Raw genomic sequence first — 72,089 nt, 5'->3', positions numbered from 1 at the left:
GATGAAATGTTCAACCACTTAGTTAAGGATGATTTATCAACTTGAAGGGTTTTCCATAAACATTCATTAACACCATGAGTTAGTCTTTCAAACTAAAAATGAAATGGCAAAGACAGAAAATGACACTGATCGGTTTAATTGAGAATTTAAACTAGCAAAACAATAAATGAAGTTAAACTATCCAACAATGTATCCTTATCATTCTTCAATCCTACTCTCATCCTGAAACAAGGTTAGTTTTTAATTAAAGAAACAAGATTACACTATTGAGTTCTATCTTCTAAACTACTGATAAGAACTAGAAAGAAATCAAGCTAATGGAAACTACTCTAAATTATAAACATTGTTAGTACGAAGATGATTATAAACATTTTTTTGGAAAGAAAATGATGAATTTACAATTAACAAGAAGAAGAAAAATAAATAAAATGAAACCTTCTTCAGTGCACGGGCCCTTTGCAACTAATTAGGCTACGCTTGCTCAACCAACTCCAAGGAAAATCCTTCAGATATTCATAAAAACATGAGGTCTCTCATAGTAAAACAGGGACACAAAATGCCCAAAAATTACAGAGTCTAGAACTTCGATTTCACATTAAAACTATTACTAACTTCTTTGGTCCTTTACACAGGTATTTATAAGAAAAATCATTTAATTGTTTGTGGAGAAAAACATGCTACAACCAAACACATAGAAGACAGATATGCGGACTTTCTTCCTAGGCTGTTGAGAAATAAATCCAAGACATGGTGGTTGTTGGATTCGTTTGTACATGTGGTTGTTGGAGTCCATAGGTACAGGTAGTTGCTCTGGATAATGCTTCCCATCACTATGAAACATATTAATTAACCATGAAATAGAGTCCTATTACCCTCGGTCTCTCTGTTTTTGACTTATCCATTGACCGTAGTCTTATGCCATCTTCTTCGTCGACCTGGGATGAATGAATATGATAGGGTCCATGTCATGACGATTTCAAAGTTTCCCATGTGGCTAGTTTATCCTTCGAACACCAGGAACCTGTTAGAGCATTGAGGTAGCTGTAGAATAGCTGGTTAGCTGTAGAATAGGTTGTGTTCCATAGCTAATATACAAAAATTTATTCAAACAAAAAAACATAAAAACATAACATGTAAATCACTAAATGTCATCCTCAAGACAGTACATACCAATTATTAGTGATGAGAATGCATCTTCCTTAGGGAAAAACAAAAAAAAGGAATGAGAAGGGTTATTAGGAAAAGAGTAATTTTGAGGCTCAACACACCCCCACTGCAAAATCATTGCATGTCCTCATGCAATTTTCAAAAATGTGAACCTCTTTCTCCTATTGCATCTGTTCTAACACTTCTGCCAGAACATCCAACCTCCTTTTCTTACTTCTCCTTGCACTAACTGCCATCCTGGGCTTCTTCATAAGAAGTTTGTATTTGAGATTGATAAGTGTTCTGCTCAAATTCCTAATTTTCCAATTCAGCTTCCTATTCTTCTTGTACCATAGCCCTAGGTGCAGTATTGTATTGTCATGAATGGCTTTATCCAGTTTGCTTTGTTCTTTCAGGGTTTCATTTTCTTTCTTGATATGCCTATTCAATATCTTTAGCTCATAGATATCCTATTTGAGAGAGTCAGTCAGAGGTTCTTGTGGATTGACAGGTTGTTCTAGATTGCCTGAGGATCCTAGATCCATTGAGGTACTTTTCTTTTCCAGTGATTCTATGTAATCATAAATTTGCTGCTGTACTGGATCTATGCGAAGAGAAGCTTTACTTGGGCTGCATTCAAAATTTTGTGGAGGAGAGTTTTGTGGACTATGTTCAGGTGGAATAATTTCAGGAGATTGAACTAGGGTTTCTTCCTCTAAGTTTATGAACTGGGCTCCTTTTTATGTCCTTCCTCACCTTACCTTGGAGTCTAGAGCTCCTTCAAAGGTTTTGGAAGCTTATGGTTTCTTCTCTTGTGTCCTTCTTCGTCTTCCCTATCTCCTTCTTTTTCTTGATTTTCTCCCTAACCTTGGTCAATATTTTGGAGAGTAACTGTTCATCTTCTTGTGGCGATGAAGGTTTATGAATGTCTTCATTGATTTCTTCAGCTTCCTCTTTCATTTTTCCTTTATGTTTAGTCTGCTTCCTAGCCTTTGGTTTAGAATCTGTCTTTGCATCATTCTTTTGTGAGGAGGTTCCAGATTTTTTTTGAATGTTAATGCTGATCTTTCTCCTCCTACTTTTGTTAACATGAATCTCCTCAGGTGACTCTGGAGCATCCTGGAAAAAATTTCTTACCAAGAAATTGTCGCAAGTATCCCCTATACTTTTCAAATGGAATTCAACTAGTATTTTCACTAATCCATGATGATACATAGTTGTGTCTATGGATTCAATTTTCTTTTGTACATTTGTAGCCATCCTTCTTAGACTGTTTAGAAGGAAGAAGGGAAGGTTAATGGTTCCATTTTCTAAGAAATTCATTAATAAGTGTATATGGTAAACATACATAAACCTAAATCTTCCTTCACATATAACGGATTTTTGCAATATCAACAACATATTACCCCATTTGTTCTTAAGTGCTGAAATAGGAATTCCCTTCCTAAATATTGTAGCATCCATACCTGGGTTTCTAAGGATCACTTTCCAAGACTCACCATGAAATTCCTTATTATTAAACCATCTTTCTCCTTGTATAGGCAACTCTGTTGCTTCTGCTATGAAGGATTCTGTGACTACAAATTTAATATCTCCTATCTCCACTTTTGTGCCATCAAATGACCTTGCAAAAGACTTGGTAATTTCCTTGTGGTAGCCGTCAAATTTCTCAATAAAATTTAACCATCTGGCCTTTTGTAGAATCCCTTTAAGCTATGGATACCCCTCCATATACTTTACCCCTGTGGGCTCTATCTTGACAATAAGCCCCATATCCCCTGTTCTCAGTTAACCTTCAAAATTACTTTTACTGTCTATGTTATTTAAGAAATGGAATGACTGTGTGTATGGAAATGGAATGACTAGGTATATATGAAAATTGAAAGACTCTGTGTATATGAAAAATGGAATGACTGTGTATATAGAAATGGAAAGACTGTGTATATGAAATGACTGTGTGTTATAGGAGAGATAAACTTAAGGGTTTGCTTGTAATAAATAGACAGTAAGGGTTTAGAGAGTGGTAGATAGGTAGGTCACATCGTCATCTTGACTGTTAATAGGTGGAGTTGTGGAGGACTATTTGAGTACAGGTTATGGAGTTTGAAGTAGATATTTGTTATGAAAGAATCATTGAGATCGTTTGCCGTTAAAGATGGAAGATATGGCAGAGATATAGTGGTGGTCAAATAAAATTATGGTCGATTAAGGAGACATGTGATTATACATACTATACAAACTTATGTTTTCAAAATGCTTTTTGAAATAAATCTTTGCATTTACCTTTGGAACCTTTACCTTTCGCTTGCTAATTTTTTTTTATGTTGATCCACAGGTACCTTGACCATGGTTGGTCTTCAAAAATTGATTTCTTTTTCAATACCCTACATACATGATTTTATTATGAGCTGTACACTTGTGCCTGAACTGATAAACAAATTGTAGCTGCAGAATCAAATTAGCTGTAGAACAGAATCGGCTGTAGAATCTGAAAAAGAAAGTGAAATATGGCTTAGGGATCACGAATGGAATGGAAGTGGCTATGTAAGTGAGATTAAACGAGATGTAAGACAAGATGATAAATGAAATGAAAATGGAATGACAGTTGTGAAAGGAAAAATTGAAAAATTTATTGATGAAATATGACAATGAGATGAAGTGAAATTGAAAAAATAAAACGGAGTGAGGTGAGATGAGATGATGAATTTGCGGAATCTAAACTGCAGAGTGACTATAACATTTTGTCACTACTTATTACAAAAAGAAAATGGAAAGTATAGGGTGTCAAAAACCTCTGATTTTCACCTTGTATTTTTTGTATAAGTATGCCAATCAATGATTGGTTTTCAACATTATACAATTTTTTTTTATTTGTTTTTTTTTCTCTGTTTTTTTTAGGAAAAGTAAAGACTAAGTTAGTGGAGAAGGAAAATTCTTCCTCACTAGCTTCATTTCAGAATTGTCTTGGAGAATCTTAATGAACTCCTCTTTTGAAATTGGTTTATGATATATCTTTAATATATTACCATTCAAAAGAAGAGGAGTTTTACTTTCATCTATTGTTCTTATCCTCACTACTCCATTACTAAAGACTTTTTCAATCTCATATGGCCCAAGCCAATGAGTTTGAAACTTCCCTTGAAAATCTTTAAACTTTGAATCAAACAATAGCGCCCAATCTCCCACTTGAAACCTCTTGTCCTTGATATATTTGTCATGCCATTTAGCCCTTTGTTGTTGGAGTATACTAGTCCTTTGAAATTCCTCTTGCCTGATTTCATCAAGTTCATTTAATTTCTCCAGCCTATGCTTTTGTGCCTCTGATAAATCTAGTCCTAGTTGGACTGCCATCTTGAAAGTTCTGATTTCGAACTCTATAGGGAACATGACTTGTTTTCCATAAACAAGTTCATAGGGTGTATGTCGCGTTGTGTTCCTCCATGTAGTTCTATAGGCCCATAAGGCTTCAAGAAGCCTTTCCGCCCAATCTCTTCTATGTAGATGCACAGTCTTGGTGAGGATTCCTTCAATCACTTTATTTGTAGATTCCACTTGACCATTTGCTTGAGGATGATAAGGAGTAGATTTCCAATGTTTCATTTTGTATTCTTCAACAAGCCCTTCCACCATGTTAGATGTAAATTGAGATCCTTGATTTGTCACAATTTCTCTTGGAACACCAAAACGAGAAAAGATGTCCTCAAGAAGAAAATTAACTACAGATTTTTCATTAGCAAAAGGTAATGCTTTGGCCTCTACCCATTTAGTGACATAATTAGTGCATACCAATATATTTTTCTTCTCCTTAGATGGAGGATTAATTGGCCCAACAAAATCTAAGGCCCACTTTTCAAAAGGTTCGATGAGTACCTGAATTTGTAAGGGAATTTCATTTGAGGGAGCAGGTTTCCCTACCCTTTGGAAGCTATCGCACCTCCTAACATATTCTTCGGAATCTTTGAAGATGGATGACCAATAATATCCTAAAGAAAGAATTTTAAAGGCTGTACTTTTGTCAGCAAAGTGTCCACCACACAGCTCATCGTGACATGCCTTAAGAATCTTGGGCATTTGATTTTCCCTGACACACCTTCTGATCATAAGATCTGGGCCTGTTTTATACAATTCATTAGTGATCCATGAATATCTTGCACTTACCTGAATAATTTTTCTTCTCTCTAGGAAACAAATGTGAAGGTAACTTTCCTGTGACTAAATAGTTAGCAATATTTGCAAACCAAGGAGTTTGAGTAGTTACTGCAAAAAGATATTCATCAGAAAACTTATCTTCAACCAGAGAATCTTCTTTGATATTCTGAATCCTGGACAAGAAATCAACAATTGTGTTTTGTTTTCCAGGTCTATCTAGCACAGTAATGTTGAATTCTTGCAAAAGTAAAAGCCATCTTGTAACTCTGCCATTAGTAATAGGTTTATTCATTAAATATCTAATTGTAGAGTGATTTATATGAACAAAGGTTTCATAGCATGTTATATAGTGTATGAACTTATTAATTGCATGAACAACAACTAAAAATTTCTTTTATGTCACAGTATAATTTAACTTAGTGGGAGTCAAATTCTTACTTGTATAGTAAATGGCATAAGGAATCAAATCTTTTTGTCCCAATATAGCTTCTAGATCTGTATCTGAAGCATTTGTTGCAATATGGAAAGGGAGTTTCCAATTTGGACCTCTTAAAATGGGTGCTTCAGAAATTTTTGTTTTTAAGGTTTCAAATGCCAACTGGCAATTAGAATTCCAATTCAATTCCCAATCTTTGGTAAGCAATTTGAAGAATGGGGATGCTATTTTAGTGAAATTTTCTATAAACCTTCTATAATATCTTGTAAATCCTAGAAAACTTCTAACATCCTTTTGGCAATTTGGAATTGATAATTTAGAGATGACTTCAACTTTAGATTTGTCAACTTCAATCCCATCTCTTAAAATGTGATGTCCTAAAACAATACTTTCTGTAAACATCATAAAACATTTTTCATTGCTTAGTGAAAAGTTTGCTTCTTTACATTTTTTAAGAAATTTTTCAAATTTTCCAAAGCTTCTTCAAATGTATTCCCATAGACTGTAAAATCATCCATATATACCTCTACGCAATCATGTATTATATTAGAAAAAATTCCTAGTACTTCTTTTTGTAATGTTGCAGGTGCATTACATAACTCAAAGGGAAGTACTCGGTAGGCATATGTTCCCCATGGACAAGTGAATTTGGTTTTATCCTGGTCTTCAGGTGCTACCTGAATTTGATTATAACCACTAAAACCATCCAAGAATGAGAAATACTTCTTACCTGCTAATGTATCTAACACTTGATCTATAAAAGGGAAAGTAAAATGATCTTTAAGGGTAGCTTTATTCAGTTCTCGATAATCAATGCACACCCTCCATTAACCATTCTTTTTAGGCACAATTACCAAAGAAGAAACCCATTGGCTATCTGAAATTGGGTAAATGAAGTTTACATTCACTAATTTTTTGAGCTCTTCTTTCACAATCTCTCTAAGATTTGGATTCTTCCTTCTCTGAGGTTGTCTGATAGGTCTACATTTTTTCTCAATGTAGATGTGATGAATACAAGTCTTAGGATTAATTCCTTTCATGTTAGTGTGTTCCCATGCAAATGCAGCAAAATATTTTTGTAATGTTTTGGTTAGCTCTTCTTGTTGTAGTTTCTCCAAGTTTTTGTTTATGTTCAATGTCCTACCTAGAAAAATTTCAATTGTAGAGCTACCAAACTCTTCCATAGAATAGAGAGACATCTGCCTAGATGACAAATATTCAACATTAGATTTTTCTTGCAATTGCTCATATTCATATTCTGAAGATGGTTCAAAATTTTCCAGTGTATTTAAAATTTGACTATCTTAACTAATATTTGAAATAGTAAAGAGAGGTTTAATATCATATTCATCATCAATCCATTCTTTGTCATCTATTTCTGTAATTTCTTTTGCCGGAGGACATACAGTAAATTTTTTTGTTGAATTACCATTGGAAATATACATGTCACCAGATCTACAGCTAATAAAAGCATCAACTGTGGTCATCTAAGGTCTTCCTAATATGAGTGGATGTCCTCCTAGATTGTTCTTGGGGGTTAAGATCATGAACTCAATAGGATATTCCGAAGAATATAAGGATACTGAAATATCTTCTAACACTCCATCTAGTTTGATTACTGATTTATCTTCTAGTTGCAGTAAGGTAGGTGTGTAAAGAAGATTAGGAAGCGTGAGCTACTCCATAGTTTGTTTGCTCATGATGTTTATTGCTGCCCCTAAGTCAATAAATGTATTTGGAATTTCAACTCCATTGATATTTGTTTTCAGAATTGGATTTCCTGGATCCACATATTTTGTATGGCAATTTTCCCCATAATTATGTCTGCTATTTTTCCTACCAGGTGAATTCTTTTTGTTTCTTTTTCTTTTCTTCCTCGTTTCTTTATGCTCGCTCCTTTATTATTTTAGCTAGAATTGGAATCTCCTTAATGGCTTGTAACGAAGGAATTTTGATACAGACATTTTTCAATTCATCTAGAAAATCAAGATTGGGCAACATGATCTGCTTTTCTACTCCTCTATCAACTTGTAGTCTTTCAGGAAAAGGAGGTGCAGAAGTAGATACTGGCCGCTCAATGATAGGAGTTGAGTTCACTCGTTCTTTCTATTTTTCATTTTTAGTATTTTGGTTTTGGAGAGATGTTCCATCAAAACTTTTTTTGACCTTTAGAGAATCTTCCTCAAAATTATGTTGTTCCTGAATAAATACAAAAGGTCTTTCGTCTTCCAATATCCTACCAGATCTCAATTGAACATCATTAAGATCTATAGGAGTGATCATATAAGTTGCAAATTTTTGTCCCTCCACCATGTAAGTATTCTGAGGATCTTTATTGTTGGAGTTTGGTAATGGTTTGGTAGGTAGCTGATTTGGTTTCTGCTGAAATGGTAGGAAGAGTTGAGGACTTTGGTTTTGTTGTGGAAATGGTAATGAAAGTTGAGGGTTTTGATTTTGAAGTTGTGGCTACCGATTTTGTTGTGGAATTTATGGGGGAGGATAATTTTGATATGATGGAGGATATTGGTAATATTGAGAAAATCTCCCATAAGGCTTTTGTACTCCTTGTGCCCACGGTTGACACTGAGATTGAGATTGAGATTGAGGCCAAGTTTGAGATTGAGGTTGAGGTTGAGGCTAAGGTTGCTGCCAAGAATTCCAATTTGGTGGGGGCTGAAAATACATTTGATTGTTAAGTCCCTGAGTTTGTGGCCCTTGCCAAGGTTTTCTAGCAATAAAACAAGGAGGTTCTACAAAATTTGGGATTGAAGGACAACCCTTGGTCCCATGGCTCTCTGAGTAAATCATACAAGTTTCTACAACTTTTTCATCCAGAGGGCATTCTCTTAGAGCATGGTTTTTTCTGCATTTTGGACAAAAAATGGCTAAAGCATCAACCTCATTTTTCTGCTTGTTGTTTAATTTAAGGGTGTCTAATTACTCACTAAGACTCTCTAGAATGTCAGTTTTAAATTCATCAATCATATTGCCAATTTCTGCCCTAATTACAAATCCAATTGCAAACTTGTTTACTCTAACAAGAGAAGGATCTCTTGGAACTTTCTTAGTTTTGGATTTCCCTCTTGAGAGATGAACACATAATTCTCCTATGTCATTTAATGGAAGTTGAGAGATATCTACCTTCCCCATTATGTTAAGGATATCTATCCATTCATCCCTAATGACTTCTAGTAAAAGAGCTTTTAAGGTATCTTCATCTAAATTGTCCATCTTTTCTTTTCAAATTATAGTTGAATCTCTCAATCAAATCCTCTAAGTTTTCATCCTCTCTTTACATCATTTTGAACACTTCATCTTTGTGATTAGTCAGCATGCAATAATCTAAATATCTATCCAAAAATACTTTGTTCATGTCATTCCATGTTCTAATTGACTGAGTGAACCACTTCAAAGTAGCTCCTTTCAGTGTTGAAGGTAACAACTCAAGTTTTTGAGAGTCTTCTAGATAATCATAGGTTCTGCAGAAGACTTCAAACTCAAATAAAAATGTTTAAGGATCCTCACTTTTTAACCCATGGAAGTTTGAGAGGACAGAACGTGAGATATTTTTCATTGTGGCATTTGTTTCCTCATCCACTATACGGAATCCAAAAGAATTATCTATTTCCTTATTTCCTCTGCCTCCTCCATTATTTCCTCTACCTCTTCATCTACCCCCTCCTCCAAACAATGAGAATTCTCCATCCTGTTCTTCTTCTGCCATTATAGTTTCTTCAAAGTCAGTATAGGGTTCTGTTGAAGCCCCGAAAATCGGGTCGACAACAAGGGGGATACCCACCCGGTCCGGACCTTGGTTGGCAGCTCCTTATCCGTTTGGTATAGCGGTTCCGACTGGGGATAATGGGACCAGTTTCCAAATCTAGGGGTGTGTGTGTGTGTATAGTTGGATGATGCTGATCTAGGAGTATCTAAAGCTAATTTAATACAAACTTCTAAACTAACTCTATGCTATTGTAATCTAATGAGAAATAACACATTTAATCTACGCTAACTCGGGGTGTATTTCTTCTATTATGCAATCTAAAGAGATTTCGAACAATAACTGGTAATAAAGATCATTCAGCTATCATAAGAATAGAAATCATTTAAGATAAACCACTCTGCATAAAAAGTTAAGCGAAACAGTTGTGAACAGCATATCGCATAATAAGTTATTCATATATAAAACAAAAATAAATGACTCCACCGTACAGAAGTTCCAAATGGTAACCCACACATTCATGCATTAACATATAAACAACTGAAAACTGTATATCACTTTAAGAATATAAGCAGAAATTGGTCAAGAGATAAAAGTACCATTTATGACTGGTTCCACTCATAAGCTTCAAGAAACAACGATTTATCTCTACTTGTTCTAACATCTACTAAGAGTACAAAAGTGCAACATCAGTAGTAGACATCAAATGCAAACATTGATAAATCTCGATCCATCCATTCATCAAAAACCCCCTCCGAGGGTGCAAAAGTGCATGTTCTGAGGACAAGTTTTTTGAAAAATTTCTGGACCCTTCTCTAAATGCCTGAGAAGGGTTTAAATACTGCTAACTAATTAATCTTAATTACATAAATTTAGGACACGGTTTTAAATGACCGCCCTTCTACTAAAGCAAATTTATTTCTAAAACTTGAATCTAATTTCTAACCGTTTCTGTATTTGCTCCTTAGTGCTGTAAGCAATGCAACATTCACCTGGGAAGAGTCGGCTGGTCGTCTTCTCCTTTCTTTTGAGCTATGAAAATAGAAATAACAAGCGCTGGCACCGCTTTCTGGCAAACTAGAAGATTTTTTCGAAAATCTTCCTCGGGCTTGGTGTATTCACTGTGTGTATACTTGGTAATAACCCAAATTTCTCTCAAACTGATTGTGCTTTTGCTATTTCGGTTTTCGGCCTTGCGAATGACTGAATAAGTTAGGGACTTTGCTCTTTGAACAATTTTCTGTATTGAAAACTGCCTCCGTTCTTTGTTCCAGGCTTTTCTGGTGCGTTTTCCCTCTTTAGCGCCTTTTTCTTTTTGCTTTACCCAGTCTAAGCTTTAGGAACTTTTGTAAACATGTTGCTTTTGTGTGCCTTTGGTTCTGAATTTTGGATGGCCTATTGACATCAGTATCTGTTGAGTGATACTCTGGAATCTGTGGTCCTGTTGCATGCAACATCCGTTTGTGAAGGCATCTCTTCTCTGTTCTCCGAGCATTGACGCTTTCCCCTTTTCCTTAGATGTTTCCTACACATTGCTTTATGTTATTTGCTGTCTTACAGTTTACGCAAAGGAAAAGAGTAATGATGAAAAGATTGACATGAAAGCTTTAAGTTCTAATGAATGCATAATCATGACACCCGTAATGAACTGACTCTTCGAAAAACACAACACAGTCCTTCTTGGATACTTTGGCGTACAATCATTAATTTCTTTTAAGGTGCGCGCCCAATTTTGGTCTACAGACAGCTTTCCTTGAATACTATGTCGAGGAAATTTTGCGATGGGTGATTTCTGCGACTCGCATCGCAGTATCGAGGGTTGCGTCGTCAACATGTGTCATCGCAGGAATTGATGATCGCAACATCGCAGATCGCAACATCGTAGATCGCAACATCGCAGATCGCAATATCACAGATCGCGAATCGTAAATCGCACTTAGTCATCCAATCATATTGTGCTACTTATGCGATGTTGCGATATGCGACGTCGCATATCGGCCGTCGGAGATTCCTTAAGTTTTTCATTTAAGAGTGCTTCATAATATATGCGATGCGATGAATTTCGCGTCGCTTCTTCGCAGCTTATTGTGCGGATAGGAAAACGTTTCACTCTCTTCTCGCGATGCGATACAGCTTTAGGGAGTTAAAATACAAAAATTTTGATAAAATGTCTCTTTTTTTTTGGATTTTTTATTAAGGGTCCCCATTTGCTTGGTGTTATCGCTAATACCAAACAAAGAGGGGGGTTTTTGGTGGCCACAACAATGGCGATTCACTGTGAAGAACCAGTTATCTCTGCTTTTCTATTGAATTTCAACTTCCGAAGCAGAAAAATTTTCATATGTCTAAATTTTGTTATGGAAAGATAGAGTACATTACGCCTTATCATATCAATGACATTTTGTATCAACTTTTTCATATTCCAATTGTTTGTTTCCTCAGGCTTAGTCCTTGTATTCACACCAGACATTACTTGGTCTTTTAAAGATAAAATAAGGTCTTCTTTGCGTGCTGGCTTTTAAAATATGCTCATGTGTCGTAGGTAGAGCTTCTGCTGCCCGCAAGCGTCCATAGCCTCGACAGGGTTACCTGTTACCCAGCAATGATCCTTTATCCTGCTTAAGGCTATTTAAAACTTTTCAGAGAAAAACCCCTTTTGACACTCTTTCCTTTTTTTATTCTCTAAAGAACAATGTCTTGGTTTGGTGGACAAATTATGACATAGTCATTCACTTAATTTACACTTTTGCTGAACAAGCTGGCTCGTGATGAGACCCCTTGTCTTTTGATTGCAACAATCTTGAGTCGTTGCCCTGTTTTGGTGAACAGTATTGGCAAATTCAGCAAGTTATAATATCTGTGATCATGATAAGCCGGCTCGTGATGAGACCTCTTATTCTTTGAGATACAGTGTTTTCCCGGATTGTTCCTCTGAATGTTGCGATTTCCTTTAGCAGGGAGGAAGTCATTGTTTTTCCTTAAGAAAGTTCTGGACGACAATAATAGAGTTTGAAAATAGCAGTTTTACAGAGAATATTTATTTTATTATTGATATCTTTCATTGTGCTGATATAAAACAATTTTTTACCAAAGGTTGCTTTCATCAAATTTTTTGAAGTTGAAACTAGTATCATATCTAGGCTAAAGTTAACTCTACCTGTCAATAATAAAGATCAGATTTTTCGAAAAATGTTGCTACTTGTACAAGCGAAAAGGCTCAAAATCTGATAGAGAATTGGTGTCTTTTTCATGAACCCCTTTAGTAACCATCTACAACTAGTTTTATTTATAAGAAAGAGAAAAACAAATAAAAACTAAAACTATCCTACAAAATAGAAGAGTGATCTTCTATGGAAAATATATTTTAAGGATCTGTCCATTAACAGGCAAAGAATCCCTTCTACTTGCTAAATCATGCAACACAAACGTTGATGGGCCTATGACTTCTACAATCTGAAAAGGACCAAGCCACATTTTCTGAAATTTTGTACGTTTTCCCTTTTCTTCATGAGCCTTATCCCATTTCAAAACTAAATCTCCCATCTGAAAATTCTTTCTGGTCATTATGCTTGAGTCAAAAGAGGATTTTATCAGCGCTTGGTGATGAGCATGGGTTTTCTTAGCTTGTTCTCGTCATTCTTCTAATTTAATTATTTCGATTTATCTTAGTTGTATGGAGGAAGTAGATACCTCATCGATGTGTTGTACTAAAGGCAAAGAGGGGATGACTAAGTGAGTTGGAAGAACCACTTCTTTCCCATAAACTAAATTAAAGGGAGAAGTGCCGATTGAAGCTTTCTTTGTTATTCTATCTGCCCATAAAGCATTTACCAACGCTTTGTGCCAGTTCTTTTGGTTCTGGTCAACTGTTCTTTTAATAATCCTGATCAGTGTTTTATTTGTCGACTCAGCCAATCCATTACCTTGCGGATAGTAGTTGGCCGAATCTTTCAGTTTGAACCCTCTTTTAAGTGCAAACTTAGTCATTGTATTTCCAGAAAATTATGAGGCATTATCAAACATTAAGGTCGTTGGCAATCCAAACCTCGTGATTATAAATTGATCTATGAATTCAATAATGTTTTCAGAATTAGCTGTCTTGAGAGGAACTGCTTCTACCCATTTAGTAAAATAATTTGTTGCTGTGAAGATGTACCTATGCTGCTTAGAAGAGTGAGGAACGATCTCACCTATTATGTCCAAGCCCCACTGACTGAATGGTTGCTCGATGTTTACCGACTGTAGTGGCATGGACGGTTTCTTTTGTTTCCCTGCAGCAGTCTGGCAGAGTTGGCATTTCCTCACGTAACTGTGTGAGTCTTTGAACAGCGTAAGCCAATAATATCCTGCACGTAAGATTTTATGTGCAGTAGCATCTCTAGCATAGTGTCCGCCCGCTGGTCCATCGTGGAGTTCCTGCAAAACCTTTTCGGCTTCAGTTTTCTCAAGACATCTAAGAAGCACAAAATCGTAATTCCTTTTAAACAGAACATCATTTATGAGTTGGTATTGTTTAGCTTTCAATCTCAGAGCTCTTTTCTTGGTGTGATCCAGGTGTGATGGAGCATACCCGTTCTTAAGATAATAAATTGTGTCAGCATATAATGATTCTGCATCGTTTAGGCTTACCTCATACGTATGTACCTCTTCAGATGAATTCTCAGGAATTTGCGATGCTCCAGCCAACATTTTGCAGAAGCCTTGACCTCTTACAATGTTTGCTGGTTTGATCTCAAGATCATATTCTTGTAAAGCGGTGATCCAATTTGCTCTTTTTTCACCCACATCCTTCTGTATTAGAAGATTTCTTACCGCTGGAAACGGTACTATGACCTTAGTATGGGCTTTAAGTAAGAAAGGTCTGAAATATTTGATCGCTTTGAAAACAGCATATGCCTGTTTCTCCACGTTTGAATAGTTGAGTTCAGCACCTTGTAGATTCGAGCTAAAAAATGCGATTGCAGCTTCCGCTTTCTCTTGATTTGCTTGAGTTAGAATCGCGACATATGATTTCTCTGAGCCAAATGTGTATAAGATAAAATATTCTGAAAAATTCAGGGTTGCTAAAGATGGAGCGTTAATGATAGCTTGTTTGATCAGGTTGAATGCTTCATGCTCATCTTGACCCCATTTAAAATTTGAATTCTTTTTAATCATGTTTTGCAAAGGAGAAACAATACGTGAAAAATATGGGACAAATCTCTTCACAAAATTGATTTGACCAAGGAAAGATTGCATGGCTTTTTTGTTATGAGGCATGGATATTTCAGAAATTTCTTTGATTCTGTCAGGTTCAATGTGAATACCAGATTTTGACACTATGAATCCTAGAAGTTTTCCTTCACTTAATGCGAAAAAAGATTTCTTTGGGTTAAGTGAAATCCCATACCTTAAACATCATTGAAATATTTGTTTCAAGTCTCTGAGATGGTCGCTTCTCTTCTTGGAGTACACTGTTATATCATCCAGGTAAATCACTACAGATTTATTGACTAAACCTTTGAATGCGATGTCCATTGCTCTCTGAAATGTAGCGCTGGCATTGATCAAACCAAATGGCATCTTCCGATATGCGTATGTGCCCCATTTAGTTCGGAATGTGGTTTTTAACTGATCATCGAGATGTACCAGCACTTGATTGTATCCTGAAAATCCATCCAAAAAATACATTAATTCTGAGCCTGCTACCGCCTGTAATATCTGCTCCATAGGTGGGAGGGGAAAATTGTCTTTTTGACAGGCTTTGTTGAGATTCCGAAAATCGATACAGATTCTAATATCTCCGTTTTTCTTTCTAACGGGTACCATATTGGAGGCCCATTTGGAATGTCTGACGGGGAAAATTATTCTGGCTCTTAATAACTTATTTAGCTCAGTTTTTATCTGATTTTCTAAATTGGGGTGGATTTTTCTGAGCTTCTGCTGGATAGGTTTTTCATTGTCAATCATAGGGATAGTATGTTGAATGATAGAAGTGTCGTATGTCTTCATCTCATCGTAATTCCAGGCAAAAACATTTTTGTATTGTCTCAAAAGACGGATATACGCTAATTTTTCTTTAGGGGCTAGGCCGTGGCCTAGATTAACGTTTTGTGGTTTACCATCGGTTCCTACGTTTACTAATTCGTAGTTCAGAGTCAAACTGTAGAGCTTAGAATTGGTAGACCTTTTAAATTGACTTTTCAAATCATATAAGTCTTCTAACTTAACCACCGATTTAGGTATAGCATTATTAGTGCTATTTTGTTGTATTTGTCGATCATGATGGTCTTCGTCAATTATTTGATTGGAGTAGGATCCTTCAGAAGTGAGGAAATTTACAATGTCAGGATCGTCATTGAATACTCTCCAGTTTGTAATGTTGTCAGGGATGGACGGTCTAAAGATTAATTGTATTGAAAATCTATCTGGACTAAAATCTTTAGAGGGAATAAGTCTAGAGGCTACATTAGCTAACAGGTCTGCGCTCGCATTTTGAAGTATTGGGATTGACGAAATATTGAATGCTATTAAATGTGCAGTCAGATCTTGTACTAAAGATTGATAGTGCTTCAAATGACCTGATAGGAAATGTATGGTGTTACGTACTTGTTTGACGACAATCTCAGAGTCTCCGAAGACTTGAAGGTACTTAACGTTCAACCCGATTGCTTTGTATAGGCCTTGCACCAAGGCCTCGTATTCCGCTGTATTGTTTGTGCAATCGAATTCAAGTCTGCACGTAAGCATGGTCTTATTTCCCTCTGGGCTAATCAGAACGCATCCTGCTCCTGCTCCCTCGTTAGATTTAGAACCATCAAATATAATTTCCAAAACAAAGATGTATTTACAGGTTTATCTAAAAAATTAACACACTTTGAGTTATCAGTTTGGGAAAAATTTTCGACTTGGGACAAAACTGAATTTTCTAAGTAAGGTGAGGTATGAGCATTGAAATTGCCGAGGAAAGAATCTACCGAGTAATTGCCTATGATACTGTTGTTGCATGCTATTGCTTCATTTTCTCCTTCCAATTCCGTTATTATGTACTTCTGGTGTAACTCTCATTCAACCTTTATTTGATTTGGTTTACCATTGTAGGGTAACCACATGTGCGACCAGTCGGTTGAGAAGTATCCATGGAGTTTTTCGGACCAATCCCTGCTAAGAATCAAGCCATAGAATTCTGGGATATCAGCTACTAGAATGTCAATAACCTGACACACCTTCGGGTTAGACGACAATCTTATGGTCACTTGATTAAGTTCACCAATCACTTCGACTTGAGATTGATAAAGTTGAACTATGCGCACTGCGGATTTTTGTGGTTGAATATTCAACTTGGCACATATTGATCTGGGTAAAATATTCGTTGAAGCACCAGAATCTACCAAACAATTGTGCACATTTTTATTGAAAATTTCACAAGTGAGAAGAAAAGGGGGAGTGTGAGACCTTGATCTTCCTCCAATCAAGGCGATGTCATTTGGGTCAACTTTATTGATCGTGTTGGTTGGAGGTCTTCCCATGTTGTGGGAAGCTACAGCTGTAGGCAAAGATGTAGTAGGCATGGCATGTAATTCTTTCATCATTATCTTTTGTTGATGTTTCAATTTGCTCAATTCATAAAGAGTGATATTAGCCCTGGTCTTTTTCATGTCATCAATAATATTGTAGTCCATTTCATCTGACACAATCAGTGTTCTTGATGGAGGTGTTTGATCTGATTGGACTGGGCTAGATTGAGTCGCTTTAGCGGTCGTTTTCTTTGTTGCGACTTTATCTTTTGCTGCAGGGCTTGCGCCCTTCTGCTTAGGGGTAGTTTGGGGAGGATCAAGTTGATTTTTGCTTTGTGTGCTAACCGGAAATGCTTCTTGATCTTCTTCTTGCGGGAGGATGAAATCCCACATTCCTTGTAGTTCCACAACTTCTTCGTCATCGGCCTGCCCTTCAGTGGTATTCTCTTCTTCTTCGTCTTCTTCAGATTCGACGTTTGAGATAGCATTGGGTGGTTTCACATCCATTGAAGGACTTCTTTTAAAAGATCTGTAGGGCTTTTTTGAAGAAGTTTCTGCTACTTGTTTTTTTATGTCAATCATCTCATTGGACATGGTTTTTAACACTTTTTGTAATCCCTCCAAATCGAAAGGGTCTTTCGTTTGTTTCTTTTTGGGGTCTTCCTTGAAGGAGACTTTCTTAGATTTGCGTTCCTCTATCGCAGATATTTTTTCCAGGGCTACTACGCGTTTCTCTACTGCTATCGCCTCTATCAAGTTTTCAACTAAGGTTGTCTTATTTGCCCTATCGACGAAGATTGGCAGGTTTGATGGTAAGGCCGTAATATACCATTCACATCTTACTTCTTCGCTGGGTTGGGAAGCAACGGGAATTTTGTTGAGGATTTTATTGAACCGTAAATTGAAATCTTTGATGGGTTCTCTAGCCTTGGCTTTAAGATTGGATAGGTCATTGATTAATGTCGTCACTGATTTTTCGTCACCAAACTTGGTAAGGAATTGACTTTGAAAAATGTCCCAACTTGTGATAGACCCAGAAGGTAATGAAAAGTACCATGACCCGGCTGTTCCTTGCATTGTATAGGGAAAAAGCTCGACAACAGCATCCTCGTTGGTAACTCCGTTGACATTGACAGAAAGCATGAAATTATTAATATGCTCTTCAGCTCGCATGCCTGCTTCTGGATTGAATTTGGGTAGCCATTTCTCAGGATGGGCCGGTATTTGGCTCAGGGGTGGAGGCATTAAAACTACCCCAGGATTGTTCCATGGAGACTGGGCCATCGTTGAGCCGCTAGTAAATGAAAGTGCAGAGGATGATCCCTGATGCTGGGAAGATGAAGATATTATGATCTTTGATGATTGAAGAGGAGGGGTTGTGGAATATGGATGAGTGGTTTGGAATGAAGATGTGGGTGGCTGAATTTGCGGTGAGGGAGTTGAAATGGACGATGTAGATGAAAGAGTCTCACTGTCAGACTCTGGAGGTGTTTTCCTTGCTCTTTTCCTCGTGGGGAGAGGGAATTCAGTTGGCTGGATGCCAAATTTTTCACTCTTTAATATGGTCAGGGGATCAGCATGATTGTACTGTGAAGTCACGCTGCTTTGAGATTTATCAGACCTTTGCGTAAAAATAGAAAATCCCTGGAGTTTGCGAATTAGAGTTTGAACTTCAGGGGGTTCAATGGTAAATTGGTCTGAAATATTAGGGTATGTAGCAGCGGTTGATACTCGAGCGACTTCTGACTCTGGATTTAAACGTACTGGGGAAGTCGGGGGAGTCGATGAGGGCAATTTACTCTCATAATGGTATTTAGATTTTGATTTAGGTGCCATTCATAGTTCGGGCCCTCCTTCTAGTGCCAAATATGTTGAAGCCCCGAAAATCGGGTCGACAACAAGGGGGATACCCACCCGGTCCGAACCTCGGTTGACAGCTCCTTATCCGTTTGGTATAGCAGGTCCGACTGGGGATAATGGGACCAGTTTCCCAATCTAGGGGTGTGTGTGTGTGTAGAGTTAAATTATGCTGATCTAGGAGTATTTAAAGCTAATTTAATACAAACTTCTAAACTAACTCTATGCTATTGTAATCTAATGAGAAACAACACATCTAATATACACTAACCCGGGGTGTATTTCTTCTATTATGCAATCTAAAGAGATTTCGAACAACAACTGGTAATAAATATCATTCAGCTATCATAAGAATAGAAATCAATTAAGATAAACCACTCTGCATAAAAAGTTAAGAAAAACAGTTGTGAACAGCATATCGCATAATAAGTTATTCATATATCAAACACAAATAAATGACTCCACCGTACAGAAGTGCCAAATGGTAACCCACACATTCATGCATTAACATATAAACAACTGAAAACTTTATATCACTTTAAGAATATAAGCAGAAATTGGTCAAGAGATAAAAGTACCATTTATAAATGGTTCCACTCATAAGCTTCAAGCAACACCGATTTATCTCTACTTGTTCTAACATCTACTAAGAGTACAAAAGTGCAACATCAGTAGCAGACATCAAATGCAAACATTGATAAATCTCGATCCATCCATTCATCAAAAACCCCCTCCGAGGATGCAAATGTGCATGTTCTGAGGACAAGTTTTTTGACAAATTTCTGGACCCTTCTCCAAATGCCTGAGAAGGGTTTAAATACTGCTAACTAATTAATCTTAATTACATAAATTTAGGACACGGTTTTAAATGACCGCCCTTCTACTAAAGAAAATTATTTCTAAAACTTGAATCTAATTTCTAACTGTTTCTGTATTTGCTCCTTAGTGCTGTAAGCAATGCAACATTCGCTTGGGAAGGGTCGGTTGGTCGTCTTCTCCTTTTGTTTGAGCTACGAAAATAGAAATAACAAGCGCTGGCACCTTTTTCTGGCAAACTAGAAGATTTTTTCGAAAATCTTCCTCGGGCTTGGTGTATTCACTGTGTGTATACTTGGTAATAACCCAAATTTCTCTCAAACTGATTGTGCTTTTGCTATTTCGGTTTCCGGCCTTGCGAATGACTGAATAAGTTAGGGACTTTGCTCTTTGAACAATTTTCTGTATTGAAAACTGCCTCCATTCTTTGTTCCAGGCTTTTCTGGTGCGTTTTCCCTCTTTAGCGCCTTTTTCTTTTTGCTTTACCCAGTCTAAGCTTCAAGATCTTTTGTAAACATGCTGCTTTTGTGTGCCTTTGATTCTGAGTTTTGGATGGCCTATTGACATCAGTATCTGTTGAGTGATACTCTGGAATCTGTGGTCTTGTTGCATGCGGCATCCGTTTGTGAAGGCATCTCTTCTCTGTTCTCTGAGCATTGACGCTTTCCCGTTTTCCTTAGATGTTTCCTGCACATTGCTTTACGTTATTTGCTATCTTACAGTTTACGCAAAGGAAAAGAGTAATGATGAAAACATTGACATGAAAGCTTTAAGCTCTAATGAATGCATAATCATGACACCCATAATGAACCGACTCTTCGAAAAACACAACAAAATCCTTCTTGGATACTTTGGCATACAATCATTAATTTCTTTTAAGGCGCGCGCCCAATTTTGGTCTACAGACAGCTTTCCTTGAATACTGTGTCGAGGAAATTTTGTGATGGGTGATTTCTGCGACTCGCATCGCAGTATCGAGGGTTGCGTCGTCAAGATGTGTCATCGCAGGAATTGATGATCGCAACATCGCAGATCGCAACATCGTAGATCGCAACATCGCAGATCGCAATATCGCAGATCGCGAATCGCAAATCGCGCTTAGTCCTCCAATGGTTGTGTGTTGCTTATGCGATGTTGCGATATGCGACGTTGCATATCGGCCGTCGGAGATTCCTTAAGTTTTTCATTTAAGAGTGCTTCATAATATATGCGATGCGATGAATTTCGCGTCACCTCTTCGCAGCTTATTATGCGCATAGGAAAAAGTTTCACTCTCTTCTCGCGATGCGATACAGCTTTAGGGAGTTAAAATACAAAAATTTTGATAGAATGTTTTTTTTTTTTTTTGGATTTTTTATTAGGGGTCCCCATTTGCTTGGTGTTATCGCTAATACCAAACAAAGAGGGGTGTTGTTGGTGGCCACAAGAGGTTCAACTTGCAAGGTTTCTTTCTCCTACTCTGGTTCTTCTGTTAATGGGATATGGGAGAGAGGTTCTACTTCTTCTTCCTCACCAGGTATTCCTAATTCTTCAACTAAAATGTGCTCTCCCGTGGAGGTGAAAAAGGCTATTCCTATTGTTCAAGATTCAAAAATTTTCTCCTCTAGTAATGACTTGGTAGATGAAGTAGGAGATTCTTTTGATTGGATTTCTGCCCCAAGAATTTCAGGAATTCTATGACAGGGAGTATGAGTTTGGGATGTAGGTGTATATTTTCTTGTTCTTAATGGAGTGGGTGGTTTTGTAGGAGTTGAACTTCTGCCCCTAGCTATAAATCTACCCCTAGAGTCTCTTTCTCTGTGAATATCATTTTTTTCTCTAAATGTAAGAGAGAAGGCTACCTAATTAAACTTCCCCGGCAACAATGCCAAAATGTTTGATCAATTTAGTGTCCTAAATTGCTCTACAGAAATTATCAATCTGGGTATCGTAAACTGATGAAGTGTAGTCCACTGTTTGTTCTAGCTAACCCTTATTACTTCGTTGTTTTTATGTTTTATGTTGTTTTGGGGGTTTCTGGTCTTTTCATTCCTAATGATTTACAATGTAAATTATCAAAACTAAATCTAACTTTCGTAAAGGCTGCTCAAAATCTAAAAATGAAAACAGAGATAAGAAATAAATGAAAATAGAGCTAAGAAAGATATGGAAACAAAGATAAGAGAGAAATGAAAACATAGTTTCTATTCTTATTTTACCATTATTTCCAAATCATGAACTAAAACTGAAAGTGAAATTTTCAGTTGATGTCTAACTAATTACAGAAATAAAAATAAATGAAATACTTGGTTACTTTGCCTCTCAATTTTGGGAGAAAATCTCCTTGGGATGACATTTAAGTAATTATGTACTTCATTAATCTAAGAGAAAGAAGATACAAAGATGCAAAAATAACTCATTACATAGATGAATTGTTCAACCACTTAGTTAAGGATGAGTTATCAACTTGAAGGGTTTTCCTTAAACATTCATTAACACCATGAGTTAGTATTCTAAACTAAAAATGAAATGGAAAAGACAGTAAATGACACTGATCAGTTTAATTGAGAATTTAAACTAGAAAAATAGTAAATAAGGTAAACTATCCAACAATGTATCCTTATCATTCTTCAATCCTACTCTCATCCTGAAACAAGGTCAGTTTTTAACTGAAGAAACAAGATTACACTATTGAGTTCTATCTTCTAAACTACTGATAAGAACTAAAAAGAAATCAAGCTAATGGAAACTTCTTTAAATTATAAACATTGTTAGTACGAAAATGATTATGAACATTGTTTTAGAAAGAAAATGATGAATTTACTGTTAACAAGAAGAAGAAAAATAAATAAAATTAAACCTTCTTCAGTGCAGGGGCCCTCTGCAACTGATTAGGCTACGCTTTCTCAACCAACTCCAGGAAAACTCCTTCAAATATTCATAAAAACATGTCATCTTCGCATATTAAAACAGCGACACAAAACGCCAAAAAATTATAGAGTCTAGATCTTCGATTTCACATTAAAACTATTACTAACTTCTTTGATCCTTTACACAGGAATTTATAAGAAAAATCATATAACTATTTGTGCAGAAAATCATGCTACAACCAAACATGTAGAAGACAGATATGCGGACTTTATTCCTCAGCTGCTAGAGAAATAAATCCAGGACATGGTGGTTGTTGGATTCATTTGTATAGGTGGTTGTTGGAGTCCATATGTATAGGTAGTTGTTGCAGATAACACTTCCCATCACTGTGAAACACATTAATTAACCATGAAACAGAGTCCTGTTACCCTTGGTCTCTTTGTGTTTGACTTATCCATTGATCGTAGTCGTATGCCATCTTCTTTGTCGACCTGGGCTGAATGAATAGGACAAGGTGCATGTCATGATGATTTAAAAGCTACCCATGTGGCTAGTTTCTCCTTCTGACACCTGGAAACTGTTAGAGCATGGATGTAGCTCCGGAACATCCAGTTAGCTACAGAATAGGCTGCGTTCTATAGCTAATATCAAAAATTTATTCAAACAACAAAACGTAAAAGGAATAACATGTAAATCACTAAATCTCCTCCTCAAGAAAGTATGTACCGGTTATTAGTGATGAGAATTCATATTTCTTAGGAAAAAATAAAGAAAAGGAATGAAAAGAGTTGTTAGGGAAAGAGTAATTTTGAGGCTCAACACCTGCGAGTCTTAATCACTTGATTTAGCTGAGAGATCTACCTGCTTGGCATATTTTTCATATCCATCTTATTTTGTTGTAATAGAAGGACTTTACTACTATTTAGATTTTTCTTTGTAACCAAAACCACTCTTTTCACTTCATGATCATTGGTTGCTAATGAGTTATTCCAATTCCTTTGAGTTGTTCGCGTAGTTTTGAAGAGTTTTTCCATTTTTTATTTCCTTTCCTAGAGATACTATTTTAGATACTAATGCTTCTCTTTCCTTGTTTCTTTCCTTTAATTATTTCTTGAGGATTCTTCAATTTGTTTGTATTATTCAACCTTGATTTTAAGATTTAGGTCCTATTCCCTTTTTGTCTTTAATTTGTCTTCAAGAATGTTGATGTGCTTCTTCTCGACCTTGAGCTCTTTGATAACCCTGATCACTTTGTTTTTAAATTCATCCTTAGTCATATTCTCCTTCTTTGTCAGATTCCTCTTGCTTATTGTCCTTGGGAATAAACAATACTACTCTATTGATTTCTTCTTCATTATCATTTTCTTCATCAGTTGAGGAGATATCTTCTTTGGAGAAGAAACTCTTCTTAAACAATTTCTTCTTGCCTTGCTTGTTGAACTTCATAGCACTTTTCTTTCCCTTCATAACAACCTCATTTTTGTTAGGACACTTGGCTACAAAATGCCCAACCTCAACACAATCAAAACATATTAATGGAATTTTACCTTTGAATTTTCCCATCTCTATTCTCATTTTCCATGTGAAGTAGGAAAATTCTTTATCTGAAAAATCTTCTTCATCTTCTTCCTTCTCTTCATCCTTACAATTGCAAGTTTTTTCTTTCAAAGTCTGCTTGTCCTTACTAGTCCTATTGAATGTGGAAAATGTTGCTTCTAAGTGATATATGTGATCCTCTTCTCCAATCCTCATTTCATATGCCATAAGAATCCCATGCAATTCATCTATGATGAGATTCATCAGATTTGATCTATCTTCCAAGACTACCTTTGGGTTGAATCTTGCTAGAAAGGTTCTGACGATATTTTGGATAACAATTTTTGTGTCGATAGGTTCTCCCAAACCTTCCAATGTATTTATTGTTTCATAACCATGCTCAAAGTATGTAGCAATATCTTCATCTTCCATCGTTCTGAGTTGCTCAAATTTTTCCCTAGAAATTTGAAGCTTTCCTTCTTTCACCTGTGAGTCACCTACATATATATTCTCAAGCTTGCCCCATACCTCTTTAGCAGTTTTGAAACTCAATACCTTAAGACAGAGAGATTCGATAAGCCCACTAATAATAATATCTTTAGCCTTTGCATCATATACCATATTTTCTTACCTTGTTCATCCAGGGTTGATGTGAAGCCTTTTTCAATGATTTCCCATACTTCATATCCTTGTGCAAGAATATGAACTTGCATTCTTCCACTCTAAAGTGCATAGTTATTTCCATTGAACAAATGAAATCTATTCTTGGTATATTCCACGATATCCTTCCAGTTGTTAGATTGTTATTGAATGAACCCAAATCTAATACCATTTGTTGGAAATACTGAGAGTGTGGGTGAATCAATATAGCTTAATAATTAGCACTTTTAAATATTTTCAGAGCATTAGTTAATATTCTATTACTATTAATGTTTATCTAGTAACAAAAGTAAACAATAAACCATAGTAGGCACAAAAAGTTTAGGTGGAAAACCCCCTCCAGGTCAAAACCCACCAAACACTTTTCTAATAAATTATTTAATCTTGAGCCCCAACTAAAATGAAAGTTACAACTTCCTAGAATTCTAGAAAAAGCATTCTTCTCTAGCTCCCATTAGAAGGATTCCCTAATGCCCTAGTTTCTTTAGTAGTCAACTGAATCGATTTCACAACATCCTAGACTGGCCTACCACTCTGATGTGTTCACAAGCTCCAACCTGTAGGTGACTTCATGCACCTATCTAGCACCTCCCTGCCACCCTATAATGACTATAAAGGAAACACGAGTGTGGACTCTCGTACCAGGTACTGAGGTACTATCGTGCTTGCTTCAATTAATCATACTTTGGTAATGCATGTCCTTTTAGTATATGTCTGAGTTGTCCTGAAGTGTCCTCCTTCCTACACATGCATTACTGAACAAGACCTAAACCAATATACAAACAAAATATTTACGCTATCGTAAAAAACACATGTCAGAGATGATATCCAAAATTAAAATGCAAACACTAATGATGCATACCTTGTTGTGGCAGACTTACCCTTGACTATTGATGTGTGGTGCTTGCTGTAGTGATCCTTGAATGCATATTTTGTCTTGCCTTCTAGGAGCTCGATATTGAATATTTTGGATATATGTAAAGTCAGATATCGAAGGTCTAAAATTTCGTCCTATGGTAGCCCTATGAGTCCTCTTTCCAACCCCATAGGTCTGATCAAGATTTTATTCTTCAATAAATAGTGATACACAATCTGCCACGATGACTTGATTATAAACAAGTCCAGTAGAGCGAACTTATAGGAAGTGGCACGAGTCACTTTTTCAACCTTCGGCACTGAAAAAAATACCCAACAAAATAAATTTCATCTTATTTCTATCATTATTTATGAAATTTGAATCCAATTCTCAAAGATAAAGTTATGATGATTATCCCAAGTTCACCTATTTGATATGGAATTCGGGAGCCTGCAAAAACCCTAACTTCCTTAGATCATATCACTAAAAATATTGCGAACCGAGATTTGAAATTTATTTGTGAGGTTCATCAAGATCTTAGCTCAAATGGGTTTTAATTTCATCTTCTGAAGATTTGTAGAAAAAAAAAATTAGCGAAAACTCCACGATGACTTGTTTGAAGCAGTGAAATCCTAGAATCCAAAGCACTAAACTTGCTTCAAAACAGACCTTGAAACTTGATCATAATTTTGTACCCTAACTGGACCTCAATGAAACCTTAAACTCCCTAGAATAGATCCTATAGATAAGCTCATGAGGGCCGAAAAAATATAGAGGTCTTCTCACAAGATAGTTCGTTTAAAGTGCTTGCATGAGGAGGATACGAGGGTCACAATTTATAGAAATGACTTGAGTTGAGAGAGGCTTCAACAAGTGAACGTTGGACGGATTTTAGGAGATTAAAACATTATTAATTATTAACTATTCAATGACCACAACCAATGATGACTGACATGCCACAATCCCATGGGGTTTTAGCCCACTAATTGGGGTTACTAACTTCAAACACGAATATCTCTCAAATTGTGAAGAATTATGTGGAATTCCATATATCACCATAAACATATGGATGAGTAGAGTCCATATAGGAGATCCTTGACTCAGAATAGAGTAATTTTTCAAGTCAAAATTCCCATGTAATATCAGGGTAGCCCCTGGTGCTGCTTGGGTTGACAACAATGACAAACAATGATCAACAAAGTCATCCACTCAGACGATATGTCCTTGGGTCCCACTATTGTTTTGGATCTTTTAGGCCATAATTTCTCTCATTCTATGGGAAAGGAAGAGACCAACAACCTAAATTTACTCTTACAGGCTTGAGTGCATGTGACCAAGGACAAAAATTGTGAGTTTGTGCCAGCAACCTTAGGATTTAAGCCACTTTTTCAAGCCCGGAGCCTAAGCCACTACTGAGAGTGGAGTCTGTTATCACTCTAAATTTTCCTTAAGGTTGTCATGAAAGAAATAGTAGATGTAACCACAAACCTACTTTTGAGATCAGGATCTGGCCTTCCTAATGCTCAGAGAGCGCTCTCTCATAATGATTTAACTTTGTTGAGTTAATTAATTTTAGGCTAGTTATGTAAGCTTGATTGGGTTTTGATTTTATGGTGGAATCACTGATTCAGATGGATAGATAAATGTCCTTTTACTATTGGGCCATGGAGTCCAAATTGTCAAGAAAACAGGACTGAATCAATTTCTAAAGATAGTGTTCACAAGGCAAGGTAGTTGAGGAATTTCAGATCTTTTAGACTAGATGGTGAAGTGGTTTTTCAATCGGGATCAAGGAGAAATTAAGGATTCCTCAAACTAGATAATGAGTGAAATAGGTCAATCGAAACTAGGGAGAAATGAAGAATTCCCTACTTTAGATATCAGAAGAAAACATAAAAATGAATAACTTTTCAAGACACAGTGTACTTAAAAAAATTATGTAGTAACATTCCATTTATTTCATTCAAATTGGAAAAACATGTATGTTTGTGAAATACTTAAGAAAATAACAATTTGACAAATGAAAGATACTTAACTGAAGTGGCCCAACACATGAATCATGTAATGCAATGACTTTATTACTTAGTCTAGTCTACTGACTCGAAAATGTTGCAATAAACCCTCAAGTTTCAGATCCATATGGTTATAGAATTGTTCATCAATCCACACCTTAATACTTCAAAAGCAGAAGTATTTATACAAAATTTACAAATTGTTTATAATAAATGTTGTCTCTAACAGACAGCACATTTTTAGACTATAGATGAACTAAAAATCTCTAACTATTGTAGATTAGTAGTTCCGGTGGAATGTGTTGTGCAAATGTTGTTGCTGTGGAATTGGGAGCAGGTAGGATGTCGACCCAAATTTGTGGTTGTGGTGGTAGATGAACTAGCAGATGTAGATGTATCTCTCTTTTTCTTAGTAATTCACTCAACTTCTTGTTGATCCTCTAACTTGATAATCTGAGACTTCCCTCACTGATGGCTGATCCTGTGATTTCCCTGTTGTTTTATCATCCATTAGTGTCACAAAATATTTTGGAAAATATATAATATTATATATATTTCAATACTATTTTCAAAATATTTGAAATGAAATTTATAATTAAATTTCTACAAAACCATGTAATGTTTCCAATCCATGGTTTTGTTTTCTCTTTCCATGAATTCACAAAACCATGCGTAGTTTTGTTTCTATTACTCCTTCCTATTCTCACTTTACTCTTTTCCTTTCACCTACAACATGATTTTACACCTGTAAATTGATTTCACCATGCTTGTAAATTGATTTCACCATGCCTATAAATTGATTTCACCTTAATCTTTTATTATGAAATGCATTTACATGAATGCTATCTTTTCTCTCCTGTACATTAATTTCATGTGAAATTTTCCCTTTTATTTTGTTTGATAAATTCATGGAATACGTGCATTTTATTTCATGTGTCACTGTAAAACCATTTTATCTTTGAATATCATTCCACAACCTTAGTCTCATATTTCCTGTAGCTATATAATTTTACCTCATGTATGCTTTCACTCGTAGCTCTAAAATAGCTGTAAAATATTACTGCATTCTCATATCTCTATATTTCACTTGAAATTAATCCACCATATGTTTTTGTAACGTTTATAAGATTCAAAACCAAAATAGTTAATGGTTTATCACACCGCTTTGAAGTGGTAGGTGGTATTATTTTGGAGGACGCGATATAACGTGGGACTGCCACATAGCAAAAAGGTGGGCTAGGAAAACCACTAATCTCACGTGCTTTTTCAGTGTTAAGTGTTGGATGAGCTAAGCGTGCGATATGGAATTTTAACCGTTCACTTATTTTTACGAATCATGAGGCAAATAAAAATAAAATGGGTTTAATTTTTTCTGTGGGGTAGGCCATTGGTTGACTTTGTAGGGGGAAGAGGTAGTATAGGATTGTGGGGAGAAATTAGTATTAAAGTCCAAAACTTTATATTAATAGGGTTTTGTGAAGTAAGGGGTACAAGAGGGATTATCTATATATATATATATATATATATATATATATATATATATATATATATATATATATATATATATATATATATATATATATATATATATATTACTTTATTAGATTTATCCCACATTCACAAGGGAACATTCTTCATGATGTAATTGCATTGTGTTTCAACAAAAAGATGATTTATCTTTGTTTTAACAATTACCACCTCTCTGTAAATGACTTCTTCTGCTCTGCTTCTGTATGGAATCTTTTGTTGAGGAAAACCATTCGAATACATTTCCTGAGAATCTGGAACAAACATGCTTTTAACTAGTATAAAAACTGTTTGTCCAGGTCTTAAATGATCACCTGTAAAAATAAACCAGTAGTTAATGTAAATGAAGTTTCCACAGGGATGTACAAATGGACTTTAGGGAACTGGGAAATATATGGATTGAGTCCGAACTCTGGAAGTTTTGATTCTACGTTGGCAATGATATTCCAGGTTTATGTATTTCAAAAAAAGGTAGGGGAATGGTAGAATCTCTTTTTGTGGAAACTCTGTAATTTTTTACATTTTGCAAGGGTATATTAGTAGTTTACTGCACAACAATGGATGATAAGGCTTCCAGGGATATGCAGCGTAGTAGTCAGAGGAGGCTTTTGGGTAGGAGGTGATAGCTAGAGGTCGGTCTTCTAAGGGGGTTGCCATGGAATGGGAGGTGGTTTCAGACGGGAAGAGAAGTTGAAGGAAGAGTGGTATGGTGGATTATCACGTGGATCAAAAGTGGTAAAAGATTTTTTGCAGAGGGATGTGGTATGATGTGGCACTGCCACGTAGCAAAAAGGTAGGTAGGGAAAACTACCCATATCGCGTTCCTTTTAAGTGTTAAACATCTTGCAGTGGAGAATGCGATATGGATTGTTGATCATCGGATCTGAGCGGGGAGATTGGATGGTGAATGTAGTTCAAGGGTTCTGATAGATGGGACCAAAGGATTTTTAATGCGGATGGGTTGTATGTATGTGCGACGTTGGGTGATTGAATTTAATTTAAAATTATTAATATAAAAGTGGTCGAGGATTTAAAACAGTGGGGGGATAGTTAAATGCTAGTGTGGAATAATATAAAGGGTATCGGGTAAATTGGATAGTAGAATGTAAGGGATAGCGAGATGATAAAATACACTAAGAACTAGTGTTCAAAATAATATTGGGGAAGATTTTTCAATGGGGCCCGATAATATTTCAACCATTTTAAACCATGCAAAAAGTGGGTTTTTGCATGTTTCTAATGAAAAGGTAATTAGTAAAGGGAAATACACTTTTCTAAAGGAAAATGTGTTTTCTAACTAGGGAAAGGGGCTTTAGTAAGGGAAAATGAGTGAAGTAATGGGAAAAGGTTTAGAATGAATGGCAAGGGATATTTTTATAGGAAGGAAGTTAGTAATATGAAATGAACGAACTGATGCTCTCCATGCCTTGTGAAAACTACTTCTACCTACCCTTTATTTACCCTAACATTTTCTCTTGATTTATTAGGTGAATTTGAGCTTACTAAGAAAACTATCTAATTCTAATCTTATAATGTATAATGGCTAATATTAAATTGATGAGATCATTATTATTCTCTACCTAAATACTGATCTGCCAAGATTAAAAAGTTTGGCTAGATATTTATTCTCTATTTATCAACATGAAATTTCAATCATGAATGAATCATGATTAAACTATTTGATCATCATGTATTGTGGCATTTTGACAAGCTGCACACAATCTTATTTTCAAAAATTAAATTGAGAGGAGTGGCATTTGAATGTGCACACTTTCATGATATATTTTTATCTATTTTTGGTGGGGTTCATATTTAATATTCCTTTTTGATCTTTGTTTCTTTTTGTCCTTTGATTATTCTTTTAGGACATACCCTCCTTACATTTTTTAATATGGGAAAAAATTTGCAGAAAATAAAAGGTATGTACAATATTACAAGACTTAACATATTCAATTCAAAATTATGATCCCTATTATTCTAGGAACCTAATAGAGTGATAGCTCAAAATCAGTAAAAATACAGGGAAACAATGAGGCAAAAGTAATAAAATGAACAAGACCATAACCAAAACCCTACTAGCCATGACACACATTTTGTTAAACATATCATCAACAAGTAACCTACAGGTGTAAACAACATAATTAAGTATAGGGATCTCATACATATCTAAGAATAGCTATGACCCATTGTTCCCTCATGTCAATTGTTGCATTATCCTCTATTAGGTCATGGACACATTATCCAGTCATATACAAGTAAAAAAATGTTGAGAGCCATACATAGAAGTTTTCATAAAACGTATGTATACACAACATAATAGGAACAAAAATACCATAAACATACCAGCCATGAAAATCCACATATACATCAATACATTTACACATGAAAATGAAGGGAATTAATTTCTCATTAATGAATGCAATGAACCAATTGGAGATGGGACTACCACGTTCCACTCGACCGTGTATTGGCAAGTCCAAGTCTCTCTTTAGCCAATCATCCCCATTCCATATTCCAAGCATGAATGTAGGACTCATAGAACACATCAAAAAAAATAATCAAAATGGATGCCACTGGGGTTCTCCACCTACATCGTGAGGAATTTCAGTTCCTCCTAGTCACTGAGGCTTTACCATGCATCCGTAGTCTGATCAAGGGATCACTAAGCCCTACACCGAGACATACTCTCCAGGATTTACCATGCATCCCATTCTAGGACCACTAGGCTCAATGGAGAGAAAATACACCTCTTGACTTTACTACATATCCTTACATTCATTGGAAAGGGTTCCTACACCCATGGAGGCACATAATATGGCTTTACCACAACCCATAGTCTGATTCAAGGGTTACTAGGCTAGTGGCTTCATGATCCTCAATCCAGTTCAAGGACCACTCAAACCACGTGTTTGTCAATTTAGAGATCCACCCCAATTAACCTTGAATCCAGTCTGTCCATCCCACACAAACGTAGGAGAGAACCCATCTCATCAAAGATACTATAAAATGGAAAGGCTAGGCGAAAAATAATGTCACACCTAGAAAAACCCATGCCATGGTAGAAAAGAAACATACGCAATCCCATGAATGTCAAATCTAGAAAGGAAAAGACATGTGCAAGTCGATATTTAAAGTGAAGCCTAATGTAGCTGCTTGATCCTTCCTTTCCCTACTTCATTTTTGCTTTCTCTTGCCTTCTTTACCTTTCATGCTCCAATGCTAAATTGCTCCAAGAAACTCTGTGTCAAAGAGTGAGAGACAGAGAGAGAATAATGAGAGAGCTCACAAAATCAAGTGACAAACGGTTACCACCTAATCCTCAGAAGCCTTTTTATGAATGAGGCCTCTATTTTCTTGATTTTCTATTATTTTCCTTCAATTTCCTCATCACATGAAACCTGTGACTTTCACCTCCTTTTTCTCCTAACTTCTATTATTTTCATAAATAATTGTGCCAAAAATGTGATTTTTCCTTTCCAAAGCCTTCTCCATTTCCTTTGTGAATTTCCTTAGCCATAAACAACCAAATGAAGATCCCCTAGGATGTATTACCCAACATTCAGCTTGGAATAAATGTCCCATCAACCGTGGTCATTGTTTTTAACATTTATTCATGGAATTTCCACCAGGGTTGTTACAAAATTCTCCCCCTTGGGGGACACCGTCCTCGGTGTTCAATCACACATATACCTCAGGAACCTGCTGAAAGAAGACATACTATTGATGGAGCTTTATAACACAGATCACTGGAGTATTTACAATCAAATATCTACTCAAAAAAAAACATCATGACAACATGATAACATATCGCATAGTGGAGCTTTATAACACAACACATTACGATATTTAGAATGATCATCATGCTGAGCGCCAACCCACATGACATCATTACATCATGATAGCATAACCACATGATAGCATAGTAACATGACAACATAATCATAATGACATAACACCCATACTGCATAGTGGAGCTTTATAACATAGCTCATGGTGGTATTTACATCCATACACATATGTACTTATAGCAACATCACCAAAAATATATACAAAAAAATATATCAAATCATATACCAGAGCATATATCAAAACATATACTAAATCACATATCAAAACATATACTAAACACCATATCTAGGCATATATTAAAATGTCATAAACCATATATCAAACCACCATAAAGCATATAGCAAACCACCATAAATAATATACCAAACCACCATAAATCATATACCAAACCACCATAAAGAATATACCACACCACCATAAATCATATGCAACACCACCATATCGAAGCTACTTGTCCTCAACTAACAAAAAATGAAGGATACATAACCCACATTTGATCCTCCATCTCCCATGTAGCTTCATCGGGCCCAAACTGCTTCCACTTCACTTTAACTTGCTCGATTGCTCGGTTCTGGAGCATGATCACTTTTTTCTATAATATATATTGAGGCTCCGACTAGAATTCTCCATCTAGTTCCACCTGTAATACATACTAGTTAATCACATGATCAACGTCTTTAACATACTTATTAAGCAAAGATACATGGAAAACATCATGGAATTTCACTACCAGAGGCAGCGCAAGTTGATAGGTTATTGGCCCAATTCTCTTAATGATTATGAAGGGTCCACAAAACTGTGGTACCAACTTGGCACATGATCTGATTCGCAAGGAGATCTTCTTCGTTTTCATATGAAGGTACACCTATTCCCCAACCTAGAACTCCTTGAACAATTTATTCCTATCTGCATAACTCTTCTGCCTATCTCGTGCTACCTTTAGGTTTTTTTTTTATCACTTTCATCTCTTGTTACATATTTTCCAGCATATATAGTCCAATGAATACCCTGCTAACCCGATCACTCCAACTGATGGGAGTGTTACAACTCTTCCCATGCAATGCCTAAAAAGGACCCATCCTCAATGACTCTTGATAACTGTTGTTGTACGTGAACTCTACCAATGGGATATACTCCTCCCATTTCCACTACTCATGCATCACATACATCCTCAACATATCCCCTAATATCTCGTTGACCCTGTCCATCTATCCATCTGTCTGTGCATGCTAAGTTGTGATAAGCGCCAACTTTGTTCCCAAACTTGTAGATAACTCCTTCCAAAACATGGAAGTGAACTTTGCATCCTTTTCTAACACAATATTATTCATAACACCATGCAGACTAACCACATCTTTGTTGACTATCTGTGCCACATCATTAGATGAGAACATAGACTTCACCAGAATGAAGTGTGCAACCTTTTTTAATCTATCCACAATGACCATAATGGAATCATTTTGTTTCATTGTCTTCGGCAACCTTGTGATGAAATCCATGGAAATAAACTCCCATTTCAATTTGGGAATCCGAATCGGCTATAATAGTCCACCTAGACGTTTATAATTTGCTTTCACTAAACGAAAGTCAAAACATCTTGCCACAAACTCTACTACATCCCTCTTCAAATTTGGACAATAGTAGAATTTCTTCACCACTATGAGTGTCTTCTGATAACCTAAGCAACCTGAATAAGGTTTCACATGAAACTACCTCAAGATCACCTTCTTGAGCTCACTATTATCTGGTACATATATCGTATCTCGAAACCTAAACAATCCATCTACTGTAAGACAATAATCCATACCATGTGCACCTATGCTTGTGCCTCTATCTGTACTACCACCCTGCTACAACTTGTGCACAATCTCCATATACTTGACATCTGGTTGACCTATCTGCAAGATCCTATCATGTAAGTCCATCCCATAGGAGCTCATAGCTACCAAGTGATGTTCCTGTACCCATTTACAGAGAGCATCTTCCACCCTGTTCTATTTACATTTGATGTGCTTGATCTGAAAATCAAACTCGTTGATCGTGGCCAATCATTTAGCCTATCTGATGTTTAGATTTAGTTGGTCAAGAAAATACCTTAGCCCAATGTGCTCACTCACAAGTACAAACCTCCTGCCAAGAAGATAGTGTCTCCACATCTTTAATGCATGTATAATCGCTGCTAACTCAAGATCATGTGTCGTGTACTTCTTTTTGTGCTCGTTTAGTTTCCTAGACTCATAGTATACCATATGTCCATCCTACATAAGGACTCCTCCAGTTATTCTCTTGCAAGCATCTTTGCATACTACAAACTCTATTTCTGGATCTGCAATCTCTAGCACTGGTGCATGGGTCAACAACTTCTTAATCTTCTCAAATTTTTCCTCACACTCCTCTATCCATTCAAACTTCTTACCTTTCCTTTGCAATGATGTGATGTGATAAGGAATCTGTGAGAAGTTCCTGATGAAACTATTATAATAACGTACTAGTCCCATGAAATATATTACCTCATCCACACTCTTAGGGCTACCCAATCAATGATGGCCCTTATATTCTCTAGACCTACTGCAATTCCCTCCTTGGAGACCACATGCCCTAATTAGTGTACCTCACTCTGAAAGAAACTACACTTGTTGAGCTTAGCATACAATTGATGCTCTATCAACAACCTCAACACTGCTACTAAATGCTAGGCATGATCTTCCTCATTTTTAGAATATACTAGTATATCATCAATGAACAATATAACATACTTATACAAATATGGACACAACATGCTATTTATCAAACACGTGAATGTAACTAAAGCATTCTTTAAGACAAATGGAACAACAACAAACTCATAATTCCCATACGTAGTCTTGAACACAATCTTGTAAATGTCCTCCATTTTGGTCCGTACCTAATGTTATCTGGATTTGAGATCAATCTTTGAGAACAATGTTGCTCCCTTCAGTTGATAGAACACATCATCAATCCTCGACAAAGGGTACCTGTTCTTGATAGTCATTTTTTTCAACTTCCTATAGTCAATGTATAATCTGAGAGTACCATATATTTACTTTACGAACAATACAGGTGCGCCCCAAGGTGATACACTTGGCCTAATGTATGTTGTGTCTAACATTTCCTTTAACTGCAACTTCAACTCAACCAACTCAGGTGTACTCATGTTGGAGGTACCCCTAGCACTAACTCAATAGAAAATTCTACCTCCCTGTGAGGTGGCAACTCTGTAATGTCCTTAGGAAATACATCCTGAAACTACTGCAAAACTGGGTACATGTTCACCTCATCTACATCCTCAATCTCCTTACCCTTATCACTAAAAATGTGCACTACAAATATCTTACACCATTTCCTGCAGCTATGCTTTTCCTTCATATCTCTCACCATCCTAGCTGATGTGGCTTTCTTCTTACCCTTCAAGACTCTTAGTTCCCCATTGTCATCAACACACTCAATGGCATTGTCATAGAAATGTACTTTGGTTGTATGAAGATACAACCAATCCATGCCCAACAACATATTGTATGATCCCATTGGTAACACATTTAGATGTGTTGTGGTAGGAATACCATTCAAATCAAATGCACAAGATCTTACTCAGTGATTAACCCACTTCTTTGTACTTGTATCCAACTACACTAACCAAGAATCTGCATGCAATTCCTTATTCAAGCCACACTTATCCACCAAGTCAAGACTAACATAGCTATAATTAGATCCATGGTTAATAAAAATAGAAATAACTTGAACACAAAGCTTACCATCCATCTCAATGATAGATGACTAGTATTCTACCTCCCTATTATCCACTACTACATATATATGTGGAATACTCTCACCAACATCCCCAAAAGTATGTGCCTCCCGTGCAATTTATGTCTTAGGACTTCCACCCTGATGTTGTGGATAATCTCTTCTAAGTTGTTCCTCACCACATGTCCAACACTCCAACCGACCAGTGCCCTCACCTCTATGTTTTTTTGTTGTTGTTTCTATTGTGACCCATGTCCCTGTCTAGCTACATTAAACTTCTTTTACAGTGCCACATTCTCTTTCCCATATTCATTCTGAGGCCTTGTCTACTTAGGATGTCATTTACCTCTACCTTTATATTTTCCCTTCCATCCATGTTGAGATTCATTCTTATGCTTTGATTGTTCATAAATATGCTTCAATTTCCCAATGACTTCCTCAAGTGACTGAGGCTCATCTTACTCAATACGAACTCTAAATGCTAATGGAAAACCATTGAGAAATGTATGAAATGTAGCCTTCTCATCAGTAAGATATGGTACATACCTCAATAGACCAAGAAACTTGGTCGTGTACTCTTTCTTTTTCATAGATCCCATATTTAGCTCATAGAATTATTTGGCCTTACTGTCGTGTTACCTATCTGACAAGTATTTCTTCCTGAAAAGTCTCTTGAACTCCCGCCAATCAAGTCATATGTCCTGATGTCTCTAACCTACTTAACATCTTCCCACCAGATATCTGCTTTACCTTTCAAACAGAAGATAGAAATGTTTACCTTCATGTTATCTATATACTCATGCAACTCAAAGAATGTGTTCATCCCAAGTATCCCAGCCTCTGCATCTTCCAACTTCCTCACATCTCCATCAAAAGTAGGTGGTTTTGCTTTCTTGAATTCACCCGACAAGTATCCCCTATCATTCCTTTGGTAATGATGATAGCGATGACAATCATGATGTCTATGAAAACCAAAAATAGAATAGTACCTGTACTCATCGCCCCTCCTATTTGGAGTGTCCTACAACCTGCCATCTCTCACTATGTCAGATCTATCCAACCCGTGTCTAGGTGAAGACCTACTACCATATTTTGGGCCAGTAGTTCCATCCTGATGTCCATGGCTGATCCAAAACGACCCTTTTCATTGCAATTCTAACAAACTCTGAAGAAGTATAGCTTTAACCCCTACTTTCTTCTCTTATGCCTGTATGATCCAATCATTATCTGCCATAGAACTTCTTATCTATTCGTTTAATCTCCTTAATTTAACTGCCAAATTAGAAGGATTTCCAAGACCATACTTCTCTTCAGATTCATAGGGAGAGTCTTTTTAGTCAACCATGTTGCTAGCTATTTTATATTTCTTCCTGCATTGCATAATATGTCAGATAAACTAAATCAAAATAAATCAATGTATCTTAGTATATCTAAGGGAGGATACCTTGTCTCCAAGATCATCAAATCAGCATGATACATGTATAACATAATCATAATATCATATAGACATACACAAATAAATGTATCAACACATAAACATCACTCTAGCTAGGGTTCGGTCATCAATGCAAGGCCATATAAACAATGCATGCTATGAACTCATGCATGAAAAAAACCATTACTCCATTTTACACATTGCCACATGCAACGAAAAACATGCATAAACAATTCCTAATCAACTAAACATACACATAATCGCATGTAGTAGAACATAAGTTATCAATTCTTGTAATCAACCTACAAAACCGATGCATGTAATCAAAACATACAAGAATGTAACCTAACATACAAGGATGTAAGTAGGCGACATAAAATCAACATGTAAGTGACATATAATCCATGTGTGACGAGTCACATACTCATGACAAATACATCTCATGAAATCAATATCAATTTCTCCATAACGACCATAATACTGCCATAATCAATTATCTAGCCAATGCAACAAGCACATGCAATGCAAGTGTAAGAGACACACATGCATCTAACATGCATGCATGACCAACCTACACCGTCCATCAAGTCTAAGAGTTGAACCATGCTCTGGTACCACTCCGTAACAACCTCCTCATACATCCACCAATGTAACCATGCCAACCGGGTCAACATGAGACAAGATCCTACTATGATCAGATTCGACCTCCTATGTGACCTTAATGAAGTGGAATCGATGGAACATCACACATAGTCATCCACTATCATCAGCAGAACCCTCAGGAGACAAGTGAGCCACTCAGAAAACCTATCCCTCGGTCCCACTGTTGTGCTGGATCTTTTAGGCCATAGTCTCTCTCATGCTATGGGAAAGGGATAAACCAACAACCTAAAGTCGCTCTCACAGTCTTTCCTACCAGTGACCAGGGACCAAAATTGCTAGTTATGTGCCAGCAATCCCATGATTGAAGCCAATTTTTTAGGCCCAGACCCTAGGCCACTACCTAGAATGGAGTGATAGCTCAGAATCAGTAAAAATACAGGGAAGCCATGAGGAAAAATAAGTAAAGTAAAAAAGACCATAACCACAACACTACTAGCCATGACAGGCATTTTGTCAAATATATCATCAACATGTAACCTAAAGGTGTAAACAATAGAATTAAGTATAGGGATCTTATAATTATCTAAGAATCACTATGAACCATTATTTCCTCATGTCAATCATTGCATTATCCTCTATTAGGCTATGGACACATTATCCATTCATATATTAGTAAAAGCATGCTGACAACCATACATAGTTGTTGTCATAAAATATACATATAATACTAGGTACAAAAATACCGTAAACATATCATCAATCAAAATCCACATATACATCAATACATTTACACATGAAAAACAAGGGAATGAATTCATCATCAATGAATGCAATGAACCAACCAGAGATGGGACTGCCATGTTCCACGTGACCATAGATTAGCTGAGCCAAGTCTCTCCTTAGTCAATCAACCATGTGCCATATTCCAAGCATGATTGTGGGACTCATAGAACACATCAAAAACACTAATCAACATGGATGCCAGCAGAGTTCTCTGTCTACACCATGAGGAATTTGAGTGCCTCCTAGTCTCTCAGGCTTTACCGCACATCCATAGTCTAATCTAGGGATCACTATGCCCTACACCGAGACATACTCTCAAGGATTTACCGTGCATCCCATCCCAAGACCACTAGGCCCAACGGAGAGAAATTAAACCTCTTAGATTTATCGTATATCCCACCATTCACTGACAAGGATTCATAGGACCACCGAGGCAGACAATCTATCTTTACTGCAACCCACAGTCCAGTTCAGGGGTTATTAGGCTAGTGGATTCATGATCCTTAGTCTGGTTCAGAGACCACTCAGACCATGTGTTTTTCAACTCAGAGATCCACCCCACTCAGCTTCAAATCTAATCCGACCATCCCACATAAATTGTATGAGAGAACCCATCTCATCAAAGCTATCAGGAAATCGCAAGGCTAGGCTGAAAATATTGTCACACCTGACAAACCCCATGCCATGGTATAAATGAAACACATGCAATCCCATGCATGCCAAATCTAGCAACGAAAATACACATGAAAGTCAATACCTCCAATGAATCCTGTTGTAGCTGATTGATCATGCCTTTCCCTACTTGATCATTTCTTTCTCTTGCCTTCTTTTCCTTTCCCGCTCCAATACCAAAATTCTCCAAAAAACTCTAAGTGTCCAAGAGTGAGAGAGAGACAAAAATAATAATGACAGATATCCAAAACTCAACTGAAAAAAGCTTACCAACTGATCACCGGAAGCTTTTTTATGAATGAGGCCTCTATTTTCTTCATTTTCCATTATTTTCCTTCAATTTCCTCCTCACATACAACATGTGACCTTTCACCTCCTTTTACTCCTATTATGCCAAAAATGCCATTTTGCATTTCCAAATCCTTAGCCATTTTCTTCTCCAATTTCCTTAGCCATGAAAAACCAAATGAAAATCCCCTAGGATGTGTTTCCAAACATTAAGCTTGGAATAAGTGTCCATGAAATGTGGTTATTGTGTTTAACTTTTATTTCATGGAATTTTCACAAGGGTTGTTACACACTACCTATATATATATATATATATATATATATATATATACAACCAAATGAACACCCCCTAGGATGTCTTGCCCAACATTAAGCTTGGAATAAGTGTCCCATGAACTGTGGTTATTGCTTTTCAATTTTATTGCATGAAATTTTCACGAGGGACGTTGAACACACACACACACACACACACACATACACTATATATATATATATATATATATATATATATATATATATATATATATATATATACCGAGAGTCACTAGTTTATACAACCTCTACATACATATGTCATTTACATGTATAACAACACCAACAATAAAGATAACATAAAACGAATAATAAATCTAACATAATATGTTATTGTGGGAACATTTCTAATTCCCGCGATCCCTTCAACAAAATACAAAACCCATGCATACGATCCTCATGCATATCCCATCTACATCTCATTTGAACTGCGACTCAAATATGTAGGTGTCTCCATAATTCAGTACATAAATTTTTTTTGAGTCATAAATAAGAAAATAACACTCAATCAAATTTTTAGTTGTAGACATACACAATATATTTCGTACTAAATAATGAGTAAAATAAAAACAATACTTTAAAAAAAAACCAGAAACTTTAACTGTAATAAAATCAATCTGGTTGGGATGAAAAAATTTCCACCCAACCATGAACCTTCACCATTGGTCTCCCCCGAGTTCAGATCTCATTCCCTATCAATCAACAACCTCATGTGATTCTAGACAAGGTATCCTTTTGCCTTGTTTCCCTGGCATTCTTTTCCTTATTGGCATCCCGCTTTGTAGGCTCCACCAACCCAATAGCCTTGGATTTTTCCTATATTTCGAAAAAGTATCTTCCCTTTTTCATTAAAGCCCACACTTTTCTCCCACGATGCTTTATTCACCCTTACTCAGTGTGGGTGTTCTTTCCACACTGAGTGATCTAATAGATTTTTTTCCTTGAATCATATTAAATCTCATCAAGCAACCCCTAGGGATTTCTAGGAATAAATTGAGAGAAGTTTGTCTTAACCTTATCCTTCCACATTATTTTTCGGATCTAGGTAATGTTATCTTTAACTCAAGTGTTATTTCCCAAGTAAATCTCCATTTTTTTTTAATAAAATTTATTTATTACATCATCATACTTTTTTCAAGTTGATTTCACTATGGCTTTCTAGCCATCACAACTAAAAATAGTTCAATATAAATAAATAATATTTACATAGGAACATAAGGGTATTAGAGGAACCTTCCTAGGTGCGCACACACACACACACACACACATTTTCATGATTCACATGAAAGATGGAACCTTCCTAGGCGCACACACACACAGATATATATATATATATATATATATATATATATATATATATATATATATATATATATATATATATATATATATATATATTCATGATTCACATGAAACGTGGTGTCAATTTCACATTACTTTGTACCCCTCCACGTCACATGGAATATATGTTAGACTTTAATAAATATTGTTTGAATTATTAGATATATATATCACATTACATTTTTGGATGACTTACGAAGGTTCTGGATAGTGAGCCTACTAGCCTCTTATCCTGGTGCACCCACTAGCATTTGTACTTAGCTCATGTGGAAGTTAATAATTGATTCTCATTTATGTGAATTCTTATACTTCAACTAGAGGTTTCCACGTCTCCAAGGTACATTTGGTTCCCTTATGCTCACCACTACCAAGGTGGAATGGACGGTGGGGATGTGTTCTCTTCGATCCAATGGTGATGATTACATTTGTAGACTTAACCTAGGTTTTTCTTTTGAGTTACTCCCATTCACATCAGACCCTTTTGTGGCTTTGAGGGCGACGTCATGCATGTAGGGCATCATTGAGAGGTCTTTTTGTAACTTGAAAGTTGTAATTTTGTTCCATGTTTGTGGCAGGCATATCTTTCCTCTGGTTCCATATAATCTGCCAATATTTCTTCCTAGTAAAGGATTAAAATCAGTTTTTTTTTCATTCCTTGTTCCTCATTTTTTCCTTGTTAACGTTCAGTGCGCACATGTTCCATATACCTTAGTTTATATTTTATTTTATGTTAGGGTTATTTTTTATTCAGTGCATTAGGCCAAAGTAGGTCGTAGCCTCTTGATTTGGGAATGTCTAGCATTGTATGTGTTTCTAGGTGTAGAGTTTTCAATGCATCCTTATGAAGTTTCATGTTTTGAATCTGGTTTCCATTACTAGATTTTCCCTGAGTGCAGGTGCTTTCATCCCTATAGGCTTCATGATATTTTTCACCATCCTCTTCTTTATTTTTCGTGTAGATCTTAACTTGGAATCTCGTGAATTTTAGTCCTTATTCAAGCATCTATTGCAGGTAGGATTTGGCATTTTATTCCCTTCCTATTTTTTTTCTAAAGGTTGTATCCTATAGCTAGATTGAATCTCACTTTCTATCTGTGACTAAGTCCTATATAGCTTTGTGCCTTTTCTCCTTATCCTCTGTTGATGGTGTTATCTAAATTTTTCAGGGAAGGAGCTCCAGGGTGCCCAAGGTACAGGTAATAAAATTTTCGTTGTTTTTTTTTTCTTTCAAGGGTTTCGTAGCTTCTTCTTTTTTTAGCACTCTCCTAGGGTTATGCTAAAATCATTGCTAGGCTCAACCCATTTTTTATCATTTCTTTTTATAGGTATAATACTTCTGGACTAGTGGCTTCCTAATCAGTGGAGAAAATATTCCACTGCTAATCTTTGGTTATCCTTATTTTAGGTTGGTTTTACCCTATTTTTTCTGGGTTCTTTATACTAGCTATGTGCAATATTCGAACAAGTATTAAAGTGAACTCCAACTAGATAAACTCGTTTTTAATACTAGGTAGAGCAATTCCATGCTTATTTCTCACCTTGATACCATGTGCCTTTTTTCAAGCACCCTTGAAAGGATTACATTGTATAAACAATTATGAAATTAATACTAGAACTCATTATACTATTACTATTTTGAATAGGGTTATTTCTTTTATTCTTAATTTATAGTAGCATTTTGTTCTCCAAACGTTTCTTGCATGAACACCATGGTGAATGGGCTTCCTGCATTCAATTTTCTGTATGGTTCCGGAATTACTTGAAGGTTGTTGCTCGCTCTATACTAAATTTACAAAAATAATATGAATATAGTGATTATTGTAAATTTAATGGTTGACTCCTTCATCCATAACCTTTGTAACCAATGATTATTTCCCTTAATTTTGAACATATTAATTTTTGTAGGTTCTTAAATTTATAATCCACTGGCTCTGTTGAACTTATAACCCTTGGAAATGTAGACAACATTATATGCCTACCAATTTTACTAGTACAGGTAAATTTATTGAGATTTGAACCTTATACATACACACCTTGTGATTTTGGGTCTCAATCATCATTCATACTATATAATGGAGGTTTAGTCATATATATGTATTCACTTTTTTATTTTTTATTTTAGGGTTTAATATTCACAGGTGTGTTGATTTTCCATGATTTTTCCAAAAAAAAGAATTTCCGGTTTCCATATTTTATAAGAATGATTCACCCAAATTTAACAATATGAAATTATTTTACCTTAAAATCCTCCAACATGATATAAAGAGTATATATAGAATCATTATAAATTTGAATAATTTTACAAATACATTAATAAACATTTTATAGTTTGGATATTAGGGAGTAGTGAGATTCACCAATGTTTTTAAAATTCATGATAATTTTCCATGCTTAGAATTTTCCATGATGTGAAGTATTACAATTCTTAACAATTGTGGTATTACACATAAAATCATGACTTATTTGGTAATATCTTAGTTTTTTGTTAATTGTGGTTCTCCAAAATTATTATAATTTCTTTATATTGCTCTAATGATTCTTAGACTTTCATTTTATAATTTAGAGATGTAGCCTTGGAACCCCAATTTAATGTTGTCACATAAGTATTTCCACACATCTACCCATAGTCTATAGAATTTCTTGATAGGTACCTTGATTGATAAATGTGACTATCCTATCACATTATACCCTTAGTTTCTTTCATCTTAGCACGATAACGAATTCGAAAAGAGCTACATTTTTATTTCTGAAGATTCTCCTCTTACATACCAAATTGGATTCTTCATTATAACACGAGTTAGTTCCTCAAATGTGTAATTCAATCTTAATTCTCCTGAACTATAACAAAATACCAGTACTTCAGCCAAGCATGTTATTTTGATTAGATTAAGTTTGACCATACTTGAAATTTTGTTCCAAGAGTTATGGTAGAAGAGAAAAGTGTTTTTAGATCTCCCTAATTAATGAAGTTAATTTATTATGATTTTAAATGGATAAGAAACTTGTCGGTGGGTATTCCTTCAGGGACTCCTGAGATCTCAAATTCATAAGGTTGATCCTAGCACTTTTTGATTGATTTCCTAGCAATTCCCTAATAAGGAGAAAATTTTAATATTCTTAAGATGAGAGCATGATAAGTTAAAAAGAAATTTTCTCCTAGTTATTCCTACTTCATGCATCATACTTAACTTCTTCGTCCAAATAGAATGTATGATTTTTTTTTTATGTATTTGTTTCTCACTGTTTACATATACATATACATATACATATGCATATACGTATACATATACATATATACATATACATACACACACACACACACACACACACACATATTCATTACATAGTCTAGTATAAGGTGCCATGTCAACTTATCTTCCATACTTCGATGTTAGCCCACGATAGAGATATGATAGGTGCTTAAGTTCTTTAGAAGCATGCCAAAATAAATATTCATTCGTAATCATATTTGATTATTTCAACCAAGTTAATAAAGGACCTATTGAGCATCATGTTGAAATGTTTTTTTTGCTTTATTTTATGTACTTTGTTGAAATGTTTTTTTCTTTATTTTATGTACTTTGTTTTTAGTGTCGTGTTCTAAACATTCTAGAATTTTCTAGCTTGCTAATGTGTTTTATTAACAACATTCTTTTGTTTCCTTTATCTCTATTATTGTAACATATAATTCTTCCAATGCACATAGGCTTCGTCCCTATCCGACTTGCATATCGTGTTATGATTCTAATCTCCTATTAATGCCTGGTTAGGTCCCAACCAAAACTCCATGTCTACTCATTTTTCCATCAGTCATACTAATGGACTGTTATTGCGTACATGTATGAAAATATAACATGGTTCTAGAAAATTAATGCCATCTCTCGTAAAATGTATTGTTAAAGAAAATCTACAAGGATCATAATGCAAATTCACACACATACATTCAACCACAATCCACTATAATCATATATAAACTTCACACAATTTTTTTTATTTTTTTTTTGTTTTCTAGAATTGGATAACTACTATTCCCATAAAATCAATAACAATATATATATATTATAATTCAATCAGATCAATAACGAAATTGTGTTCCAATACCATATACAGATACACCATTTACTTTATTAAAAATAACATAAGAAGAAATTCTAATTGTAACAACTACTATGGAACCACTTGGGAAATTACACTTTTCCTCCCAACCTTGAATGGAATCCTCCAGTTTCCCCTGACGTGAGATATGTTTGCCAAGGCAATAAACAATCTCTTTGATCCCCAGATAATATATTTTATAAATTTTCTTCCATAGCATATTTTTCCTTAGTGACATCCCGCTTTTATGGGTCTGCCAACCCACTTTCATAGGCTTTCTTCCTTTCATTTTTTCTTTAAAGGCAATTTTTCTCTCGCATCTCATTAAATCTCATGTATTTCCTCCTATGGATTTTTTGGAGTCCTTATCATGGAAGATTTATCTCGACCTCATTCATCAATGAGACTTTTCAACTTTTTGGAAATGATCTCTTAACTCTAGGGTCTCATTTTTAAGTAGTTACAACATTTTTATTTATTAATAAAATTTACATATTACATCATAATAACTTTATTGTTCACTTCCATTTCAACCAATCATGGTTTTTCTTCCATCAAGTCAAAAACAATTTAGTCTAAATATAGAAAGACATTATTACATAAACATAGGGGTATTACATATTCCCCCCCTTTTTATTCAGCATCATCCTTGATGTTAATTTTCCAATTTCTTCCCTTTGAAACAATGTTGGATAGAATTTCATCCTCCAGTTTCCATGTAGCCTCTTCGGGGGGTAAAGTGCTTCCATTGCAATTTAACTAGAGTGATTATTTGATTTCAGAGCAAGATCTATTTCCCATTAAGTATATGGTCTAGCTATGCCAGGAAGTCTCCTTCAGCTTCCACTGTAACAAATTCCAATCAATTATGTGAGAATTATCATGTATATATTTCTTTATAAAAGATACATGAAAATTATTGTGCACTTTAATATAGCTAGGTGATGATACTTGATATGCTAATGGCCCAATTCTGTCCAAATCTGAAAAGGCGCATAGAATCGTGGTACTAGCTTTGTACAATTTCCAGTTCTTGAGGTAATTTTCCTTGGTTTCACCCTTAAGTAAACATTGTCTCCAATCTTAAACTCCTTGTGCATTCTCTTCCTATATGCATAGATTTTCTACCTATCTTGTGCAGTTTTTATGTTATGTCTAATTCTCCGTACCACCTTCTCCATTTCATGCAAGGCATCTGGTCCTAACATTGTTCATCCTTCTAGCTGACTCCAACTAAGAGGTGTACGAAATTTTTTGCTATACATGACTTCAAAATGACTCATTTTTATTGAATATTTGTAGTTGTTGTTGTATAAAAATTTTACTAAATGAATAAAATCCTCCCATTTGGTATTTTTTTCCATGACATACATCCTTAACATGTCGTCCAAAATCTGATTGGTTCTCTATGTTTATCCATCCATTTGAGGGTCATATGCAATGCTAAAATTTAGATGAGTTCACAAGCCCCAAAACAGAGCTTTCCAAATTTTAGAGGTAAATATAGCATCCCTATCTAACACTACCATCTTTGGCACTCCATGTAGTTGGAAAATCTACTTCATGAAAATATTGGCAATTTGTGTCGTCCCATAAGTGGACTGTACAACTATAAAATGTGTTTCTTTACTTAAGGTGTCCACCACCACCATAATGGAATCATGTTATCATTTGGTCCTTGGTAATCCCATGATGAAATCCAACTAAATCACTTCCATTTCCATTCAGGGATAGGCAACAGATTCAACATTCTAGTAGGATGTTAGTGTTCCACCCTCACTTGCTAGCGTTGTAAGCATTTTGAAAAATATTCTGCCACCTCTTTTTTCATGCCTATCCAAAAGAAATATTTTCTTAATGTTGTTATCATATTTGAAATATGGGATGTCCCACATATGGTTTCTTATGGTACTCATATAGTACCATTTGTTTGAGAGCATTCACATTGGACACATATAATCTTTTCATATAAATTAACAAATTTTCAGAATTTTCATCATAACTCGGGATTTCTATTTGCCGCAATTTCTATTGAATTGTTGGGCGCGATATCCCCCAAGGGAAGTTTTGGGGCTTAAAGCCTAGATTTTGACTAAATCCAATGCAAAGGCTCCGCATTTTGTGGTCGCATAGCATGAACTTGTAAATGAGTCATAACGTTGTCCACCCTCATTTTTGTAATGTAATGTCAGCTTTAGAGATCTACCCATGGTCCGCGGACCATGAGATTGTATAAATAGATCGAGGCTCTAAGTTATAAAGGGGGAGGAAAAAGAAACAAGTAATGGATAGAGAATTGATTCTTATCTAAGTGCAGAGTCGAGTCTTGGGTCGTAGAGTACGAGAAGGCTCTAGAGCTGAGTGCGCAGAGGCCTAGTAATCCACAACTGAACGCACGGACACCTATAGCTGAGTTTGCAGTGCAAGTCTTGTCTGTAACCATTGGAGAAATAATAAAGAGAATTTTCGTATCATTTCTGTGTATCTTTTTCCTGTTTTGTGCATTGAATTTACTAGGTATAAATTGCAATTTCACTATTTATATGGTGCACGAACTTATATGATTGTGTTGATTAAGTGAATATAAGATAAAGGATCTATTGACGTGAAGTTGACTAACCGTTATAAGAATATATGTAACATCCGTGGTGTAACTTAGGGAAATAACGCAGATCGTTGCCATAGCAACATGGAAGCACTTTAGCCCCTCGTGAGGGCTACGCAAAGGTGATTATAACAGATCGCGAAGGCCTCGCAGGTCAAGGAAGTGTGCGAAGTGGCCTACGCTAAGGTATTCACAGTTGGACCAAATTGACCACTCAGACATCTCAAGGGTGTCGAAACCTGGTTCCAGCATTCACCCATACTGCTCTGGGTGAGACTTCAATCTGCGCTCTCTGGGCTGATGCCGAAAGGGCCAGTAGTGTAGGGATTTTTTGGGCTAATTAACTCTGAACCTAGGTCAAGACCCCTCAAGCCAACAACTGGTTCCATTGCCAGGACTAGAATCTGCATAGAGATGTTTGGTGTCATATCATTGGAATCCAACTAAGAAGGAAATTGAAGGTTGGTTGGACAGGAGAATTCACGAGTTCGAAGAGGAGGAGAATAGGAATCAACGACTGACAAAAGAAGAGTGGTTAGACTGCTACTTGTACAAAAAGATCCATGAAATCTTCTTCTCATCTTTCCCTACTGAGTTGTACGAGTGGATTGTGAAGCTAGCAGATAGCCAAGGAAGGTCGAAACTCGACAATCCTATTGTGTGGACCGTAGAGTTGGTGCGTAGATTGGAAGCATCAGAGGATAAGATCATGCGTGTTGTTGATCACTAGCTCGATTGGATTATAGGAGGATTCATTATTGAGTTCGCGGTAGATACTTCAGTCATCTATAGCGAGGCAGAAAGACGTTTTCTTAAAGGACAACAAGGTAAGTACGTAATGTGTTTGAATACTTGGATTAAAATTCTATTGTGTGAAAAGAGGGTTATGAAATTACCTTGATGTTCGGAGCTACTCGAAGCAGAAAAACCTAAAAAAAAGAAGGAAGTAAGGGACCAGAGAATAGCCCTTTGATTTCACCTCCGCGAGGGGATGAGGAAGAGCTCGTGAAGGTCTCGCCACAAAGTGCGATCAATTTGATAAGGCAGAGGATTCCGTGCATACCACCCCCACCCACACCATCATCGGCTTCACCACCATCACCTCCATCTTCGGCTGTACCACCTCCGCCACTACCACGAGTCAATATGGCAAGAACGATAAAGTTTCCTATATGCAAGGGAGTAGGAAATGAGGATCCAAACCATTTTTGGTTCGTGATAAGAGTCGTATGGGAAGCACTGGGAGTTATAGATGACAACATAAAGAAAGTGACATTGGTTAGTGCCCTGTAGGACTGCGCGCTGACCTGGTATATTAAGCATTCTAATGATAATCCAAATGTAGGAGTGGTGCGAACTGGATTTCAAGGGCGCAGATGAGGCCAAGGCGGAGGAGGACCTAGAAGAGGTCGCAGACAACTAATATGCTACAATAGTGGAGGGCCATGACTTTCTGCCCATGATTGTACAAATCCAACGCGTCCATCATGCCTATATTGTACCTTGTTTGATCATGAGATGGAAGATTGTCATATGCTGATAGCTAGGATACGCGTAAAGGAAGTGCTACCACCTCCCCTGACTCAGAACCTGTAGATGATGAGGTCTGAGCCATGCGAGGAAGATCCAGATGTGAATATCGTGCTCCAAAGTGGAATCACAATGGAAGATGATAAAGGCAAACAACCTGAAGATAGTACCTGGGTTCGCAATGCTCCAACGAAAGAAGCAGAGTTTGATTTGGAGCGTGCTAAGGAAACCTTCATGGAAGCTAAGAAGAGCTTCGTTGATGCCTCCACATCAGGAAGCAAAGATAGACTAGAGCCAGAAATGGACCCATCTATGCTTACGATGTTCTTAGAAACATGCATGAAGCTACTGCGTGACAGTAAGGCTGTAAAGGGATTACAAGAAGTCATTAATAGATGTGTTGGGACCGTGCCAAGAGAACCACGGGTAGTCAGGAAGATTGCAAAGCATAAGACAAGGATGGGAAGAGAAATGAGGTTAACCGCACATATTGGAGAATATCAGATGGACCAAGTAATCCTGGATTTAGGATCAAACACGAACATTCTGCCGAAGCAGACATGGGAGCACATGGGGAGGCCTACCCTGTAATGGTCTCCTATTCAGCTACAAATGGTGAACCAGCAGAAGATAAAACCTATGGGAAGATTGCAGGGAATCACTGTGGATACTGAGGGAGTGAGCTCACTAGCCGATTTTGAAGTGATAGAGATTGTTGATGATAATAATCCCTACCCTACACTCTTAGGAATTTCTTGGGCCACTGACATGAAAGGGGTGATTAATCTGAAGAAGCGCAAGATGATTTTTGAGAAGAAGTCTCTACGTGTAGTTATACCCTTGGACCTTGCTGAAGGATCGTGCTATATAGAGACGGTGCACGACTATGACAATGATGATGATTTGGACTGCATCTACAAAATAACCGTGCAAGAGAAAGATTGGGTAAATCCCACCACAGACGGACGGATCTCATGGGAGGACGAAAGCTCCTGTACGTCAGATTCTGATGAGGATATAGAGCGATGGCAGAACTAGTTACACAAGGTAACCATGCTAAACTGTAATATGATGACAAGATTGCTACGTTACGTATCGATGGAAGTAAAGGATCTGCCTACTTATAATGGGTTAAGTGAGGTAGATACCTTCTTGGACAAATTTTAAAGGGAGGTGCCAGAAAAGCAACGTTTCCAAGCCTTGAATTGGGTACATTGTGCTACACCTGTGAGGTGGTGGGGTACGCACAAAGGGAGCTTTGAGGACTGGGGCGAATGCAGGAGAATGATGCGCACATGGTGCGGGAAGCCTAAGATGCGACTGACAGACAAGTATGATGGACAGGATGATCCATGCACACAACTGGCCAAGTGGATGAAGGTCTATGGAGAAAAGCCACAACCTGAGTGGGTGCACCTGTTTTTTCATACCCTAGATGTTATACCCATGAATTGGTATATAGAGATGGAGCTTTGCCATGGAACAGGTGAATGGGAAATCTTGCATGAAGGGTTCATGATGACCTTCAGTTTTGAGGATGGATGGTAGGACAACATTGATGAAGCCTACAAGAGGTAAAAGCAACTATCCTCAGGATACCATAGTAGTCAGTAGAATCAATTAAGCCTGAATGGGCTACTCAGTTGAGCTGTGCACTAGAATGTTATAATGTAAGTGCTGAAGGAGAAGACGAAGATCCACAGAAAATTAACATTTAGGAAATAGAAGGCCATCGCGAGGTTCAAGGACCATAGATTGAGAACCCTAACATAATCACGCTGTTAGAAACGAATTAGGTGAACATTGGTATGGAGGCTGAACCTATTTTTGCAACACTCGACGACTATTGGAATGATGCGATGGTGGATAAGGTTGATGAGTTACACTGCGAGTACCAGGACTTATTCCCGACCAAGTTTTCAAAGTTAAAGGGAATCATTGGAGATTTAGGAATGATGAGGATCATGTTAAAACCTGACGCGAATCGAGTTAAATAGAGGCCTTACCACTTAAATCTGAAATACAAGAAGAAGGTCCGTGTAGAACTAGACAAAATGCTCACAACAAGAATTATTGAGCTGGTGGAAGAATCCGATTGGGTAAGTCCAATGGTGGTGCAAGAAAAGAAGCATAAGGACGAAATAAGAATATGTGTGGATCTCAGGAAATTGAATGACACTTGTGTGCATGATCCATTCCCAACTCCGTTCATAGATGAGGTGTTGGACAATGTCAGTGGGCAGGAAGCATATTCTTTCACTGATGGGTTCTGAGGATACCACCAGATCAGAATTGCACCGAAAGATAGGAGCAAGCCAACCTTCACAACTGAGTGGGGTTGCTTTCAATACATTGTCATGCCATTTGGGTTGAAGAATGCGCTGGCCATCTTCTTGCGCGTGGTGGTTTTAGAATTTAAGGAATTTATTCATAACTTCTTGGAGGTTTATGTTGATGATTAGACTGTATTTGGGCTCGTTAAGCACCATGTAGCAAGCCTACGCTTGATGCTGGATACCTGCCCAAGATACCAAATCACGCTTACCCTCAAGAAGTGTACGTTATTCGTTCCTTTTGGGAACCTGTTGGGATATGTGGTTTGCAGACAAGGACTGATGGTAGATCCCGCGAAGTTTGTTGTGATTCTGAATTTGGAAGTGCCGCAAAGTGTGAAACAGCTGTGCACTACCCTGGGACATACGGGGTACTACAGTAAGTTTATCAAAAGCTATGCCCAGATCACCATGGCAATGGAAAATCTATTGAAAAAATATGTCACATTCTACTGGAACGATGACTGTAAGAAAAGCCTAGATGTATTGAAAGAAAAGATGGTCATTGGGCTGATCTGTGTCTTCCTGAACTGGGAAAAGGAGTTTCATGTCCATGTTGATGCATCGTGTATAGCGCTAGGAATGGTACTAACACAGGATGGTGGAGAGGGTTTAGACCACCCTATCGCGTTGACAAGTCACAAATTGTCTCAAGCAGAAAAGAACTATTCCACCACTGAATGTGAGGGACTAGCTATGTTGTGTGCGCTCTAAAAATATTAACACTACTTGCTAGGGGGACACTGCAAAATGTATACAGATCATTCTGCACTGAAACACTTGGTCAATAAGCCTACATTGGGGGGGTGCATATGCAGATAGATTTTATTGTTCCAAGAATATGATTTTGTTGTTGCGAGACTTGCATGATTGAATGCAAGACTAGATCACCTATCGCGCATTGAGACAGGAGAGGAACCTACTAGTCTAGAGGAAGGATTACCTAACACACAACTCTTTGTTGTGTGCATAGCGGATGGAAATTTTGAAGATATAATCCACTTTCTTATGATTGGGACTACGCCGAAAGAGTCCTCCGTCCAACATAAGAAGGAACTAGTGGTGCGCACGGTAGATTTCTCTGTCATTGTGGGGCACCTATATAAGATGGGAAATGATGAGATATTTCAAAGCTATGTACCTAAATTTGAATGTATCAATAACCTCACGGACACTCATGGGGGAGCTGCGAGAGGACATTATGTAGGGAGAGCGACCGCATAGAAGATTCTCTATGCAGGGTTGTGGTGGCCGACCATTCATCAGGATTCAAAAGCACACTACAAGGCCTGTGATGTATGTCAAAGAACAGGTAACCCATCGCGGAGGGACGAGATGTCTTTGAATCTGCAAATGATACTGCAACCCTTTGAAAAGTGGGTGATCAACTTTGTAGGACCTATCAAACCTCAAGGAAAAACGAGCACGAGATGTATTATCACTGTGACAGAGTACCTGACTTGTTGGGTAGAAGCGCAGTTGGTAAAATATTGCACAGTGGCGACGGCCATGAAGTTTCTGTTTGAACACGTATTGACATGATTTGGATGTCTAAAGATCTTTATGAGAGACCGTGGTACACATTTCCTGAATGAAACAATAAGTGCGCTGACAGAAAAGTTTCAGGTGTATCATCAGAAAAGCACACAGTATCACCACCAAGCTAACGAGATAGTAGAAGCATTTAACAAATTACTAGAGACTATGCTTACAAAAGTATGCAATGCGTGACGAAGTGATTGGGACCTATGCGTACCTACAGTATTATGGGCTTATCGGATGACATGTAAGAAACTAACGGGACAAACACCTTTCCAGCTGGTCTATGGAGTGGAAGCTGTAGTGCTGATCAAATACATCATGCCTAGTCTACACATAGTAGTGCTCATAGGTATGACGGACTGCGAAGCTCTAGAGGAGAGGCTTGTGCAGTTGGAGGAAATCAAGGAAGAAGGATTTTTTACTGGCTTTCACCAATAGGTACAAAAGCAGCGCAAAGAGGCCTAGCATGTTCGACATATTAAGTTGTGCACCTTCAAGGTGAAGGATTTGGTGTTATTGTATGATAGTAAGTTTGATAAATTCCTAGGAAAACTCATAATTCATTGGCTAGGACCGTATGTTATTAAGGACATCACCGATAGAGGTGCAGTGCAGTTAGTAAAGTTAAATGGAGAACCTTTCCGAGGAAAAGTGAATGGCAGTTGGTTGAAGCCATACACAGGTGACCCGGCTATTTGACTAGTCAACTGAAGCATAATCTTATCACTCTAGGCAGCTGAAAGGAGGCGTCGGACTATAAACATGTGCAAGGCAGCCATTCAACTACAGAACAGTGCATCCAGGAGGTATAATAGGCAACCGCTCAGTGCGTTGCCGACCTTGCAGTGGTCTGGGCAAAGTTGGGAGGTTTCCGCGTGAAGATCTCCTCACTGAAAAAGTGACTCGAGGGCGAGTCACGAAGTTTGTGTTGGGGGGCTATTGGGTGTGGGATCCCCCAAGGGAAGTTTTGGGGCTAAAAGCCTAGATTTTGACTAAATCTGATGTAAAGACTCCACATTTTATGGGCGTGGAGCGCGAACTTGTAAATGAGTCATAGCATTGTTTGCACTCATTTTTGTAATGTAATGTCGACTTTAGAGATCTATCCATGGTGCACGGACCATGGGATTGTATAAATAGAACGAGGCTTTAAGTTGTAAAGGGCAAGGAAAAAGAAACAAGTAATAGATGGAGAATTGAGTCTTTTCTAAGTGTAGAATCAAGTCTTAGGTCGTAGAGTAGGAGAAGGCTATGCAACTGAGTGCGCAGAGGCCTAGTAGTCTGTAGCTGAGTGCGTCGACCGCTGAAGCTGAGTGTGCAGGGCGAGTCGAGTCTGTAACTATTGGAGAAATAATAAAGAGAATTTTTCTATCATTTCTATGCATCTTTTTCATGTCTCGTGCATTGAATGTATTAGGTATAAATTGCAATTTCACTGTTTTTATGGCATGCAAACTTATATGATTGCATTGATTAAGTGAATATAAGATAAAGTATCTATTTACACAAAGTTAACTAACAATTATAAGAAGATAAGTAAGATCCACAGTGTAACTTAGGGAAATAGCGCAGATCACAGCCATAGTAGCATGGAAGGACTTCAGCCCCTGGTGAAGGCTGCATGAAGGTGATTATAACAGATCGCGAAGGCCTCATAGGTGAGGGCAGTGTGCGAAGTGACCTGCGCGAAATTATTCACAGTTGGACTAAATCGACCCCTTAGACATCTCAAGGGTGTGGAAAGTTGGTTCCAACATCCCCCCATACTGCTTCTGGTGATACTTCAGTCCGCACTCCATGGGATGATGCCAAAAGGGCCAGTAATGTAGGGATTTTTTTGGCTAATTAAATCTAAACCTGGGCCATGTACCCTCAAGCCAACATGAATTTTCAAGTATTTATGATCTCTTGCTATTGAGTTTTTAATCTTCTCTGCAAAATTTGTACTAATACTTCTAATGTATACCCCCATTAAATCACATGCATGTCTGCTTAAAGCATGTGCTATCCTTCTTTCTTTCTCTTTTAATTGTTTAATGTCAAACTCAAACTCACTTAGGAACCCCATCCACCTAGCTTGTCTAACATTAATATTTGGTTGGCTGAAACATTATTTCAAACTCATATGATATGTTACCAAGGTGAACATATTCCCTAATATATGGTGTCTCCACATCTTTATAACATGTATTACAGCAACCAGTTCTAGATCATATATTTCATAATTTTTTCCATGTGTCTTCAAAATCCTAGACTCATAAGCTAGTACTGAATTTTCTTGTGTAAAGACTCCCGCTAGACCTTCCAAACAAGCATATGTGAAAATAATAAATTCTTTATTTGGATCTACAATTTTAATTGTAAGGGCCACTTTAAGAAAGTGTGTCAATTTGTCCAAATTTTCATGACCTTTGGCTGTCCATTCAACATTTTCTCCATTTTTATGTAACGAGGTAATATGGTAAGCTAGTTTAGAGAATCCTTCTATAAGTCCTTGTTAATACCCTATGATTCCCATAAATGAGCAGACAACTGACGCATCCTTAGCTATGGGCCAATTTAAAATATCCCTAACCTTCTAAGAGTTAACATATAATCCCTTCTTTGAAATAATGTGGCCCAAATATTGTATTATGTCCTCGTAAAACTTACATTTTCTAAATTTAGCATATATTTGATGTTCTCCTAGTGTTTGAAATGCTAATTTCATATGTTCCTTATGTTCTTCTTCATTTTTGGAATATACTGTAATTTCATCTACAAATACCTACACAAATTCATCAAGGTACATATTAATTACATTGTTCACTAAACACATAAAGGTTGTTGTTGCATTAGTAAAGCCAAATGGTAACACTACAAACCCATAGTGGCCATATTTGATCCAAATTTTTTTCTTATAAATATCTTCATCCTAATTATTCTCAGCTGGTGATACGTGATCCTTAAGTCAATTTTTGAGAATACAGTTCCCCCCTCACTTGATCAAATAGATCATCAATATGGGCCATCAGGTATTTTTTTTAATATTTAAGTTGTTTAATTATCAAGAATAGATGCAAATTCTAAATGTGTCATCCTTCTTCATAATACATAACACAAGAGCCCCTCATGGTGATACACTGGGCCTAATATATAATTTGTCCAGTAATTCCTATAACTGCTTCTTCAACTATAATAACTCAGGTAAAATTATTCTATAGGGAGATCTAGACACTGAGGTTGCACTTGGTACCATATCAATATAAAAATGTGTATCTCTATGGGGAGGTAAGCCTGGGATTTCCTCTGGAAAAACATCCCAAAACTCTTGAAGGATTAACACGCTCTCTAAATTTTTCCTTTTTGTTTGTTGTTCACTTATTTCCACATGAACCATAAATAACTAACACCCTTTCATGCACTCTTTTTTCATTTGTAAGGCCGAAATATATCTAACTAATATGGGTTTTGGTATGCCTTTGATTACTCGAGTTTGTTCATCTTCGATCACACAGCTTATTGTTTTCTCTAAACAATTTATGACAACTCCATGTGTTTCCAACCAGTCAATGCCTATTAACACATCAAAGGATCCTAAGGGAAGTATATTTAAATTCACTTATGTGGAATAACCATTTAGATTGATACAGAATCATCTCACTTGGCTAGTTACCTTTCGCTTTGTGCCAGTTGCTAATTATACCAGGCATGGAACCTTAAATTTTTAAGCTTTTAATTTACACTTTTCTACAACCTGTGGAGTAATGTAAGTTAAACTAGCCCCTAGATCAATTAAGATAGAAACAAATTGGTTTGAAATGGTACCTTCAATATTGATCATTCTCGATTTGTGCTCTGCTTTATACCTTCCAACGCTACACTTATTCTTGGAATATTTATGGTGATATGGTTCACAGTTGTGGCCTCGTGGAAAACTTGAATTTTTTGGATAGATCCAGGATTATCCAATAAATCTCTCAACAAATGGGGCTCACAACACCCCCAACACTTTAGAGATTCATTTTCCTTGACCCCATTGATGTTTTTGTTATTGAAATCCATGGGTTTGGACCTAGTTTTGGATTGTGTTGATTGATATAATTTCCCTTTATTGGATTTCTTCCATTGATTGTCCCTTCCAAAATTTTTAAGATGAGCAGGTTTTGGTCTTTTTGACCCTATTGCGGAATAGTTTCTATACTTATTTTTCGAGAGGTTTGTGTAACAACCCTCCATTGTATGTAAAACATTGCTAACCTAAGCTAAGAAAAGCTAGGTATGATGTGTAACAATAAAAAGTAAACACTTTATTATGAAATAAGTAAAATAATTTAATCACTTGGAAAAACGAGACACCAAGATATGATATTCTTACCAAATCCCATTGGTGAATGGTAAGGGATAATTGTTTCATGATAAGACTTCTAGATCCAATTCTAGATAATCTTAATGGATTGGAGATAAATATCCATTAAGCTACTTAGCTAAAGAAAGATCCTCAGTTAAGAAAAACATAACAACCTTGCGGGAGAGAAAGGAAAGCTTTTGTGAGGAAATTCCTTGCGGGAGATAAAGGTGATATTCTGTGGTAGAACCCTAGGAAAATGGATAAAAATATCCATAAAAGTAGAATTCCGCTAATGGAAACCATATCATGAAAGAGGGTATTAAATACCCATGGAAGATATCAACAAGAGGTAGTTGATCCATGGCAAGAATTCTTGGCTCAGGGGTGAACTGGTGACAACCAGTTCTAGGTTGGGTGGTGGTGCTTCGTTTTCCAAGTGATTTACTTAAGCTAATATAATTGCTACAATTTCTTGGATGTACTCTATGTGGCCCTTACGCTTTATGCTATGCCATATTTAACATTATGAGTAGAATTACCTCGAGAGTTATCGTATGACTCATTACTCTTGATGTTGCGAATTGTTAAGTGTATGAGTATAAGTGCATTAATAATATTTGATCATGCGATAATGGAATAATGGTGAATAGTTATGCATGAGACAACTAGGTATGAGGAATAATTATGTTTTAAGGCGTGAAATTGTATAGTGGTGGTTGAGGTGGATTATGCGATGCATTATGTAGCATGAGGTGAATTTCATCCCTTAAGGAAAGTTTAGTATTAGTATATATATATATATATATATATATATATATATATATATATATATATATATATATATATATATATATCAACAATACTTTCGACTATACCAATAGGACTATGATCAAGGTAGGTACTGTGTATGCATGCTAACATTTCCATTAATTCTCGAATGGTGTCAGCAAAGGACCGAAATCCAAATTCATAATGTTACCATGTTGAATGCACATAACTGATTCTTCTTCTAGATCGTAATGTAACAACATGAAATGTTGAAGGGATTATTTCTTAATGTAGTAAATAAGTCTAATAATGGAACCTAAAGCTAGCTGCAGCGTATTTATGACAATGTCTCCATTGATTCCTGTGATTAATCCTCAAAGGAATGAAACCCAAATATAGGATCTTGAATTATCATGAATGATTCTTTCCTCTGCAATGTGATGCATGAATGAGTAGAATTTATTGTGTTAACTTTGGTTTATGAGATGATTGTGTATGTTCGCATGTGAAAACTATTACATATTTATTTAATCCAAGTTAAATTTAGTGAAGGAACATGGTTCAAACATTTCTGCCTATCGGCCAATCCACCTCTGTAAGATATGAATAAGTTCTAGGTCCTAATTTAGGTCTTACACTTACACCTTACACAATTAATAAGCTTAGTGGAGAGTTTGGGTATAAATTAGCATAAGACCAATAGCGCATAATCCATAACAGTTGCAATTAAATCCCAAAATGAGTAATTGAAGGGGGATGTGGAAGAAATAACATATATATATTATGTTGTATATATAAATTGAAATCAATGATAATTTTGAATGGGAGTTGTGTAAAATGATGGATAGCGAAAGAAAGAATGAAGTTTCTATATTGCTTAACAACCGTGAAACTAGTTGTGTCCCATTTACTTAAAGGGGTCAATTTTCTTTCTCAATCTCTCTTTCACAAGAATTGAGAATAGAAAGAGGATTGCAACAAAAATAGAAGTTTAGTAAATTTTTTCTCATCGCCTAATAAAAATTAAATAGATTATATAGAAATGAATCACTGAAATAAAATAAACTGGAACTAATGAAACCACATTGGATAAATGGGATTGTTATGGTTCATTTTAATTCTACACATTAGAAAAAAAAAAATAATACTCCATGGATAGCATAATTTTTTTTATATTGTTGGACACAGTTTTGGTTAATGCGTTGAGTGTATAATACCCTTTGTGGCCTCCTCCATTCGGATTAGTGCTTGTTGTGTTCAGTGTTTGCTGATAACTTGGTAGTTGGTTGTTTCTTGGACTTGTCTTGTGTTTGACTGCTTATGGATGTGATAACACTCAAGATTACATGACGAAAGAAAACCATATTTCAATTAGTCAAAACACATAATTAAAAAAAAAAAACGTGAACCAACATATACAAAATTAAAAAGAAGTGAGCCATTATGTCCTCCTAAATGGATACAAACCTTCTTCATTCATTCTTAATAGAAATACATATTCATCATTTTTCATAAGATTTGATCATAATAATGTTGCATATTCTTGATATATTTTAAGAATCTATAGCTTGAAGATATATTTTAGAAGAATCGATCATAATCATCTTGGGTAAATGGAAAAGGGATAAGATGTGCAGATAGTTTGACTTCTTATTTGTACACACAGAGATTCCTCAAAGAAAGAAGTGAGGGCATACCACTAAGAATCCTTTGGACAATCGTGGGTGGTGTTAACCGGATGTGGCCATATGAAATCATTGTGTCTGAGGAGAGTGCAAGCTGAACCAAATGTATATCATTTCTGGTTTCATTGAGACATTTTTTAGTTTTTCTGCTTCTCCCTCATGCTACGCAACCTTTTGATACTTGAGACATCCTTCTTAATTTCACCCGAGCTAGTCTTTAAAGGTCCATTCTTCAAAGACTTGTCCTGCCTAACTTTCTTGCTCATTGTTTGTTATGCGTAGCTATTATTAGGTTAATGACTGTGAATAAGAGATATTCAGGCCTTAACCATCCAATTAATGGATTAAATAGCATCATATATAATGTGCCTCTCTCTCCCTAATCTGGAAAATCCTGATCCCATCTCGCCAATAAACAATGAGAAACGACTATGTTCCATCCGTCGCCTCTGTTCAATCCTCACCATCCAACCAACTTAGAATCCTTATCAATCAATTGAGCGAATCCGATTATTCAAAGCCTATTCTCCCATCCATAAGATGATGGGGCATTGTTTGGTGGGAGAACCATTCTTGTCAATGTTAACATTGGGGGTTGTGTGTCATTTGTGACTATTCTGCTCGATGTGTGAGGTGCATGGTTATCCTTATGGACATGATCATAAAAGCATTAAATGGATCATGTTTATCCAGATGTCATGCCATCAACCTAATCAATTTGGAGACGAGTTATCTTTTTCTTCTGGTGGACTCGGTATGATAGCTCTATCTTATCACTCACAGGGTTGGCACTGAACAAATGGCGTGTGGCATGAGCATTTATGCAGTAAGGCCGAGAATATGTAGACTCCATGCACTGGTGAGAAATTTATGCCATCATCCTTGTTCTTAAGCTTTCTAAAAATAAAAAAAAAATCGTGCCTTGGATATTTAAATCAGGCTCAAATTTGGTAATAGGTGTTAAAACATGAAAACAAAACCTTGCCAAATTGAGTGGAAATGGATGTTTCCCTCTCTTTTTGCCTTATCCACCGAGCTAGAGATGTTTCAATGCAAGGAATATTCATTGGATAATGGTTATCCAATTGTTTTGATAACTCTATTATTCTTTTCTGCTAAATATTGGGGTCGGTAAGATCGTTTTAAAGAGGGCCTGAAGCCATTACATTATGAGGCGAGGTTTTTCATTGGTAAACCATGTAGAATGTCTGATCAGATCTGAGTCTTCTAAAGCTGGGAGGGATGGTGTTGAATGTAGCTACCTCATGGATAGCTAAACCTACAAAGGTCTATCAGATGTTTTTGGGGACAGTGGTAAGGCTTTGTTGTTAAAGTAATCACTCTGTTCTGGAGCGACTAGTGATAGACCGTGATTTAAACCATGAAGCTATGATAAATAGAGGTATACTGCCATCATCAATTTAACTCATATGTATTATCTATGAGTAAGTTAATATATAGTACTATTTTTTTGTTTTTAGTGCAACTGGTCTCATTAGGTTATGTATATGTTCCACCTGTTCTCATTCACGGGCATTTATCAGTCACACCATATTCCTACTGGGGTAGAATCTATATATGGGTAACATTTTTTAAAATTAAATAGACAACACATCATTGGCTGAGAACAAATTTGTCATATCTCTCCTGTATTTCTTCGTTTTAATGTCATCAAAGTTGTGTAATTATGGTTTTCACCACCTGAATGTCAAATATGTTTTGAGTTTAAATCCAATCAAAAATCAAATGAATGGGGATGATGAAGGAACATGAATTCCATATGGTACAAAGAATACGCACACGATAGGATTAGAATTCCTTCCAAAGAAAACATGTGAAATCACCTTTTTAGGAAAGTCTTCTTCTTCCATTTTTGGGTTTCCACTTGATGATATGATGAAATGAATCCTATCTTCTTTTTTTTTCCTCTAAAACTTGATAGGAAATTCAGTTTCAAAGAAACGAAGAACAATACATGTAGCGCAACTGGGGTACACACAATGGCAATGACAAGGGGCATGGGAAGGGAAAGGGGTCTCCTCAAATTCCTTGAAACGAAGGCTAAAAACTAGCTGTGATTTTTTTTAGTTAATAGAGAACATATAGGGAAATTGTTGTCTCCATAAACTATCTTGTGTGGTTATTTTTTGTGGCCCAATCTAGTGGGATCATTATACAGAAGACAATGACATAAATCTAGACATACTGATCACATAGATCATACCCTTCTAATCTAAATATTACCATGGCTCTCCAATAAACCCATTATGCAGAGTTATCTATTGTAATCCAAATTACTGTAATCTGTATATAGTCGAGCTTGAACAAGTATGATGCAAGCCTTGCACTTTAACTTAAATTTCTCAAGTTGGAAAAGTTAGAGGGGAATAAATAATTATGCAATGTGGATATATAGCAAAGAACCTTGCAGTGATGTGGTGGAATGGAGCGTAATACAACTAAAAGGAAACCAATAACATGTTCATTAATTGATTAAATATAAAATGTAAAACCTCAATTGGTTACTTGTAATTGTGCTTACTTATCGAATGATGTGAAGATTTAAAATTCTACTTATTATATGTGTGAAATTTTTCAAAAATTAAGTTATTCATTTCCCTTATAAAGGCATAACGACTTTATACCATGATTTAAAATTGATACTTGCATAGTTTTAAATATGCATAGTAGAGCGGGAGAAATAAACAATTTGGTAATAATTGTAAAGTATGATTCTTGCTTTAGAAGTGGGATGTTATACCCATCGTATTAATGAGATAATCAATTTTGATAACATGTAGTGCATCTGTAAGAAGAATATATATCATTGAGGAATGAGAAGATTCAAGTAATAAATATCTCCACATAAGAGGAGTAAAGCTATAATAAGTTGTAGGAGGAATAATTCATATAAATTTATATGCAAGGACATAGCCTAATAAAATGCAAATTAATGACAGTAAAGATAGTCCAGTCAAGGACATAACTTAATGGAATAAAGTTGTGAGTATAGAGATCTTGAACCTTTATGATGTAAAATGTCAAGTTTTTTCTTTCCATACATCATGGACAACATGAGGAAAAAAAATAGAAGTATATAAATGGAAATTATATAAATCATTAGGTAAGAGGTCAATGACATACTATCAACATTAATAGAAGTTGATGGTTAATTAAGTGAGCCCCATCCTAAAATAAATTCTAAGGTTTTTTGTAAGGATATCTATTCATAAAGGTTCCTATGAAATATCGTTAAGTTCATGAAGGACTGGTTGTTGTATAAGACTATGTATTTGTACAAATTGTCTTTCAACTGAATATTTTGATTAATGAACCTACATCTAATGACACAATCCATTTTGCAATGTAATTTTTTCGTTGGGAAAAATTCTATTGAAGGGAACTTAACCTTACCGAGTTATTATATTCAGTAACATATGCATATATCGTTGGACATGCATTGTTTGGACCTACAGGTTCTTGAGTAAAACAATATCTAAATAATTGTGACTAATAAGAAGCAAACAATTTATGTCCAAATCTGGACTGGACTAGGGTCAAAGTTGTGAAGAGTAGGCACACATGAAATAAAACTGACTATATGCATGAATACATAATATATTGATAATTGTATGACATTCATAAGAAAGTCAATGGGAATAACACAAAAATTACCTCTAGTGTAAATACATAATGGGTGTGTACAAGAAACTCTTGGTGCTTTTTGGCTAACAACAGAAATACAATATTAAGCTTAAGAGCATAAGCTCACTTAAATTATAATATGAAACTTAAAATGTGCAACCTCAAACTCCAAATTTAATGAACATATCCATGTAGATGCATATGGGGTTATAATAATATCTCACAGAGAAGAACCTTTCAAAAAGATGCTTACAGTAGAATGATTGAAGATCTTACAATTATACTTTTTGAGGAAAGTGAGAAGGTAAAGATGATTACTGTGTTTTACTTTATCTGAATAAATTATACTTGCAGATTAGACATGGTTGTGCTGAATGCATTAGAGAAGTTCTAGCAACCTAATGGATGTTAGGAATTGTACCCTAGATTCAAAACATGACTGATCTGAATTAATAAACCAATCGTTAGTAAACCAGGAGTTTTCACATTAATAAAAACTATGATAATCAAAGGATCTTAGGGTAGTAGTAAAATAATGCATACATCAAGTGAAATGGAACATATAAACGTTCTAGATGAGGAAGAAAGATGATAACAAATCATGCAACAACTTCTTTCTAAATTAAGAAGATGATGGCAAGAGTGGCATTGATATTCAATATTGTTGTGCACCAAAGATATTGGGTATCTAATAAATTGACAACCATATAATATGAAATTCATATTGTAACATGTTGACGGTGTTGGACCTGCCAACATGTCAGGGGATTTCCTCGGTAAGAAGTCCCAACTAGACCTCGCACTGTTTGGTGTAGGAATCCCAGAACTGGGTCGTATGGTATCTCCTTGACCACGGTTGCGTGCATAGGCAAGTAAGATGTCCCTGTTGGTAGAATGTGTGTGACATGCGTAGCATGCCAACGAAGGTGCATGAATGGTACTACCACACTGAAGGTGGAATGAGTGTGCCCCTTGGAAACCTATGTAAACATGCACCTTAGAAGAGAACACACGAGCGAAGATGCATCACAAACTGCTCTATCTATTATATAAAAAGTGAAATTTCCAATCATATAATAAAACCATGACCAACCACGAGTCCTGGTAGCGAAACGATATAGTCACTGCCACCTACTCCTCTAAAGATATTTACTAGCTTTGCACTATGGAGAAGCTAGGGCTCGTTACAATACTCTCCAAGCTTTCTCTAAGATACTCCTATCGGAAGATTCGCTCACCAAAATCCCTTATAATGAATTATGAGCTACTATAAATAGAAAAAGGTGGGATTACCCTTGACATTCACCATTGTGACTGTTCACCTACCCTCGTGACACTTCAACTACTCTATGACTGTTACATTCCACTATCGATACCTGGACTTCCACTTTACAAGATGTTACATGTAATCTACACATGTACCCATGTGACACAAAATGGCTCGAGAAAGCCATGCAAGACATCACTAAGAGTCAAACAATTGTGGGAAGACCAGCTCTTCGACATCCTCATGATGGTTGATGGTGAAAAACTGATGCCAAGCTTGGTCGTCCGTGCACTCAAAGGTGACATCTCGCTGAAAGAAAACTCTTACCTCTGTTGCATCCAGGTACACTAATATGACTCCTTTGTCTAACTCGTCTGATAACATGCGCATCATCGTCTTGAGTGTAGTTGGACCAACAACATATTAACGCATAGTGTATGTGTTGATCTCCAAGTGTCTGCTGGTGACCATGGACAATAATTTATCGAAATACATGTTCAGCTCCAGTCATACTTGCTTCTTGTCTTCGCCTCAGTGAGGGTGCCAAATGGGTGGGATCGCATGCATGTGCACAATGACATCCATGCTCCTGAACACCGTTGCATGCGATAAAAAACAATCCTCACCCTGTCTACTCCATGCCAGCTACTGGATGGGTCCATAACCTCTAAGGCTGCAGTTTCATCAGTCCGTGTATGTTGCGCCTCCTGTTGTTCCTGTTCCTCCTGCGACTCCTTCTCTTGTCTATGCAACTCGTGTTCTTCCTTGAGTTGTCACTTCATAACCTACAACTCCTTATTTGTTTCTTCTCTACCTTCATGCGATCCTATTTCATTTCTTCACCTCATAGCCTCAGTCTCCAAAGTTGCTTTCATCACAAATGAATCTGCTTGAATTTGCAACTTTGCTCCGCTTATGTGCTCTCAAAAACCTTCCTCTTGCATTTGTCGCCCGCAGGTCTGCTACCTTCTACTACTGCTGATGGTGTTTCTCATTGTGATGCCACTGCCATGTCATTTAGATATCCTTATCCATGAACAACTTGATGTTTTCATAAATATGCAAGTTCATAGCCACTTGACTGACTGCGTCCCTAGTTGCCCTCTCAACGGTGTCTTTGACTTTGCTCTCCTAGAAGCCATTGTACCTATTCTGCTGAGAAGAAGATGAACACCTATGATACTTGGAGCCATAGCAACACTCATGGCAAGCAACCTATCAATCGAAAACCAAAACAAACTGGAGGACTAACATGAAACATACCTGTGTGACTATCTATGAAGATTGCGTAGTTTTCACCGGGAGGTTCGGAGACTGGCTGTCAAAACTACACAAAGCATATTCTGTGTTGTCAAGAGGCTGACTGACTACTGGAACTTCTCAATGCACAATCTATCCTAGCCTGCTGAGGACTAAAACTACAAAATGCACAATTTCAGTCAACAGTGACATGCAAACCAGTAAACTGCATTATGCAGTTTCTGGGGCCAGCAAGGCACTGCCTCCTATAATTTCACAATGCAAGCCCGAAGGTTAGTGTTGGGCTAGAATTTTGAAATTTATGGAGGGAAGGAAGAGCCTTCACTTCCATAAATGCACAATGCTAGCCGGGCAAGGCAAGGTCTGGGCCAAGGCAGCCCAAACCCACCAACGGGTGAATGGAAACATGAGAAGTCTGAACGCATGTGATACTGAGTGTAAACATGACTGAATGATCATGCATGCAAATGGTAAGTGAAAGATTCAGAAAACAGGAAAGCATGCATGTGTGTTAAGAGGGTCAACTTAACAACGACCATTGGTGTAAAAACAGTGTCATGCATGCAACGTGAGTGAGATGCAAATGAAAACTGAAATGGTGCTTCTACAAGCTAACATACATAAAAATGACATCAAGTGCTCATTGAAATCAAGAAAACAACACTTACACAAAGAGAAACCCAAAAAGTGACAGAAACGCAGCGCAAGACATGAGAAGCAGACTTACTGTGAAACATCTAAGATGAAAGTGTCGAAGACTCCTGGATAAGCTATGGGATGTTAGAGATACAAGATCAATGTGAAGAATGAGCTCTGCAGCGTCTAGTTCATAAGTTGTGATAAGATCGAGGTTATGACACACATGCCACAAATCTAGGAAAAAGCGACACTTGGAGAGAGGTTTCTAAAATGGTCTTTGCATGTAACCTCTAGTTGTTAAAAATAGGTGCCTGAATCTAGGGATGCCTTTTGCATGCTACCTTTTGCTATTTTTGGAAAAACAACCTATGCATGCAATCAATTTTTCTTGGTCCCAGAGGGAACCAGTCAACCTAAACATACATGCATCGTTCTTTGAGCTTAGGATGGAAATTTGTATAGTTTTTGGGTTGATATGGGCTTCCTTTCCCTCAAGGATTGTGTAATTTCTAGGGTCAACAGGTGACTGTCTCCCAGAGTTGCATAGTTTCTTGGCTAAGTTGTAGTATCAGGCCAGATTGTGTAGTTTTCTCGAGGAAGCTTGTCTGTCTATTCTGTGCAATTTTGGAGCTTACTAGGATGCCCAATAGTTTCACGTAATATATGGGTTGACTAGAGTTGGTTGCCTATTAGGAATTGTGAAATTTTTGCTCTAAACAGGTCACTACCTCCGAGAATTGCGCAATTTATGGGTTGAGGCCCAGTGTTGATCAGATTACGCAGTTTTCTGAAGGAGGATTACCTAACTCTTCTGCGGAATTTTGGAGCCCAACGGGCTATCCAACTGATTTGCACAATTTCTGGAGGGAAGGTTGGTTCCCCTCTAGAATTTCACAATTTTTTGGGGGAGTCTCTCAGGTAGAAAATAGTCTATGTCTGGAATGCCAACCTACAGGAGGTAGACAAACAAACTAACATGCACAGGCCGGTAGGTCACTGCAACTTAGTTGAAGCTTGTGTTCTTGACAATGCAAGACATGCTGCTAAGGATGGTTGGTATGGAGGCTCGAAAATGAAGCTAAGGAAAAATTTTGGAGGGTAGTTGTAGAACTACAACATAACACTATTTCCTATCCAACAATCTTGATGAAGTCTGTTTTTCTGATTGCATTGATAGTGTTGTCTAGTTTTGAATAGGACAACATAACAAGTATTGCATAAATGACATGGGAATTCATGTTAATAAATTTGGTAACTAATAAATGAGCTATATTTGCTTTGTTTTCAAGGGTGACTTAATGTTAAAATCAGGTGTTAACATGTAAATACCCTAGGATCACACCTTGGTACACATAGTGCCTACGAACATAGAGGGTGTGGAATTGAAAACATTGTAACATTCATTTATAACTCATCTATGGGAAATGTATGTATTTGCATACTATTTTTTCAGTGGGTTTAGGCCTACACTAAATTATTCATGGCCAACAAGATGTTGGAAGAAGTGTAAAAAGAGCAATAGTAAGTCATATGACATGGAATACTTTTAAGTACCAAACAATAATTTTATTGGTTAAAGATAAAGTTAAGGTTGTTATTAGACTTCAAATATCTATGATAGACTAAGTATCATAGTCAATAGTGTGATTTATGATTAAGCGGAAGTCATATTGTATTGTTGTTAAAAACCTATCTATAGGACAATTTCAATCCCAAAACTCAAAGTTATTGGTTTTGTAAAGTTGTATTATGCATTTATGTTATCATTTGCTGAAAGTTTCCTACAACCACAAGATACATGAAAATGATTAGATAAGTAAAATCACTTGAATACTTTGACATAAAAAAATTCAGTTATACTCTGGTTGCAGAATTCCTTATTCCCCTATCGATAAACCAAACATGGTTTGATTGGACTTGCCTAAAGGTAATATTGATAGTTGAAGGAATTTTTAGCATAATAATAACATGGTTTGAAAAATGTGGATGAACTATATGTCATTTAGGTGATGCTATGGACATTGGTATGGTCTACAAGTTGTACAAGTGGCACTGTGTACAAGCGGTACATATGGTGCTAGTATGGATACATGTATTGTGTGATAATATATGACATGTATAGTTGTACATAATGTACACTATGTGCAGGTGCAGATGAATGCGTTGGGTGATTTCCTGGTAAGGAAACTGATCTAGAGTGTGTACAAAGGCATTATAAAAGTGGAAACTAAGAATTGGTATGGGAAACTAAGGATAAGCATCTGTGTTTTGCTTCAGTCTTAGTATACATATGACATATGGTTCTTCTTATGATGGTTACATATGGGGTATGATTTTTATGGTTATGTTTAAGCTAACCTGATATGATATTTTATACATGTTGATTATTCAAATGTGTTGTTTGACTCATTGTGACTAACGCAGGGAAACTACAGGAAGAGAGTGTTTGACAAGAACACAAAGGCTTTGGAAGAATTTAGGGGAAGAACATTCATTTATTGAAATACAATGAACATGGGGAATCTATATCAAGTTATGATATTAACTATGGTAAAGAAAGTTGAGTTTTTGCATCTAAAATCTCTCACAAAATTGATTGAAACAAATGTTATAGGTAGCGATGGAAGGACATGTGCTCCTTTGTAACCGATATATATTAGAAGATATGCATCAGATGGAAAGGACATGGGAGCATGTAAATTCATAGATAACTACATGTGAACAACGAAATATTATTGTAAGATGTAGTAATACACTAAGGACAATGTAAATTTAAGGGGGGGAGTATGTAGCATGCCACCATTGTATGTAAAACTTGGCTAACCTAAGCTAAGAAATGATACATATAATGTGTAATAAGAAAAGTAAATACTTTATTATGAAATAGAGAAAATAATTCAATCACTTGGAAAAAGGAGACACCAAGAGATGAGATTCTTGCCAAATCCCATTGGTGAATGGGAAGGGATAATTATTTCATGATAAGACTTCTAGATCCAATTCTAGATAAGCTTAATATATTGGAGATAAATATACATTAAGCTACTTAGCTGAAGAAAGATTCTACATTAAGAAAAACATAAAATCCTTGCGGGAGAGAAAGGCAAGATTTTATGAGGAGAAGCCTCACGGGAGATAAAGGTGAGCTTTTTTTGGAAAAGGCTAGGAAAATGGATAAAAAGATCCATAAAACCGAGACGTCATTAATGGAAACCATATCACGAAAGACAGTATTAAATACCCATGGAAGAGATCAATAGGAGGCAGGTCATCCATGGAAATAATTCTCCACTTAGGGGTGAACTAGCGACAGCTAGTTCTAGGTTGGTTAGCGGTGCTCAGTTTTCCAAGTGATTTTCTTCATCTAATCTAGTTTCTTCAATTTATTGGATGTATTTTATGTGGCCCTTACTCTTTATTCTATCCATATTTAACCTTATGGATACAATTTCCTTGTGCTATCATATGACTCAATACCCTTGATGTTGCCAAATTTTTTAGTGTATGAGTATAATTGCATGAATAAGTTCTAATCATGAGATAATTGAATAATGGTGAATAGTTATGGATGAGACAACTATGTATGAGGAATAATTATGTTTTAAGGTGTGAAATTGTATAGCCAGTGATTCAGGTGGATTATGTTATGCATTATGCAACATGGGGTGAATTGCATACCTTAAGGCTCATTTAGTTAATAATTATTAAAGCCAAAGATATATATGCCAACAATACTTTTGACTATACTAGTAGGACTATGAGAAATCTAGGTAGTATGTATGTATCCTAACATTTCCATTAATTCTTGAATGGTGTGAGCAAAGGACTGAAATGCAAATGCATAATCTTGTCACGTTGAATGCACATAACTGGTTCTTCTTCCAGGTTGTAATGTCACAACAGGAAATGTTGAAGGGATTATTTCTTAATGTAGTAAATAAGTCTAATAATGGAACCTAAATCTTGCTATAGTGTATCTATGGCAATGCCTCCAAAAATTCTTGTGATGAATCCTCAATGGAATGAAACCCAAATGCATGATCTTGAATGATCATGATTGATTCTTTCCTCTGTGATTTGATGCATGCATGAGTAGAATTTCTTGTGTTAACTTTGTTTCTGAGATGACTATATATGGACACATGTGAAAACTATTGGATATATATTTAATCCAAGTTAAATTTAGTGAAGGAACATTATTTGTGGGTTTTAATACTAAGTAAAGGAGGTATCTGCCAATAGTATGTTTTTTAATATGGTGTCAAGGAGGTATGTAACAC

Source organism: Pinus tabuliformis, chromosome J (genome assembly GCF_031772625.1).
Source record: "Pinus tabuliformis cultivar Carrire ecotype Pingquan chromosome J, CPIR1, whole genome shotgun sequence".
NCBI classification, from domain to species: Eukaryota; Viridiplantae; Streptophyta; class Pinopsida; order Pinales; family Pinaceae; genus Pinus; species Pinus tabuliformis.
This window is presented reverse-complemented; position numbering follows the sequence as displayed.